The sequence below is a fragment of the Cololabis saira genome, chromosome 9 (assembly GCF_033807715.1).
Source record: "Cololabis saira isolate AMF1-May2022 chromosome 9, fColSai1.1, whole genome shotgun sequence".
NCBI classification, from domain to species: domain Eukaryota; kingdom Metazoa; phylum Chordata; class Actinopteri; order Beloniformes; family Belonidae; genus Cololabis; species Cololabis saira.
Genome location: NC_084595.1, coordinates 3788237 through 3860325, shown reverse-complemented (window position 1 = coordinate 3860325; position 72089 = coordinate 3788237). Strand labels below are relative to the sequence as shown.

Below are 72089 nucleotides of genomic sequence, written 5' to 3'. Positions count from 1 at the left end.
CAGTAAAGGACAGTGCCAGCTTTCCTCACCACATTGTCCAGTCTATTCCTCTCTGCTGCTGCTCCATCAGACCAGCCCATAAAAGATAAAAGTGCCAGTTATAGTACCAGTTGTAGTACAAGTTATAGTACCAGTAATACCAGTTGTAGTACCAGTTATAGTACCAGTAATACCAGTTATAGTACAAGTTATAGTACCAGTAATACCAGTTGTAGTACCAGTAGTACAAGTTGAAGTACCAGTTATAGTACCAGTTATAGTACCAGTAGTACCAGTTATAGTACCAGTTATAGTACCAGTAGTACCAGTTGTAGTACAAGTTGAAGTACCAGTTATAGTACCAGTAATACCAGTTATAGTACAAGTTATAGTACCAGTAATACCAGTTGTAGTACCAGTAGTACAAGTTGAAGTACCAGTTATAGTACCAGTTATAGTACCAGTAGTACCAGTTATAGTACCAGTTATAGTACCAGTAGTACCAGCTGTAGTACCAGTTATAGTACCAGTAGTACCAGTTATAGTACCAGTTTTAGTACCAGTAAAACTAGTTCTAGTACCAGTTGTACCAGTTATAGTACCAGTTTTAATGCCAGTAGTACCAGTAGTACCAGTAGTACCAGCTGTAGTACCAGTAGTACCAGTTGTAGTAGGTAGGATTTGTTTGGATAAAGTCTTTTTTATTCTTATAAGTTTTGTTTTTGTTTTGTTTTATTTTTATTTATTTTATATAAGGAATACATATTAGTGGAAGAGTCCGTCTGTGGAACTAGTGGGCTGCGATAGTTTGAGTAGTGAACAGAAGGTAAATTACACTAAAGGTAAACTTCCTTTGGCTCCATCTGGTGGAAAGAAGGTAAATTACACTAAAGTGCGCTGACGACCAACTCCCCATGTGGAGAGGAGGTAAACTTCCTCTGGCTCCATCTGGTGGATAAAGACTGCAAGTTTATTAATTCATTCCAATAGCTTAAAAAAAAAGCAGACATACACTTGAATTGAAATTTTATTTCGAACATGAAACAAAAGTGAATACTAAACTAAACAATAATAATCAATAATAAATAAATGCAAATAAGAAAACAAAACAAAAATATAAATAAAAAAAACATGCATCCACCATAATTAACGTGCTTGAAAAGGAGTAGGACGAAGTAAAAACGTATTAAATCCTCCCCCCTAAACTATATTTCATTATGATCTAAATTAATTTAATTTCTATATAAAATACAAAAGATCAATATATAAATATCAATAATAATACATCCTCATACCTATATACACTGATATAAATATACCCATTTATAACTTAACTAGATACAACTGAGCTCTGCCATCGCTCACACGACTTTTCACATAAAACCTGCAAATTAAAGTTAGTAAAAATAAACAAATAAACAAATTAATCAAAATCAAAACAGCCCAGGACAGAGCTAGTACTACTACTACAGCCCAGGACAGAGCTAGTACTACTACTACAGTACAGGACAGAGCTAGTACTACTACTACAGTACAGGACAGAGCTAGTACTACTACTACAGTACAGGACAGAGCTAGTACTACTACTACTACTACTACTACAGTACAGGACAGAGCTAGTACTACTACTACAGTACAGGACAGAGCTAGTACTAATACTACAGTACAGGACAGAGCTAGTACTACTACTACAGTACAGTACAGGGCTAGTACTACTGCTACAGTACAGGACAGAGCTAGTACTACTACTACAGTACAGGACAGAGCTAGGGATGTTAATAATTAATCGATTTTCGATTAATTGCCGTTATGAAATTACCCGATTAAAATTAACGATTACAATTAATCTATTTATTTATTTATTTATTTTTTTCGTTTAATTTCACCAGCTGGTATTACGCCCGGACCACATTTAATGCGACACAACACGCTGCCGCCGCGGCGCGCACAGAAGAAAGAGACGGCGGATAATGTTTGGTTTTAGTAATATCATGCTCAGGCAATGAGTCTGCAATGGCCCAGACGGGAGACACATGTATCTCTGTGCTTAACTTTTATTTTTAATCCACTCTATATTCTTCTGGTTGTTCTCCGATGCTCCCCTAAAGCCTGAATTATGGTTCCGCCTTAAATCGACGCAGAGCCGCCGCCGTAGCCTACGGCGTAGGCTCTGCGTTGTTGTAACGCGGACCATAAATCAGCCTTCACCCGGTACATACATAGGTTCCTCTAAACATCTGTTCCTGCTACAGTTTTAACTAAAAGAAAATGTGATCCAATACAGCAGGTCTCATAATTTTATTTTGAACACTGCCAAAACTCTAACTTAAAACGTAACTAGAACTTAAAATTAGCTTGACACAAATGACACTATTATGGCTGCTGCTACTACTAATAGCCTTGAAGTGCACTTTATATTATATTCCTTGAGGTACAAAAATGTCTTTTTGTTACTTTTGTATCAAATAAATATTTGATTAAGGAATACATTAAAATGTCCTTTGTATTTTATATAAGCAAAAAAAATTATGTTTGTATCTCAGATGGGGAAAAAACGCCGCTTATCAACTAATCGATGATCGATCGATAAGGTTATCAACTATCAATTAATGAAATAATCGATAATTTGCATCCCTAGACAGAGCTAGTACTACTACTACAGTACAGGACAGAGCTAGTACTACTACTACAGCCCAGGACAGAGCTAGTACTACTACTACAGTACAGTACAGGGCTAGTACTACTGCTACAGTACAGGACAGAGCTAGTACTACTACTACAGTACAGGACAGAGCTAGTACTACTACTACAGTACAGGACAGAGCTAGTACTACTACTACAGTACAGGACAGAGCTAGTACTACTACTACAGCCCAGGACAGAGCTAGTACTACTACTACAGTACAGTACAGGGCTAGTACTACTGCTACAGTACAGGACAGAGATAGTACTACTACTACAGTACAGGACAGAGCTAGTACTACTACTACAGTACAGTACAGGGCTAGTACTACTGCTACAGTACAGGACAGAGATAGTACTACTACTACAGTACAGGACAGAGCTAGTACTACTACTACAGTACAGGACAGAGCTAGTACTACTACTACAGTACAGGAAAGAGCTAGTACTAATACTACAGTACAGGACAGAGCTAGTACTACTACTACAGCCCAAGAAAGAGCTAGTACTACTACTACAGTACGGGACAGAGCTAGTACTACTACTACAGTACAGGACAGAACTAGTACTACTACTAAAGTACAGGGAAGAGCTAGTACTAATACTACTACAGCCCAGGACAGGATAAAAGTACCAGTTATAGTACCAGTAGTACCAGTTATAGTAGCATTAGTACCGGTTGTAGTACAAGTTGTAGTACCAGCTGTAGTACCAGTAGTATCAGTTATAGTACAAGTTATAGTACCAGTTATATTACCAGTAGTACCAGTAGTACCAGTTATAGTACCAGTAGTACCAGTTGTAGTACCAGCTATAATACCAGTAGTACCAGTTGTAGGACAAGTAATACTAGTTCTAGTACCAGTAGTACCAGTTGTAGTACCAGTTGTAGTACCAGTAGTACCAGTTATAGTACCAGTAGTACCAGTTATAGTACCAGTTATAGTACCAGTAGTACCAGTTGTAGTACCAGTAGTACCAGCTGTAGTAGGTAGGATGTGTGTGAGGTACAGACAGATATTGCACATATGGTTATTGCACATATTATTGTCCGTTGCTACGGTGATCAGCCTTGTTGTACAGTCTGATGGCAGCGGGGAGGAAGGACCTGATGGAGCTCTCCATGGTGCTGATGGAGCTCTTTATGGTCCTGATGGAGCTAGTACTACCACTACAGCCCAGGGCAGAGCTAGTACTAAAACTTTAGTACAGGACAGAGCTAGTACTACTACTACAGTACAGGACAGAGCTAGTACTACTACTACAGTACAGGACAGAGCTAGTACTACTAGTACAGAACAGGAGAGAGCTAGTACTAATACTACAGCCCAGGGCAGAGCTATTACTAAAACTTTAGTACAGGACAGAGTTAGTACTAAAACTACAGTACAGTACAGAGCTAGTACTACTACTACAGTACAGGACAGAGTTAGTAATACTACTACAGTACAGGACAGAGCTAGTACTACTACCACAGTACAGGACAGAGCTAGTACTACTACTACAGCCCAGGACAGAGCTAGTACTAGTACTACAGTACAGTACAGAGCTAGTACTACTACTACAGTACAGGACAGATCTAGTACTACTACTACATCCCAGGACAGAGCTAGTACTACTACTACAGTACAGGACAGAGCTAGTACTACTACTACAGTACAGGACAGAGCTAGTAGTACTACTACAGTACAGGACCGAGCTAGTACTACTACTACAGTACAGGACCGAGCTAGTACTAATACTACAGTACAGAACAGAGCTAGTACTAATACTACAGTACAGGAAAGAGCTAGTACTAATACTACAGTACAGGACAGAGCTAGTACTACTACTACAGCCCAGGACAGAGCTAGTACTACTACTACAGTACAGGAAAGAGCTACTACTACTACTACAGTACAGGACAGAGCTAGTACTAGTACTACAGTACAGGACAGAGCCGGCTTTCCTCACCACCTTGTCCAGTCTATTCCTCTCTGCTGCTGCTCCATCAGACCAGCCCATAAAAGATAAAAGTACCAGTTATAGTACCAGTAGTACCAGTTATTGTACCAGTAGTACCAGTTATAGTACCAGTAGTACCAGTTATAGTACCAGTTATAGTACCAGTAATACCAGTTGTAGTACCGGTTATAGTACCAGTTTTAGTACCATTAGTACCAGTTGTAGTACAAGTTGAAGTACCAGTTATAGTACCAGTTATAGTACCAGTAGTACCAGTTGTAGTACAAGTTATAGTACCAGTAGCACCAGTTCTATTGCCTATTATAGTACCAGTAGTACCAGTTGTAGTACCAGTACTACTAGTTGTAGTATCAGTAGTACAAGTTTTAGTACCAGTTGTAGTACAAGTTGAAGTACCAGTTATAGTACCAGTTATAGTACCAGTAGTACCAGTTATAGTACCAGTAGTACCAGTTATAGTACCAGTTATAGTACCAGTATTACCAGTTGTAGTACCGGTTATAGTAGAATTAGTACCAGTTATAGTACCATTAGTACCAGTTGTAGTACAAGTTGAAGTACCAGTTCTATTACCTATTATAGTACCAGTAGTACCAGTTGTAGTACCAGTAGTACCAGTTGTAGTACCAGTTGTAGTACCAGTTATAGTACCAGTAGCACCAGTTGTAGTACAAGTTGAAGTACCAGTTATAGTACCAGTAGTACCAGTTAAAGTACCAGTAGTACCAGTTGTAGTACCAGTTATAGTGACAGTTATAGTACCAGTAGTACCAGTTACAGTACCAGTTGTAGTACCAGTTATAGTACCAGTAGTACCAGTTGTAGTACCAGTTATAGTACCAGTTATAGTACCAGTAGTACCAGTTATAGTACCAGTTGTAGTACCAGTAGTACCAGTTATAGTACCAGTTGTAGTACCAGTAATACTAGTTCTAGTACCAGTAGTACCAGTTATAGTATCTGTAGTACCAGTTATAGTACCAGTTGTAGTACCAGTAATACCAGTTGTTGTACCAGTTATAGTACCAGTAGTACCAGTAGTACCAGTTGTAGTACTAGTAATACCAGTTATAGTACCAGTTATAGTACCAGTAGTACCAGTTGTAGTACCAGTTATAGTACCAGTTATAGTACCAGTAGTACCAGTTGTAGTACCAGTTATAGTACCAGTATTACCAGTTATGGCGCTTTTGCATTAGTCTCACTTCTCCCCGGTTCTACCCGCTATGGCCCCATTTTGCGCTTTCGCACTAGGGCTGAGACGGGTAAAGCCGCTCCAAGTCGATACTTTTTTCTGTAACCATTTCAGCCAGGTTCTTTGCGGGCTGAGAAGGGACTATTTCTGACGTCACCACCCTCCTCGCCACCGATTGGTCGGGGGGCGGGGCCGTCACCACCCTCCGCGCCTCTGATTGGTCGGGGGGCGGGGCCGGCAGACGTTTGAATCAGGAAGCGGGAGTCAGAGCGAGGCGACTCGCGGCTCGCAGCGATTTTATTATAAAGCGCAAAACGTCTGTTTGGTGATCCAACTCTGAGGTGCAGATGTTCATAAACCTGGTGGCTGAGGAGAAAAAATTTAAAAAGGGATGTAGACGGGCTGTTTTACTCTCAGCCGCTCCCGGCTCCAGCTGATTTCTCATCAGCGCGACATGAACAAAGCGGTTGCGCAATCGAGTACGTCACAGCAGCTTCACCCAAACCTGCCCGCTTCTCCCCTGGCAATGCGAAAACACACGGGTGGAACCGTGCCGTACCGCGCCGAGCGGAGCCGGGCTCAACCGATACTAGTGCAAAAGTGGCATTATAGTACCAGTTGTCGTACCAGTAATACTAGTTCTAGTACCAGTTGTACCAGTTGTAGTACCAGTAGTACCAGTTCTAGTACCAGTAGTACCAGTTATAGTACCAGTAGTACCAGTTGTAGTACCAGTTATAGTACCAGTTATAGTACCAGTTATAGTACCAGTTGTAGTACCAGTAATACTAGTTCTAGTACCAGTTGTACCAGTTGTAGTACCAGTAGTACCAGTTTTAGTACCAGTAGTACCAGTTGTAGTACCAGTTATAGTACCAGTTATAGTACCAGTAGTACCAGTTATAGTACCAGTTGTAGTACCAGTAATACTAGTTCTAGTACCAGCTGTACCAGTTGTAGTACCAGTTATAGTACCAGTTATAGTACCATTTATAGTACCAGTAGTACCAGTTGTAGTACCAGTTATAGTACCAGTTATAGTACCAGTAGTACCAGTTGTAGTACCAGTTATAGTACCAGTATTACCAGTTATAGTACCAGTTGTAGTACCAGTAATACTAGTTCTAGTACCAGTTGTACCAGTTGTAGTACCAGTTATAGTACCAGTTATAGTACCATTTATAGTACCAGTAGTACCAGTTGTAGTACCAGTTATAGTACCAGTTATAGTACCAGTAGTACCAGTTGTAGTACCAGTTCTAGTACCAGTAGTACCAGTTATAGTACCAGTAGTACCAGTTATAGTACCAGTTGTAGTACCAGTAATACTAGTTCTAGTACCAGTTGTACCAGTTGTAGTACCAGTAGTACCAGTTATAGTACCAGTAGTACCAGTTGTAGTACCAGTTAAAGTACCAGTTATAGTACCATTTATAGTACCAGTAGTACCAGTTGTAGTACCAGTAATACTAGTTCTAGTACCAGTTGTACCAGTTGTAGTACCAGTAGTACCAGTTATAGTACCAGTAGTACCAGTTGTAGTACCAGTTAAAGTACCAGTTATAGTACCAGTTGTAGTACCAGTTGTACCAGTTATAGTACCAGTAGTAACAGTTATAGTACAAGTTGTAGTACCAGTAATACCAGTTGTTGTACCAGTTATAGTACCAGTAGTACCAGTTATAGTACCAGTAGTACCAGTTATACTACCAGTAGTACCAGTTGTAATGCCAGTAGTACCAGTTGTAGTACCAGTTATAGTACCAGTTATAGTACCAGTAATACCAGTTATAGTAGCAGCAGTACCAGTTATAGTACCAGTAGTACCAGCTGTAGTACCAGTAGTACCAGTTGTAGTACTAGTAATACCAGTTATAGTAGCAGCAGTACCAGTTGTAGTACCAGTAGTACCTGTTGTAGTAGGTAGGATGTGTTTGGATAAAGTTTGGATCAAGTCTTTTTTATTCTTATAAGTTTTGTTTTTGTTTTGTTCTATTTTTATTTCTTTTATATAAGGTATAAATATTAGTGGAAGAGTCGGTCTGTGGGACTAGTGGACTGCGATAGTTTGAGTAGTGAACAGAAGGTAAATTACACTAAAGGTAAACTTCCTCTGGCTCCATCTGGTGGAAAGTAGGTAAATTACACTAAAGTGCACTGACGACCAACTCCCCCATGTGGAGAGGAGGTAAACTTCCTCTGGCTCCATCTGGTGGATAAAGACTGCAAGTGTATTAATTCATTCCAATAGCTTAAAAAAAAAAGGCAGACATACACTTGAATTGAAATTTTATTTCGAACATGAAACAAAAGTGAATACTAAACTAAACAATAATAATCAATAATAAATAAATGTAAATAAGAAAACAAAACAAAAATATAAATAAAAAACATGCATCCACCATAATTAACGTGCTCGAAAAAGAGTAGGACGAAGTAAAAACGTATTAAATCCTACCCCCTAAACTATATTTCATTATGATCAAAATTATTGTAATTTCTATATAAAAAACAAAAGATAAATATATAAATGTCAATAATAATACATCCTCATACCTATATACACTGATATAAATATACCCATTTATAAGTTAACTAGTGCTATCGCTCACAGAACGACTTTTCACATAAAACCTGCAAAATAAAGTTAGTAAAAATAAACAAATAAACAAATTAATCAAAAATGCACTCGTACACACCAATTTTATTTTTATTTTTATTTAAACTTTATTTAACCAGGAGAAAGTCTCGTTGAGATTAATAATCTCTTTTACAAGAGAGTCCTGGCCAAGACAGGCAGCAACATGGTTACAAAAACAAATAACATAAGAACAATTTATAACAATTAAAACAGTTTTAACAAAACAGTAAACAGATCGCAAAAATAGTCAAAATCAACAACAATCAAAGCACCTACAGCTAAATGTACTTGCTTCCAAGTCTTTCAGGAGAACTTTAAAAGCATCAAGTGAGACCAGATCTCTTAATTTTAAAATGTTCTGCAACTCATTCCATGCATAAGGAGCAGCATAGCTGAAGGCCCTACTACCTAGTTTAGTGCGGACCCTAGGTACAGACAATAAAAATAAGTCCTGGGAGCGAAGGTTATGACTCCCAGTGCTTTTTTGAAAAACATAATTTCCTAAATAGAGTGGAAGTAGGCCAAGAATGGCCTTATAAACAAAGACATGCCAATTATAGAGTCTACGGGTGGACAGAGCAGACCATCCGACCCGAGTGTACAAAGAGCAGTGGTGAGTACGAGATCTAAAATTTGTTATAAATCTCAATGCTCCATGATAGACAGTATCCAATGAGTGAAGACATAGAGCAGATGCATGCATGCATCGCCGTAGTCAAGCACAGACATAAAAGTGGTGGCAACAAGTCTCTTTTTGGCTTCGAAGGAAAAGCAAGCCTTATTTCTAAAATAAAAACCCAATTTTAGTTTCAACTTTTTTACAAGATGCTGAATATGAGGCTTAAATGAGAGCGAATCATCAATTATGAATCCAAGATACTTAAATTGCGATACAGATTCAATCTCAGAACCCTGAAAAGTAGTGATGGACGGGAGATTCACTGGCTTGGATTTTGCATTAGAAAACGTCATGAGTTTTGTTTTGTCAGCATTTAAAAGAAGCTTCAACTCAAACAGGGTACATTGCACAGTATTAAAAGCAAGCTGTAGCTGACAGAGTGCCTGATTTAAAGTAGGCGCAGAACAATAAATCACTGTGTCATCGGCATAAAAATGAAAATTTGCCTCAGCAGCATTTTGATCAAGACAGTTGATATAGATAATAAAAAGTAAAGGCCCAAGGACCGACCCCTGGGGCACACCATTTCTAATATTAAGGGGGCTGGAGGTGACACCTTTAGCCTGCACACACTGTGATCTACCTGATAAATAATTTCCAAACCACAAGACAGTCTGTTCAGAGAGTCCAATATTCACAAGTCTTTGAATAAGAATAGCATGATCAACTGTGTCGAAAGCCTTAGACAGATCAAGAAAGAGGGCTGCACAGTGTTGATTGTTGTCTAAGGTTTCAATGAAATCATTAACTACCTTTAAGGCTGCTGTCGTTGTGCTGTGAATTCTTCCTAAAACCCGATTGGAAATTTGACAAACGATTGTTTGTTGATAAAAATTCTTTTAGTTGTTGACTCACAAGGGATTCCAGAACTTTCATCAGGGCAGACAATTTAGAGATGGGCCTGTAGTTGTTTAAAATACTAGAGTCACCACCTTTTAACAGAGGGAGAACAAAAGCAGATTTCCATATAGTCGGGATTTTGTTTGTGAACAAGGAAAGGTTAAAAAGATATGCTATAGGTTCTGCAATAAAATCAGCTGCTAACTTTAAAAAGTAAGGTTCAAGATTATCAGGACCCCCAGATTTTCTAATATCTAAGGATTTCAAGGCCTTTTGTACCTCAGAGACTGTGACAGGCTTAAAGCTAAAGATTTGACCGTCTGTAACATGGACATCTGGACTAATAGTAGTAGAGCGACTAGGAGCTGGCATAGACCCAGCACTAACAGTGTCGAACAAGGAACCAGAGGAAATGAAATGCTCATTAAAACAATTCAGCCAAGAACCAAGAATTAATATCTGAAAGATAAATATATTTGTAAAATAAAAGCCAAACAAGAATCTCCCTGGATGTCCTACCATTGGCACTGATCTCAATGAGTAGTCCCCTATATATGCAGATCAAAATCCCTGCTTAAGTTGAATAAATCTTACTGCTGAAGCCCTAAATATGTTAGATTGCATTACTTGTTGAACTGCTTGTCCCACTCACGGTTGCAGCTCCTCTTTAATAGATGCAGGCAGACCGGGGTTTGACTGTGTGCTTCAACTGCACATGACTGCTAACCCGACTAATTGCTTTGCACTGCTTTCTTCCCAGTGGCTTCTAATGTTTCCATCCCACCCACCTTTTCAACTACACGTGTCTCTACAGAGCAGGTAAACTCCAAATGGGGCATATGCCCTCAACATATATTTACACTGTTTATGCAACTTAAAGTTCTTACCTTGTGTTGTCCGTCTTCCAGGGTGTTTAGGCTAAGAGTCCCTGGAGCACCTAAACCCAATTTAAACGTTCTGGGACAAACCATGTGGTAATTGAATAGGGGGGGAGTTTAGCAACTATGAAATGTGTTTATTAATAATTTATTTAAATGCAGTATGCAACATTATTTTAAGAAGATTCAATCAATATAGGAATTGTTGATTAAAGTGTGTGTGTATATATTATATCATTATATATTCTGAACCCTAACTGAATAACTTCAAACAGATCATTTCTATACAAATGGTCACCTAACTGGCTGCAACTACCTTTTCCTGGATTTTAGATACAAATGGATGGTTGGAAATTGGTCTATAATTAGCTAAAATGTCTCGGTCAAGAGAAAGTTTTTAAGTAAAGATTTAATTACTGCAAATTTAAAAACCTGTGGTACACATCCTAAGTCTAGGGATACGTTGATCTGGTCCAGTATTGTCGTACCAATAAAAGAAAATATTTTTTGAGTAGTGACGTTGGTATGGGGTCTAACAGACAAATGGTTTATTTAGCTCTATTGATAACGGAGGAATTTATCAAAGCTGAAGAAACAACACAGCCACTACCAGATGGGCCTGGTTGATTTCTTCTGTAATTCTGATGATTTTAATGTTAAAGAAGCTCATAAAGTTTTCACTACTGAGAGCTGCAGGAATGCACGGCTCAACAGAGTTGTGACTCTTTGTCAGCCTGGCTACAGCAATGAACAGAGACTTGGGTACTTTTGTTATCCTCTATCAATGATGAATAATAAGCTGTTCTAGTGTTGTGAAGGGCTTCTTTATATACCATTAGAACATTTTCCAAAAAAGTCCATACGCCCATCCTAATCTGAGCTTCTTATTTAGACAGTCATAAACTCTGATGTTGCTCCTTCTTAGAAGAATATAGAAAAAAAGAACACTGAGACCAAGATTATTATTCTCATTTTTAATCTCTTAAAAACTTATACACATCTTTACCTCTGAAATCACAAAACTTGATAACTGCTTTATAATGAAATACCATTAACAATCATTCAAATGTTCTGCATAGAACATACAATATAATTCACCTCTTTAAAAAACTAAAACAAATATACATTTATAGAAATGAACTCAGTCTTACAGGAAAACCTCTTAGTTTAAAAGCAAGTACTTGAAGTCGTCATTCTGGACTCGGGGCAGTAAAAGTCCTAGGTTTACCAAAATAACAGATTTCGGTAACTAATGACCATGCCACTGATTAAAAGCCAATCTACCTTAGAAGAGACTTCTGACCACAAGATTCAGCCACGGTGAAGACACAAGAGTCGACAGTGTTGTTTATGCTAATGATCCTCAGTGTTGGATTATTTGTAATCATCGTAAATAAGCCAAAAGGAAAAGAAAACAACTAATTTGAATATGTACAAACATTTTACATTTACATTATAAACTTAGGTTGCCAGCTTTCTTGCATAATGCAGGAATTTGTGTTTCATAATATCTGTGGGATTGGGGGTTGTTTTTTCACTCTGTTGCCTTGACAACAACTTAAGCCCCTTTTCTTATGATATTAACATCCATACTAAGTGATCTGGTCACATGGGGACAGCCTTGAGGACAGGTGTTAATACCTCAGGACACATTTAAAGATGAACTTTTATCAGCGCAAACTTTGCCTCAACAACTGATAACTAGCCAGGGGTAAGTGATCCTCCATTCAACAAGGTTAATGGAGGAGAACATAAGTCCATGGACAAGTCTTTCTAAAATGTCTTAGCACACTTTCTGCTTGCAGGTTTTCTACAGTAAGTTGTAATTTCCTGCAGAAACCTAAAGTCCATGGAGTTGTCTCTGCAATCTTGTCAACATCAAAAACACGCCAACATAAATGTAAATGTCATGTCAACATAAAAAACAAATCAGATGTTCAAAACTGTGTGAATGCCAGAATCCAAGCACGTTTTCTTTGAATTAAAGTGAAGCAAAACACACATGCATGAGCATAATGCTCCTCCATCCCCCACCACCAAGTAAATCAATTTGAAAATGATAACAAGCATAAGTATTTATTAAAAAAAAGGCTCATCCAAACAAAGAAAATGGCAAAAGCATACAGAAAAGACAAAATTAATGCGCTGCAAGTTTGACACACCTTTCAGAAGTTAAAGCCAGGAAAAGTAATATGCTTAATGCCTAATAAGAAAACCACAGAAGTCTTTACTTTACAATGATGACTTACTGGCTACAAAATAAACCCCCAATATGATTAAGTATAGAAAAAACCCCAGTTGTCACCACTCTTCTCTTCCAGGCATGTTCCTATCAGCCCTGCCTTCTGTAGATCCTGACTCATTGTCTAATCCAATCTTATCCCACTCTGTTATGTTTGGCAGTCTCGTTCGCTTCAAAGCCCTCTTATCTAAAACCACACCTTCGCACCATCATTTGCCATTACAGTGTTTAAGGATTGGTTCAAAAAAAGGATTCATAATTTCCTGGATATATTCATAGATCAGATTTTCATATCATTTGAACAGGTACACGAAAAATACAACATTCCAAGCTCACAGTTTCACAAATATTCACAGATAAAGAGTTTTGTTATCTAGAATAATCCATCCATGCATCCAATGGATTCAATGGAAATTATACTTATGCAAGATCCTTTAAAAAAAGGGGGGGGGGGGGGGGGTATCCAAGATATATGACAATCTGTAAAACCTAACTGGTAAAGTTACTATGGACCATCTGAGAACAGTCTGGCAGTCTGGAACGATCAAGTGTGATTACAGAGTCACAGAGTGGTTTATGTTATGAGACATTTATTGCGCTTTTATACTAGTACGTACTCAGCGTGACTCGACTCGTCACGCCTCGCCTCCACTCGCCTTGTCCTCGTTTGTTTAGACACCCAGATGAGAAGTAGGAGGTTGGAGAAGCTGCTGTGACATATATTTGATTGTGTATCTAAAGGAAGAAGACAACAACACTAAAGATGTAGAGCCTGGAGGAGATGATAAATGTGCTGCTGGGTCTGGGGCTTGTGTTCAATATCAAGTTAAAAATAAAAGTGAAAGAAGCTTCAAGCGGCGGCGCTTTTTTTTTGTTTGTCTCGGCCCTGCTGAAAAGCAGCTATGAAGTGACAGAGCTCCTGGTAGATCTGGTCGTTCCTTATCTCCGTCTAGATCCCTTTTTAATTATCTCCTCAGCACCAGGTTTATGAACATCTGCACTTCAGAGTTGGACCACCAAACAGACGTTTGCGCTGCCATTGCCTGTCGGATAAAATTGCCGCGAGCCGTTCTTTCGCTGACTCCCCGCTTCCTGATTCAAACGTCTGATGGCCCCCCCGACCAATCGGTGGCCTGTATTGTGATGACGTCAGATCCAGGGCCGACTCAGCACGCTCATAACCTCGGCAGAATAGATACAGAAAAGTATCTGCTCCACCCGCCTCGGCCCGTAGTGGAAAAGCGCAAAACGGGGGCGTGTAGAAGCGCGCTGAGTAGGTACTAGTGTAAAAGCGCCATTAGAGCTAAAGAAAATCTGATTTTTACTTTACCAGGGAAGAAAGTTCAATAGAATCTGTCTGCAATTTATTGATGATTGATTATTTCACCCACAACACGTAGAAAGGTTTTTCGCTTATTTAACTGTATTTCTTTTTTTCAGTTTATCATTTATTTATATATGCATATATTTTCTATTTATCTTTTATTATTCTTCCCTAATTCTAGATTTCTTAATCTTTGCGGTATGTATACATAGGTATATCTGTATATACATATATATCTAGATAAATTAAAAATCCCCTTTGTCTGTCTGTTTTTCATTCTGAGGAGCATAGGTTGATTTTCTCACTTTAGACATATTTGAAGTTGTCACAAAGTACGATTCTTGAATATTTGTGACCACTGCAGAGATCTTTCTCCCAACTCTCATGAAATTCTGCACCAGGATTCCTCCTGAATTTTTTTTATCTCATCAAGAAACTCTTGTATCATTTTACTCTTTTTTCTTTCATGGGTTTTCTGCAGCTTCTCTTTTTCCTTCTCATTCTTTACTTCTTTCATTTGGCTCTCATGTTCCGTCTGTAAATCTTTGATTTTGATCAGATATTGGCTGTTATTTGAAACAGCCTCTGCCAGCTCACTGATTTCTCTTAGATCCCTCTCGTGTGCTTCCTCCAGACCTGCCAGGTTCTTCTTATATTTTTTCTGGAAATCATTATTCTCTTCAGCTAAACTCCTGACCTCCTCTTCAGTCTTCTTCTGCAGATCTTCTAGTTTTTCTTTTAATAGCTTTTTTTCTTTTTCCTCATTTTCTCTTCTGATGTTTTCCTCTTCCTCCATTTTCTTTTCATACATTTCTTTTTCCTTCTTGTATTGTTCCTCGAGTTCTTCCAGTCGTTTCTGCTCCTTCTGTTGTCTCTCTTCATCTTCTTTCTTTTGTTTTTCCCACAATTCTTTACGTTCTTTCTCAAAATCCTCCTTATCCTTTCTCCTCTTTTCTCGGGTCTGTTCCAACTCTCTGTTAACGGTTTTCTTTTCCTCTTTTTCTGACTGAATTTGTTTGTCCAATGTTTCAAGCGTTCTGTTCAAACTCTGGCGATGTTCTTCGTCACTACGTTCCCTTTTCCTCCTCTCCTCTTCCCTCTCTTCCTGTTCCCTGTTTTTCTCTTCTTGCTCTTTCTTTATATTTTCCTTCATTTCCTTGAGTTTCAGCTCATTTTGCTGTTGTAGTTTTTCTAGTTTTTCCTCTAATTGTTTTTTTTCTTTTTCCTCATTTTCTCTTCTGATGTTTTCCTCCTCCATTTTCTTTTCACTCATTTCTTTTTCCTTCTTGTATTGTTCCTCGAGTTCTTCCAGTCGTTTCTGCTCCTTCTGTTGTCTCTCTTCATCTTCTTTTCTTTGTTTTTCCCACCATTCTTTACGTTCTTTCTCAAAATCCTCCTTATCCTTTCTACTCTTTTCTCGGGTCTGTTCCAACTCTCTGCTAACGCTTTTCTTTTCCTCTTTTCCTGACTGAATTTGTTTGTCGAACATTTCAAGCTGTCTGTTCAAACTCTGGCGATGTTCTTCGTCACTACGCACCCATTTCTTCCTCTCCTCTTCCCTCTCTTCCTGTTCTCTCTTTTTCTCTTCTTGCTCTTTCTTTATATTTTCCTTCATTTCCTTGAGTTTCAGCTCAGTTTGTTGTTGTAAATTTTCTAGTTTTTCTTCTAATTTTTTTTTTTCTTTTTCCTCATTTTCTCTTCTGATGTTTTCCCCCTCCATTTTCTTTTCACTCATTTCTTTTTCCTTCTTGTATTGTTCCTTGAGTTCTTCCAGTCGTTTCTGCTCCTTCTGTTTTCTCTCTTCATCTTCTTTCTTTTGTTTTTCCACCAATTCTTTACGTTCTTTCTCAAAATCCTCCTTATCCTTTCTACTCTTTTCTCGGGTCAGTTCCAACTCTCTGCTAACACCTTTCTTTTCTTCTTTTTCTGACTGAATTTGTTTGTCCAACATTTCAAGCTGTTTGTTCAAACTCTGGCGATGTTCTTCGTCACTACGTTCCCTTTTCCTCCTCTCCTCTTCCCTCTCTTCCTGTTCCCTCTTTTTCTCTTCCTGCTCTTTATTTATATTTTTCTTCATTTCCTTGAGTTTCAGCTCAGTTTGTTGTTGTAGTTTTTCTCTTTCTTCTTCCATTTTTGTTTTTATTTCTTGCATTTCTTCTTCATGTTTTTGTGTGAGTTCCTCCTTTTCTCTCTGTATTTCTTCTTCCTTCTCCTGCAGGATACTCTCCATCTCCTTCTTTATCGCTGCTTCAGCTTCTTTCAGCATCTCATTGGTGTAGCAGTTTCCTCTGTTTCTCTTTAACATTTCATCGGTCTTTCTTATCAGATCTCTGACCTGATCACGATTGTTTTTATCGTAGTTATTGAACACGTGGTACCTTCCTCCACAGTCATCGATCAGCTTCTGAATCGAGTCATCCTTTCTGATGTAATCTTCAATGGATTTTTCTTCACGTTCTAATGCGTCACCATTTGTAAAAAGGATGATGGTGAACTGTTCTGAATTCTTCCCAAAAGCTTCCCTGATGAGTTTGAGTGTCTCCTTCTCCTCGGGGGTGAATCTGCCGATCGGCATCACCACCAGGAAGACGTGGGGTCCTGGAGACAGAAGACTGATGCACTTCACCATTTCCTCGTTGACCTCGTCATTTGACAGAGTCGAGTCAAACAGACCGGGAGTGTCGACCACAGCAACAGCACGACCGTCCACTTCACCAACTTCTTTCTGACAGCGTTTGGTGACTGAAGTTGGGTTTAATTCAGCTTTAAACGCTTTTCTTCCTAAAATGGTGTTTCCTGAGGAGCTTTTTCCACAGCCGGTCTTCCCAATCAGAGCAATCCTGAGAGAGTCTGAGCTCTGCTGCTCTTCATCACCTGCAACATCATAAAAAAGTACATATTAGCTGGAAATGTCAACAGTTTCTATCTCATGGTTCCAGGTGTTTCTGAGCAGTGAGAGATGAGAGTTTACCGTGAGCGTTACTTACACATCTGTGCTTCTTTCAGCTTCTTTACTTCAGCTCTCAGTGCAGTGTTGTCTCTCTCTTCTTGTACGACTCTTTCTCTTTGGACCTTCATGAATGTGTCTGCTGAGTAAGTGCAGAAGTTTTTGAGTTGGTTCATCTTTTCAACAGCAGCCAGCAGCTCTGGGACCTGCTGATTACTCTTAATGTTGAAGATGAGAGATCTCCCTCCACAGCTCTGACGGAGCTCCTGGATGTCTTTGCTCTTTTCCACAAAGTTAACCACATCTGGATGGGTGGGATCTGAGTCCACGGTGAACAGAATCATGGTGAAGGCATTGACTCGAGAGCTGAACGTGTTCTGGATGGTCTGCAGCTCCCTCTTGTCCTCATCGGTGAGTGGACCCACAGGTAGGACCAGGACGAAGGCGTGGACGCCCAAAGGTTCACACAGGGAGACACACTTGAATGATTCCTCCATCACTTCCTCTGGAGGTTTTCCACCCAAGGCAGGCAGCTCCACCAGGGAAACCCGACGTCCAAACACCTCTCCTTGATTCTGGACACACTCTGGTGAGTGGGAGACTGAACGAAGGTCTCTCCGACTTAAAATGGCCTTGGCTGCCGAGGTTTTCTCTGCTCCTTGTCTCCCAAACAGAACCAGGTTTAAAGGGGGTCTCACGTGTTGGGTGAAGGTCAGAAAGGTTCCTTTATTTTCCTCAACAATGTTCTCAATCTTCTCCATTAACTGTGTACGATCCTCTTCAAACATGTTGTACCTTCTTCCTCTGCAGTCGTGAAGCAGCTGATTTACCTCAGAACTTGACTGATGTTCTTCATGTGTGAAGATGATCATTAACCGTTTAAAACCATCCGGATCAAACAAACTGAGAGTGAAGTTCAGTCTTTGTCTGTCCTTTTGAGTAAACTCAGAAGGATTCAGCAGCAGCAGCAGAACATTTGGTCCAGGGAAGCACGAACTTGCACATTTTTTCATCTCTTTTCTGACATCCTGTTCAGACATATTGAATATGTTTGATGCTCTAGCGACTGTTACTGGTCTTTCCCTCCGCTCCCAGAATTTCCTTATCTCGAGGAAATGGGTTGCTTGTTCCCTTTTAATGAGCTTAGAAATTGTTGTTATCTTGTTGTCAATTTTCCCAAGCAGTACAATCCTGAGTGAAGAGGCTGCGAACAAATTGAAAGAGAGAAAACATTGTGTTTAAATTACAGGTCAGAGTTGGACACATTGGCCACTCATGAATATATATATATATATATATATATATATATATATATATATATATATATATATATATATATATATATATATATATATATATATATATTTATATATGTATATGTATGTATATGTATATATCGTATTTTCTGGACTATAAGCCACACCTGCATACAAGCCGCATCCAAGTTTAACTGAAATATTTATATACATATTTATTTATTTATTTATTTATTATTATTATTTTTTTGCCCCGATTTTTTACCCATTTCATCACCCAGTGCTCATACCTAAGTAACAGTCCTGGGCATTGCTCTCCTCTGCCAACCCAGGGAGGGCCCTACACTGAGCTCAGGTCTCCTCCTTATCCTGAGGAGTGACGGACCGCTTCTTTTCACCAGGCAGGGTTAGGATTCTTTGGCCGGACGTAGCGCGTGGAAGGATCACGTTATTCCGGCCAGATCCTCCCAACCCCATCTGGCGCCCCGGCTGGCCAGAGGGGGCAGTGTAGAGCCCAGGACTGTGTGCATGTTTTTGTGAGGGTAGCTCCCATTGCTACCCAAGGGAACACGGGGAGAACATGCAAACTCCACACAGTAAGATCCTTTCATATACATATTTATATATATAATATATGTATATTTATACCACGGTCTGTGTGAATACTCGATTCTGATTGGCTGTCAGGTGTAGGTTAAAAGTGATGACCTACACCTAGAAAATATTTTTTTGATTGAACTTTTTATTTACGTGGAATGCAGAGGAAGTGCCCAGCCCGAGTGGGCTTACAAGACACCAAAAAAAGAAAGAGGAACATAAAGCAAATGAAAGCCAGACAACAGACCCTGTACCAATTAAACATATAAAAGATCCTGACGCTTTATCCAGGCTTCAGAAACAAAATGAGCCAACTTAAAAACATTGAAGTTAAAGGGGACCTATTATGGCAATTAATGTATATTTTAAACAGGCCTTGAATGTCTTAAAAACAATCTAAAGCTTGTTTTTTCTACATAAATCAGAAATTCAGCCTGTGGGCCATGTCTCTAGTTTTACCACTTCTAACCCCATTTTCTGTGCTTCATTCTAGGGGCGGGGAGGCTATGATAATGAGTGTAGCAGGGGAGGGAACAAAGACTCTCCGGCCAGAGCAGCCGGCTGCGCCGTACACAAAGAGTGTCCCATGCGAGAAGCTTCTGCGACAAAATAAATTCCATTGCTTTATTTTTTTTGTATTGGACTGTCCTAACTGGCCGCGAGTTTAACAGTTTCAGTGTGGACAGAGAGCGTCCGATGTCACGCAGCTCGACGCGATAGTCGGACCCTCGCATGCAGTTACACAGTGGAAACAGATTTTAAAGCCTGATTTACGGTTCTGCGTTAAATCGACGCGTAACCTACGCAGGCTCTGCGTTGGTGTAACGTGGAACCATAAATCAGCCTTTAGTCACCTCGTCTTCACACAGGAAGATTTAATTTAAAGGGGACATATTATGAAAAACACGTTTTTCTTGTTTTAACATATATAAAGTGGTCTCCCCTCACCCTGCCAGCACAGGGGAGACAAAATACCATGAATTTCTGCAAGGTCTGTGACCCCCGCCTTACAGAATCCCCCAGTGTCACGTGATTTTTTTTGAGCCGATGAGAATCTGCGCCTAGGGTGACGTCACCCGAGGCGCAGAGGTTCTGCCTCCGCTGCTGAAACCACGCCCACAACCAGCTCTCTCCGTCGGCTGGAGCTCCGCCATTGTTCAGCAGTGGTGACTGTTTTCCACCGGTTTCAACAGCGAGGGAGAGTAGAAATGAGATTTTGCATCGACATTTACCCTCATAAAAGGATCAGTTCCCACAGCACGGACCCGGCAACTGCACACGAGTCAGCGGTAAGTTCCTTTTTTTTTAATGTTATTTATATTTGTATGATCTTTGCATGGGCTAAGTATTTAGCTTAGCTCCGGAGCCCGGGCGCCGCATACGGAGCTGGGGGGGCTGCTCACGGACCGGACCGTCGAGGAGCCCCGGGCTCGGGGCTCTATTAGTACCGTAATACATTTTTCTTCTGTGGTTTCAGATCTTTCAAGCACCTGGAGCTGTACACATTCAGAAGACGCGCGGTCGTTCCTTGAGCCAGCAATAGTGCATACATTTTATTTATATATTTTAACAATAAAGTTGCCATTTTTGAAAATTCAGTGTTGTGATTTCTTTACAGTTAACATGATTCATTTGTCTTGTAACATAAGAAGTGAAATGATGAGGAATCGGAGTAAATAACTGTGGTGTACCTGTTTAGAATTAAATTCAATCTTCCTGTGTGAAGACGAGGTGACTAAATGCTGATTTATGGTTCCGCGTTACACCGACGCAGAGCCTACGGCGTAGGTACGTGTCGATTTAACGCAGAACCGTGGACACGCTTTGCTACGCAGCCGCTGCTCTTCTCCCCGGAGCGACGCTTTGTCTCCTCCCCTGCTACACGTCATTCAAGCAGCCAATCAGCACAGAGCCTCATTATCATAGCCCCCCCCCACCCTTAAAATGAATCACAGAAAAAGGCTTTAGAAGCTGTTATGACTGTGGTCATATTTTTGTAGTCTGTCTTGTGTGGGTGTGTGTGTGCCCTTTGATTTTCTTGTGTTAATCTAGTATGCAGATAGGTGTGTTCCACAGCCGTGCGGTCATTGGTGGGAAGGTTCCATGCCATGGATGGTGATTGGCTGAAACGACAACCACCTGATATAAAAGGAGCCAAGATGGCAGCCACCAGGTGGGCTGCAAGCAGGTTGCAGACTCTCATCCTCCTCCTCTCCCAACCGGCCACACCTTGTGCTTAAAATTTTGTATAGGTTTTGGAAGATATTGACTTTTGAGTAAAGTAAGGGTGGGCTGCCAATTTTGTTAACTTCGTTTTCTCCTGTTTATTTTAGTTAGGGAGGTTAGCCTTGTGTCATTTGTTTTCCTTTGTTTGACAGGTCAGTTACCTACTCCTAAGACAGGACCCTTTTGTTTGTTGTTTTGGCCTTTGTCCACCCTGAAGCCTAGTAGCTATATGTTATATGTTGATCTACTTTGGTTAATAAATCACTTCCTTTTTATAGTGAAACCAAATCTTTTTTGTGGCTACTTGGGACTTGGGGAAGATGGGGCCTTTTCATGTTGTGTCCTAGGCACCCCTAGACTGGGGGCATAACAAAGCGGAAAAAATAAAAACATGGCCCAGAGACTGAATTTCTGATTTATGTAGAAAAAACAAGCTTTAGATTGTTTTTAAGACATTCAAGGCCTGTTTAAAATATACATTAAATGCCATAATATGTCCCCTTTAATTCTAAACAGGTACACCACAGTTATTTACTCAGATTCCTCATCATTTCATTTATGTTACAAGACAAATGAATCATGTTAACGGTAAATAAACCACAACACTGATTTTCACAAATGGCAACTTTATTGTTAAAAAAATAAAACATAAGTTGCATATAAATAACATGCATGCACTATTGCTGGGTCAAGGAAGGACCGTGCGTCTTCTGGAGGTGTCTGAACAGCTTCAGGTGCATTGCTTGGAAGATCTGAAAACATGAACAGAAGAAAAATGTATTACTAATAGAGATCCAGTGTTACCTAACACTCCATTAGGAAACACTGGAGCCACCGGGGCCCGGGGCTCCTCACCGGTCTGGTCCTGTGAGGAGCCCCGGTGTGTGGCCTCCGGCAGCTCCGTAAGCTAAATACTTAGCCCATACAAAGATTATACTTGTAAACAAATATGAATAACATAAAAAAATAACGTCACTTACCGCTGACCCGTGTGCAGTTGCCGAGTCCGTACTGTGGGAACTGATCCTTTTATGAGGGTAAATGTCGATGCAAAACCTCATTATTACTGTCCCAGCTGTGGAAACAGCCAGCGCTTCTAAACAATGGCTGAAGCTCCAGCCGGCGGAGTTGGTTGGGGGCGTGGTTTCAGCAGCGGAGGCCTACCTATGGAAATCAGCTCCCGTTGTGACTCACGACGGGAGCTGATTCTGAATGGCTTGTAGAAATCACATGACACTGGGGGATTCAGTCGGGCGGGGGGTACAGACCTTGCAGATTTTCATGGGATTTCATCTTTCCTGTGTTGGCAGGGTGAGGGGAGACCACTTTATATATGTTAAAACAAGAAAAAACTTGTTTTTCATAATAGGTCCCCTTTAAACAACCCGTCCATTCTATCATCGTCAGAGCACCAGAACATTGCTGGGTTTTTACCAGACATTTCAGTAAATAATGGAGTTCTCAGTTCATCATACAGAGGGCAATAAAACAGAAAATGTGATTCACTTTCCACTTCATTAAGTTCGCATAATTCACACAACCTTTCATCTTGGGGAATGTTTTTAAATCTGCCGACTTCAAGATTCAAGGGAAGGATTCCTGTTCTTAGCTGAGCAGGGCCGGACTGGGAAACTATTTCAGGCCAGGAGTCAGTCATGTAACCAGGCCGCCTTGCCCACACGCTTGCACACAGGCACACAATAGTATGTTTTTGGCTGATTAAAAACAAAATGCACTCCAATATAAGAATAATAGCCACTAAAACACTCACCCTAATGTTTACAAGAATGTGCATGGAAAAAAGCATAACAAATGACAATTAATCTACGGAGGGACAGCCTTATTACACATGGCAGTGGCACATATGCACACAACACATGCAAACTAGCACATATGTGTGGGTGCACAGACAAACACACACGTACTGCATTCCAAATAGAAGTCCACATATGGGACCTACTGTGATTTCTAAGGTTGGAATATACAGTAACTTTACTGCTGTATTTGTGATGGTACTTTAATAGAAGAGAATAAAGGTTTTATGTAATAAGTAGTGTCAAGGTTAGAGCTATACATAAATAGCAGTGTCATGTAGAATATCAACTGCCTCAGTGGCACATCGGCATACTAATGAACCCCATCCTACAGTAATTCCAAGGTTTCATGTTTGTGCTGGGATAAATAACAGCAAGTCAGCAACAGACAGAAAAATTCAACAACACAATCGCTTAAAAGAATAATGCTGTAGTGTCAAGAAAGCTACTATTGCAAATGAGAATCGTTTATGTCAAAAGGCCATGTCTGGTGGTGTTCATATGTCTGCAACTTTTGCATGTTGTTGCTCTACTGTAGAAATGCTTGTGTACCTTCTGCCAATTGCTCTGCAATTTCTCCTGAAGCGGCAGCAGGACTGGTGTCATCACCATGACCAGCAGCAGGACTGGTGTCGTCACCATGACCAGCAGCAGGACTGGTGTCGTCACCATCACCACTTTCTCCTGAAGCGGCAGCAGGACTGGTGTCGTCACCATCACCACTTTCTCCTGAAGCGGCAGCAGGACTGGTGTCGTCACCATCACCACCTTCTCCTGAAGCGGCAGCAGGACTGGTGTCGTTACCATCACCACCTTCTCCTGAAACGGCAGCAGGACTGGTGTCATCACCATCACCAGCAGCAGGACTGGTGTCGTCACCATCCCCACCTTCTCCTGCAGCAACAGCAGGACTGGTATTGTCACCATCACCACCTTCTCCTGAAGCGGCAGCAGGACTGGTGTCGTTACCATCACCACCTTCTCCTGAAACGGCAGCAGGACTGGTGTCGTCACCATCACCACCTTCTCCTGAAGCGGCAGCAGGACTGGTATCGTCACCATCACCACCTTCTCCTGAAGCGGCAGCAGGACTGGTGTCGTCACCATCACCACCTTCTCCTGAAGCAGCAGCAGGACTGGTGTCGTCACCATCCCCACCTTCTCCTGCAGCAACAGCAGGACTGGTATCGTCACCATCACCACCGTCTCCTGAAGCGGCAGCAGGACTGGTGTCGTTACCATCACCACCTTCTCCTGAAGCGGCAGCAGGACTGATGTCGTCACCATCACCACCTTCTCCTGAAGCGGCAGCAGGACTGGTGTCGTCACCATCACCACCTTCTCCTGAAGCGGCAGCAGGACTGGTGTCGTCACCATCACCACCTTCTCCTGAAGCGGCAGCAGGACTGGTGTCATCACCATCACCACCTTCTCCTGAAATGGCAGCAGGACTGGTGTCATCACCATCACCAGCAGCAGGACTGGTCTCGTCACCATCCCCACCTTCTCCTGCAGCAACAGCAGGACTGGTATTGTCACCATCACCACCTTCTCCTGAAGCGGCAGCAGGACTTGTGTCGTCACCATCACCACCTTCTCCTGCAGCAACAGCAGGACTGGTATCGTCACCATCACCACCCAGGCCCGGCGGCGTGGGCGGGCATTGGGGGGCCGTGCCCGCCCACAGAGTCAGCTGTGCCCGCCCTGGAGTAAAAGCAAATTTCTCTGTTTATTTTATTTGGGTTTAGTTTTTTCCGTCGGAGTAGCCATCTTCTATTAATCCTATCTATCTCAATTTGTAAATCATACAATCCAACCAATGCAATCAACGAACGAAGGCAACGTGTAAGCCAATGACCGATAGAGGGACCCGCCCCCCTCTATCGGTCATTGGCTTACAGTGACGCAGTGTAACGTCACTTACCGCTGACCCGTGTGCAGTTGCCGAGTCCGTACTGTGGGAACTGATCCTTTTATGAGGGTAAATGTCGATGCAAAACCTCATTATTACTGTCCCCGCTGTGGAAACAGCCAGCGCTTCTAAACAATGGCTGAAGCTCCAGCCGGCGGAGTTGGTTGGGGGCGTGGTTTCAGCAGCGGAGGCCTACCTATGGAAATCAGCTCCCGTTGTGACTCACGACGGGAGCTGATTCTGAATGGCTTGTAGAAATCACATGACACTGGGGGATTCAGTCGGGCGGGGGGTACAGACCTTGCAGATTTTCATGGGATTTCATCTTTCCTGTGTTGGCAGGGTGAGGGGAGACCACTTTATATATGTTAAAACAAGAAAAAACTTGTTTTTCATAATAGGTCCCCTTTAAACAACCCGTCCATTCTATCATCGTCAGAGCACCAGAACATTTCTGGGTTTTTACCAGACATTTCAGTAAATAATGGAGTTCTCAGTTCATCATACAGAGGGCAATAAAACAGAAAATGTGATTCACTTTCCACTTCATTAAGTTCGCATAATTCACACAACCTTTCATCTTGGGGAATGTTTTTAAATCTGCCGACTTCAAGATTCAAGGGAAGGATTCCTGTTCTCAGCTGAGCAGGGCCGGACTGGGAAACTATTTCAGGCCAGGAGTCAGTCATGTAACCAGGCCGCCTTGCCCACACGCGTGCACACAGGCACACAATAGTATGTTTTTGGCTGATTAAAAACAAAATGCACTCCAATATAAGAATAATAGCCACTAAAACACTCACCCTAATGTTTACAAGAATGTGCATGGAAAAAAGCACAACAAATGACAATTAATCTACGGAGGGACAGCCTTATTACACATGGCAGTGGCACATATGCACACAACACATGCAAACTAGCACATATGTGTGGGTGCACAGACAAACACACACGTACTGCATTCCAAATAGAAGTCCACATATGGGACCTACTGTGATTTCTAAGGTTGGAATATACAGTAACTTTACTGCTGTATTTGTGATGGTACTTTAATAGAAGAGAATAAAGGTTTTATGTAATAAGTAGTGTCAAGGTTAGAGCTATACATAAATAGCAGTGTCATGTAGAATATCAACTGCCTCAGTGGCACATCGGCATACTAATGAACCCCATCCTACAGTAATTCCAAGGTTTCATGTTTGTGCTGGGATAAATAACAGCAAGTCAGCAACAGACAGAAAAATTCAACAACACAATCGCTTAAAAGAATAATGCTGTAGTGTCAAGAAAGCTACTATTACAAATGAGAATCGTTTATGTCAAAAGGCCATGTCTGGTGGTGTTCATATGTCTGCAACTTTTGCATGTTGTTGCTCTACTGTAGAAATGCTTGTGTACCTTCTGCCAATTGCTCTGCAATTTCTCCTGAAGCGGCAGCAGGACTGGTGTCATCACCATGACCAGCAGCAGGACTGGTGTCGTCACCATGACCAGCAGCAGGACTGGTGTCGTCACCATCACCACTTTCTCCTGAAGCGGCAGCAGGACTGGTGTCGTCACCATCACCACTTTCTCCTGAAGCGGCAGCAGGACTGGTGTCGTCACCATCACCACCTTCTCCTGAAGCGGCAGCAGGACTGGTGTCGTTACCATCACCACCTTCTCCTGAAACGGCAGCAGGACTGGTGTCATCACCATCACCAGCAGCAGGACTGGTGTCGTCACCATCCCCACCTTCTCCTGCAGCAACAGCAGGACTGGTATCGTCACCATCACCACCTTCTCCTGAAGCGGCAGCAGGACTGGTGTCGTTACCATCACCACTTTCTCCTGAAGCGGCAGCAGGACTGGTGTCGTCACCATCCCCACCTTCTCCTGCAGCAACAGCAGGACTGGTATCGTCACCATCACCACCTTCTCCTGAAGCGGCAGCAGGACTGGTGTCGTTACCATCACCACTTTCTCCTGAAGCGGCAGCAGGACTGGTGTCGTCACCATCACCACCTTCTCCTGAAGCGGCAGCAGGAGTGGTGTCGTTACCATCACCACCTTCTCCTGAAACGGCAGCAGGACTGGTGTCATCACCATCACCAGCAGCAGGACTGGTGTCGTCACCATCACCACCTTCTCCTGAAGCGGCAGCAGGACTGGTATCGTCACCATCACCACCTTCTCCTGAAGCGGCAGCAGGACTGGTGTCGTCACCATCACCACCTTCTCCTGAAGCGGCAGCAGGACTGGTGTCGTCACCATCCCCACCTTCTCCTGCAGCAACAGCAGGACTGGTATCGTCACCATCACCACCGTCTCCTGAAGCGGCAGCAGGACTGGTGTCGTTACCATCACCACCTTCTCCTGAAGCGGCAGCAGGACTGGTGTCGTCACCATCACCACCTTCTCCTGAAGCGGCAGCAGGACTGGTGTCGTCACCATCACCACCTTCTCCTGAAGCGGCAGCAGGACTGGTGTCATCACCATCACCACCTTCTCCTGAAATGGCAGCAGGACTGGTGTCATCACCATCACCAGCAGCAGGACTGGTCTCGTCACCATCCCCACCTTCTCCTGCAGCAACAGCAGGACTGGTATCGTCACCATCACCACCTTCTCCTGAAGCGGCAGCAGGACTTGTGTCGTCACCATCACCACCTTCTCCTGCAGCAACAGCAGGACTGGTATCGTCACCATCACCACCCAGGCCCGGCGGCATGGGCGGGCATTGGGGGGCCGTGCCCGCCCACAGAGTCAGCTGTGCCCGCCCTGGAGTAAAAGCAAATTTCTCTGTTTATTTTATTTGGGTTTAGTTTTTTCCATCGGAGTAGCCATCTTCTATTAATCCTATCTATCTCAATTTGTCAATCATACAATCCAACCAATGCAATCAACGAACGAAGGCAACGTGTAAGCCAATGACCGATAGAGGGACCCGCCCCCCTCTATCGGTCATTGGCTTACAGTGACGCAGTGACCTGTGACTCACAGGTCACTGTGTCACTGCGTCACTGAGACCAGAGTAAACAGTCGTGGTCATCAGCGGAGAAATGTTCCAGGCCTGAGTAGGCGGGAAGTCGGGTGGTATCAAAACCCTTGCCCGCTGAAGAACTCATCCTGATGCCTATCTCACCAGCCACGGCCTGAAGAAGATGACTAGCCAAACTGACTTGCACAACAAGCTGGAGAGGAGTCCGAGGAATGGAAGAGACTTTTTCATTACTGAGTCATGCTGACATAATGACTGAGATTACGATTCCGTTCATCACTGTCTTTGTACTTTTCTGTATTTTCATTACCTGTATGTTTACGATGACACTGGAGTGTTTTATTTTGGGTGCTGTGAAGTTTCAAAATGACAAGAGGAGGGAAATGTGAGGTTAACCAACTCTTTTGAATTAAGTTGTCATTATGAAACAATCAGAGTCAAGTCAGTTTGGAGAGCTGACTGTGTTTTAAACAATTGCTTATCACATGTTACCAGTTACAACAGCCACTCCCTAAACTGCTCAGGGATTTGGGCTGGTCCACAACTGTCTCATTTCAGTTGGACAATTCTGTTGGAACACCCTCAACAGAAAGGATGTCTGTTTGCTCTGCATACCATAAGATTAGTTGTTCTTCAACTGAAATGTCCTGTTTATCTGTTTGTTTCCTCCCATTGTCCATCCACTGTCTACCATTGGTTGTCTTAACATAGCCGACGCCTGTCGGTTTCTCAAATAAATACCTCCTGCAAAGAAGGAGCCAGCAAGCATTTGTCGAGAGCGTCGAGAGGGCCAAGTTGCTCTGCAAGCTCAAGACTGTGCTTCCCTTCTGCAGAAGGCCTGAAAAATCATTTCTAACAGTCTCTGTGTCTTTCCTAAGTTATTAATTTATGTATGTTGATTTAGGAACCTAACAGCAACAAGTTTGAAACAAGTAGAAAACAAGCAAAGACGGGTCATCGCTGTGAGAGCAGGCTGCAGGCTTACTGAGTTCCATCAGTACAGGAGAGACCAAAATGGAGCAACATTTTATCATCTCCCAAAGCTCCAGCAAGCAGTGGCGAGTATTGCGAGCCACAGACTTTAAACGAACAAGCGGCTGCAGACGAGAGATTAAATAGTTGCTCAACCGCTCAGCTGTGGCTTGTTATAAAACTAATGATTTACACTGAAAACACATTAAAGCATGAATAACTGATTTAATATTTATGTTTTTTGGTAAGTGACCGTGGTATTAGCAGGATAATGTCCTTTGAGATGTACATTATCATAAACATATATACTTCGCGGAGGCAAACCGCCCCTCGCGTCATCCATATATTTATGATAATGTACACTTCGTCAGGCATTATCCCTTAAATATACACAGAGTTTATCTAGACTTTTGTTTGAATCTTAAGTTAGCGTTTAATTCTCTTCTAGAATCGATGGGCATTTCACAAAAAGTAAACAAACCCACGCACGTTTGTTTCAACATGCGGATATCTGAATTATACCAGGGAGTTAAGCTCCTGTGGTTGGAAACCCTTCTTCTCAAAGGAGCAACTGCATCTTTGCAAACTGCCTTTGTGACTAAATATCAGAGGTGATTTTGGGAGGCATCTTCAAAAAAAGAAAAGAAAAGAAGAACAACACAAACTTTTATATGTATGACAAAGGTTGTAAAGATATTTTGAAACGTACCAGCTTCTCGAGCAGCATCCCAGTTGTTCCCGACTCCCTTGTCTTCTTTCAGGTTTTCAGAGGAGCTGGGCATCTCAGACTTTGCATCTACAAATATCTCGCCGGTCACATGATCTCTATCACATTTTTCCATAATTGTGTCCATGACTTTAAACAGCTCTGAACGTTGAAGGTTCTTATGAAACATCAACCTGTGTTTGCATTTAGGCATCAATTGTCCATACTGTGGATGATTCTGAAGTTTGTCTATGCCTCCTGATCTGGTTGGTATTAAGAGCAGCATATGGTTGTAAACCTGGTCACCATACAACTCCAGGGTTGATAGGAGCCTCTTCTGTTGCTGCTCAGTGAAGCTTTCAGGCTGGAGAACCAGCAAGAACATGTGAGGTCCAGGATCAGAGATTCTCGCCAAGTCTTCTTCAAACTCACCAACTTTGCTTTCAGGAATGTCAGGATGTAAAATATTTGGTGTGTTGATTACAAACATTTTTTGGTCTCCAATAAATTCGCTGTGTGATACACAGCGCTCTGGTTGTTCTTGGGGGTTGAAACTGGTCTTGCTGAATAAGAGGTTCCCCACAAAACTCTGGTCGGACCAGCTGTTCCCCAGCAGAACAACCCTCATCTCTTTCACTGGAGGATTAAAAAGAGGTTTGTACTTACTTATGCAAATTCAGCATAATGTGATGTACACGAAGAAAAGAAATTCAGAAATATTTAACTTACTTAGAGGTGGCAGAAAATCAAGAGTATTTCTGCACTTAGTGGATGTTTCATGTTCTGTAAGAGTGGGAACAAAGAAAACATTTAAGAATGTTAAAGTTTGCAAAGTTAAAGAACTTAAAACATCTATCTATATTTCTGTCTGTGCTTCTGATGTGGCCCTTTAGTGCTGCAGATCCTGCACACTCGCCAGTTTTTCATTTAGGTTGATCTCCACCACACACAAACATGCTTTTATTTCCCTTCTGTTTCTACTTTTCTTTACATCTTACCCACTTTTTATTTTCTTGGACATTTTGGTTTCAAATACAGGACTAAACCGCCGAACTGTTGAAGAAAACAGTTTATTGAATGTTCACAATCATGTGGAAAGGCGCAGCCTCAGTTTTGGGTGTCATTTCTGTATTTAAAACGCGTAGCCAGGATTTTTAGGCGTAGCCAGGATTTTCTAGGCGTAGCCAGGATTTCTAGATGTAGCCAGGATTTCTAGATTTAGCCAGGATTTCTAGAAGTAGCCAGGATTTCTAGATGTAGACAGGATTTCTAGACGTAGCCAGGATTTCTAGACGTAGCCAGGATTTCTAGGCGTAGACGGGATTTCTAGGCGTAGACGGGATTTCTAGGCGTAGCCAGGATTTCTAGATTTAGCCAGGATTTCTAGGCGTAGCCAGGATTTCTAGATGTAGACAGGATTTCTAGGCGTAGCCAGGATTTCTAGATGTAGCCAGGATTTCTAGGCGTAGACAGGATTTCTAGATGTAGCCAGGATTTCTAGATTTAGCCAGGATTTCTAGATTTAGCCAGGATTTCTAGATGTAGCCAGGATTTCTAGATTTAGCCAGGATTTCTAGATATAGCCAGGATTTCTAGATGTAGCCAGGATTTCTAGACGTAGCCAGGATTTCTAGATTTAGCCAGGATTTCTAGATGTAGCCAGGATTTCTAGGCGTAGACGGGATTTCTACATGTAGCCAGGATTTCTAGACGTAGCCAGGATTTCTACATGTAGCCAGGATTTCTAGGCGTAGACGGGATTTCTAGGCGTAGCCAGGATTTCTAGATTTAGCCAGGATTTCTAGGCGTAGCCAGGATTTCTAGGCGTAGCCAGGATTTCTACATGTAGCCAGGATTTCTAGGCGTAGCCAGGATTTCTAGATTTAGCCAGGATTTCTAGGCGTAGCCAGGATTTCTAGGCGTAGCCAGGATTTCTACATGTAGCCAGGATTTCTAGGCGTAGCCAGGATTTCTAGATTTAGCCAGGATTTCTAGGCGTAGCCAGGATTTCTAGATTTAGCCAGGATTTCTAGGCGTAGACGGGATTTCTAGATGTAGACAGGATTTCTAGATGTAGCCAGGATTTCTAGACATAGCCAGGATTTCTAGGCGTAGCCAGGATTTCTAGGCGTAGCCAGGACTTCTAGGCGTAGACGGGATTTCTAGATGTAGACAGGATTTCTAGATTTAGCCAGGATTTCTAGATTTAGCCAGGATTTCTAGATTTAGCCAGGATTTCTAGATGTAGCCAGGATTTCTAGGCGTAGACGGGATTTCTACATGTAGCCAGGATTTCTAGACGTAGCCAGGATTTCTACATGTAGCCAGGATTTCTAGATGTAGCCAGGATTTCTAGGCGTAGACGGGATTTCTAGGCGTAGACGGGATTTCTAGGCGTAGACGGGATTTCTAGGCGTAGCCAGGATTTCTAGATTTAGCCAGGATTTCTAGGCGTAGCCAGGATTTCTAGATGTAGACAGGATTTCTAGGCGTAGCCAGGATTTCTAGATGTAGCCAGGATTTCTAGGCGTAGACAGGATTTCTAGATGTAGCCAGGATTTCTAGACGTAGCCAGGATTTCTAGACATAGCCAGGATTTCTAGGCGTAGACGGGATTTCTAGGCGTAGACGGGATTTCTAGGCGTAGACGGGATTTCTAGGCGTAGCCAGGATTTCTAGATTTAGCCAGGATTTCTAGGCGTAGCCAGGATTTCTAGATGTAGACAGGATTTCTAGGCGTAGCCAGGATTTCTAGATGTAGCCAGGATTTCTAGGCGTAGACAGGATTTCTAGATGTAGCCAGGATTTCTAGATTTAGCCAGGATTTCTAGATTTAGCCAGGATTTCTAGATGTAGCCAGGATTTCTAGATTTAGCCAGGATTTCTAGATGTAGCCAGGATTTCTAGATGTAGCCAGGATTTCTAGACGTAGCCAGGATTTCTAGATTTAGCCAGGATTTCTAGATGTAGCCAGGATTTCTAGGCGTAGACGGGATTTCTACATGTAGCCAGGATTTCTAGACGTAGCCAGGATTTCTACATGTAGCCAGGATTTCTAGGCGTAGACGGGATTTCTAGGCGTAGCCAGGATTTCTAGATTTAGCCAGGATTTCTAGGCGTAGCCAGGATTTCTAGGCGTAGCCAGGATTTCTACATGTAGCCAGGATTTCTAGGCGTAGACGGGATTTCTAGGCGTAGCCAGGATTTCTAGATTTAGCCAGGATTTCTAGGCGTAGCCAGGATTTCTAGATTTAGCCAGGATTTCTAGGCGTAGACGGGATTTCTAGATGTAGACAGGATTTCTAGATGTAGCCAGGATTTCTAGACATAGCCAGGATTTCTAGGCGTAGCCAGGATTTCTAGGCGTAGCCAGGACTTCTAGGCGTAGACGGGATTTCTAGATGTAGACAGGATTTCTAGATTTAGCCAGGATTTCTAGATTTAGCCAGGATTTCTAGATTTAGCCAGGATTTCTAGATTTAGCCAGGATTTCTAGATTTAGCCAGGATTTCTAGATGTAGCCAGGATTTCTAGGCGTAGACGGGATTTCTACATGTAGCCAGGATTTCTAGACGTAGCCAGGATTTCTACATGTAGCCAGGATTTCTAGATGTAGCCAGGATTTCTAGGCGTAGACGGGATTTCTAGGCGTAGACGGGATTTCTAGGCGTAGCCAGGATTTCTAGATTTAGCCAGGATTTCTAGATGTAGACAGGATTTCTAGATTTAGCCAGGATTTCTAGATTTAGCCAGGATTTCTAGATGTAGCCAGGATTTCTAGGCGTAGACGGGATTTCTACATGTAGCCAGGATTTCTAGGCGTAGCCAGGATTTCTAGACGTAGCCAGGATTTCTACATGTAGCCAGGATTTCTAGATGTAGCCAGGATTTCTAGGCGTAGACGGGATTTCTAGGCGTAGACGGGATTTCTAGGCGTAGCCAGGATTTCTAGATTTAGCCAGGATTTCTAGATGTAGACAGGATTTCTAGATGTAGCCAGGATTTCTACATGTAGCCAGGATTTCTAGACATAGCCAGGATTTCTAGGCGTAGCCAGGATTTCTAGGCGTAGCCAGGATTTCTAGGCGTAGCCAGGATTTCTAGATTTAGCCAGGATTTCTAGACATAGCCAGGATTTCTAGGCGTAGCCAGGATTTCTAGATTTAGCCAGGATTTCTAGATTTAGCCAGGATTTCTAGATGTAGCCAGGATTTCTAGGCGTAGACGGGATTTCTACATGTAGCCAGGATTTCTACATGTAGCCAGGATTTCTAGATGTAGCCAGGATTTCTACATGTAGCCAGGATTTCTAGGCGTAGCCAGGATTTCTAGGCGTAGCCAGGATTTCTAAGCGTAGCCAGGACTTCTAGGCGTAGACGGGATTTCTAGATGTAGACAGGATTTCTAGGCGTAGACAGGATTTCTAGGCGTAGACGGGATTTCTAGGTGTAGACAGGATTTCTAGGCGTAGCCAGGATTTCTAGGTGTAGCCAGGATTTCTGGGCGTAGCCAGGATTTCTAGGCGTAGCCAGGATTTCTAGGTGTAGCCAGGATTTCTAGATGTAGCCAGGATTTCTAGGCGTAGACGGGATTTCTAGACGTAGACGGGATTTCTAGGCGTAGCCAGGATTTCTAGATGTAGCCAGGATTTCTAGGCGTAGACAGGATTTCTAGATGTAGCCAGGATTTCTAGATTTAGCCAGGATTTCTAGATTTAGCCAGGATTTCTAGATGTAGCCAGGATTTCTAGATTTAGCCAGGATTTCTAGATTTAGCCAGGATTTCTAGATGTAGCCAGGATTTCTAGATTTAGCCAGGATTTCTAGATGTAGCCAGGATTTCTAGATGTAGCCAGGATTTCTAGACGTAGCCAGGATTTCTAGATTTAGCCAGGATTTCTAGATGTAGCCAGGATTTCTAGGCGTAGACGGGATTTCTACATGTAGCCAGGATTTCTAGACGTAGCCAGGATTTCTACATGTAGCCAGGATTTCTAGGCGTAGACGGGATTTCTAGGCGTAGCCAGGATTTCTAGATTTAGCCAGGATTTCTAGGCGTAGCCAGGATTTCTAGGCGTAGCCAGGATGTCTACATGTAGCCAGGATTTCTAGGCGTAGACGGGATTTCTAGGCGTAGCCAGGATTTCTAGATTTAGCCAGGATTTCTAGGCGTAGCCAGGATTTCTAGATTTAGCCAGGATTTCTAGGCGTAGACGGGATTTCTAGATGTAGACAGGATTTCTAGATGTAGCCAGGATTTCTAGACATAGCCAGGATTTCTAGGCGTAGCCAGGATTTCTAGGCGTAGCCAGGACTTCTAGGCGTAGACGGGATTTCTAGATGTAGACAGGATTTCTAGATTTAGCCAGGATTTCTAGATTTAGCCAGGATTTCTAGATTTAGCCAGGATTTCTAGATTTAGCCAGGATTTCTAGATTTAGCCAGGATTTCTAGATGTAGCCAGGATTTCTAGGCGTAGACGGGATTTCTACATGTAGCCAGGATTTCTAGACGTAGCCAGGATTTCTACATGTAGCCAGGATTTCTAGATGTAGCCAGGATTTCTAGGCGTAGACGGGATTTCTAGGCGTAGACGGGATTTCTAGGCGTAGCCAGGATTTCTAGATTTAGCCAGGATTTCTAGATGTAGACAGGATTTCTAGATTTAGCCAGGATTTCTAGATTTAGCCAGGATTTCTAGATGTAGCCAGGATTTCTAGGCGTAGACGGGATTTCTACATGTAGCCAGGATTTCTAGGCGTAGCCAGGATTTCTAGACGTAGCCAGGATTTCTACATGTAGCCAGGATTTCTAGATGTAGCCAGGATTTCTAGGCGTAGACGGGATTTCTAGGCGTAGACGGGATTTCTAGGCGTAGCCAGGATTTCTAGATTTAGCCAGGATTTCTAGATGTAGACAGGATTTCTAGATGTAGCCAGGATTTCTACATGTAGCCAGGATTTCTAGACATAGCCAGGATTTCTAGGCGTAGCCAGGATTTCTAGGCGTAGCCAGGATTTCTAGGCGTAGCCAGGATTTCTAGATTTAGCCAGGATTTCTAGACATAGCCAGGATTTCTAGGCGTAGCCAGGATTTCTAGATTTAGCCAGGATTTCTAGATTTAGCCAGGATTTCTAGATGTAGCCAGGATTTCTAGGCGTAGACGGGATTTCTACATGTAGCCAGGATTTCTACATGTAGCCAGGATTTCTAGATGTAGCCAGGATTTCTACATGTAGCCAGGATTTCTAGGCGTAGCCAGGATTTCTAGGCGTAGCCAGGATTTCTAAGCGTAGCCAGGACTTCTAGGCGTAGACGGGATTTCTAGATGTAGACAGGATTTCTAGGCGTAGACAGGATTTCTAGGCGTAGACGGGATTTCTAGGTGTAGACAGGATTTCTAGGCGTAGCCAGGATTTCTAGGTGTAGCCAGGATTTCTGGGCGTAGCCAGGATTTCTAGGCGTAGCCAGGATTTCTAGGTGTAGCCAGGATTTCTAGATGTAGCCAGGATTTCTAGGCGTAGACGGGATTTCTAGACGTAGACGGGATTTCTAGACGTAGACAGGATTTCTAGATTTAGCCAGGATTTCTACATGTAGCCAGGATTTCTAGGCGTAGACGGGATTTCTACATGTAGCCAGGATTTCTAGACGTAGCCAGGATTTCTAGGCGTAGACGGGATTTCTACATGTAGCCAGGATTTCTAGGCGTAGCCAGGATTTCTAGACGTAGCCAGGATTTCTAGATGTAGCCAGGATTTCTAGGCGTAGCCAGGATTTCTAGGCGTAGCCAGGATTTCTAGATTTAGCCAGGATTTCTAGACGTAGCCAGGATTTCTAGATTTAGCCAGGATTTCTACATGTAGCCAGGATTTCTAGGCGTAGCCAGGATTTCTAGGCGTAGCCAGGATTTCTAGATTTAGCCAGGATTTCTAGACGTAGCCAGGATTTCTAGGTGTAGACAGGATTTCTAGGCGTAGACGGGATTTCTAGGTGTAGCCAGGATTTCTAGATGTAGCCAGGATTTCTAGATTTAGCCAGGATTTCTAGACGTAGACAGGATTTCTAGGTGTAGACAGGATTTCTAGGCGTAGACGGGATTTCTAGGTGTAGACAGGATTTCTAGGCGTAGCCAGGATTTCTAGGTGTAGCCAGGATTTCTAGGTGTAGCCAGGATTTCTACATGTAGCCAGGATTTCTAGACGTAGCCAGGATTTCTAGATTTAGGCAGGATTTCTAGACGTAGCCAGGATTTCTAGATTTAGCCAGGATTTCCAGGCGTAGCCAGGATTTCTAGATGTCGCCAGGATTTCTAGACGTAGCCAGGATTTCTAGGCGTAGACGGGATTTCTACATGTAGCCAGGATTTCTAGGCGTAGCCAGGATTTCTAGGCGTAGCCAGGATTTCTAGATTTAGCCAGGATTTCTAGATTTAGCCAGGATTTCTAGACGTAGCCAGGATTTCTAGGCGTAGACGGGATTTCTACATGTAGCCAGGATTTCTAGGCGTAGCCAGGATTTCTAGGCGTAGCCAGGATTTCTAGGCGTAGCCAGGATTTCTAGATTTAGCCAGGATTTCTAGGCGTAGACGGGATTTCTACATGTAGCCAGGATTTCTACATGTAGTGTTGTGCCCGCCCATATGCCCATCTGAACTTATAAAATGTATGAACATTTTGTGATTATGAATTCCAGCAAAGCCAGACCCGGCCCCCCCCCTGGAGTTTATGGCCCTGCTGCTATCTTCTCGCTCAGGCCAATTTATGACCCTGGTGGCCTGGTTCGAGATGGCCTGTATGTGACCCACGATACGGCCCCAGATCAAAGCAGGACAGGAAAGTTTCTTCCAGGGAAACAGACTCCCTGGGGATTTACGACACCCCCTGGGGGGGAGCCGGATGCAGCGGAGCCCCAAAACCAGACCTCAAAATGGTACTGCTTCTTTGAACCCCCCCTTTTCCGCTTTAATGTGCCTCATAAAATGGCGACTGTGCCATGAACTACAATTCCCGCATGCCTTGCGGGATGGGGCGGCGCCTGAGAGCGACGCGCACCCAATCCCGAGTGAGGCACCGATGACGTCACCGCAGCGCGCGTAGGATCAAAACCCCTGCCGCTGCTCCTCTCTTCTCTTCTCAACTTCATCTCATCGGCGCTGGATCTTTGGCTCCACCAAAAGATCCCACCTCTCTCTCCCCCCGGGCTGGGGGGAGGCAGGAGGCCCGCACCGGACCGGGCCCTGCGGGGTCCGGCCGTTGAAGCCGCGGTTCCCCGGGAGGCTCCGATTTTCCACTAACTCTGTCCTCTAAGTTCACAGATCCAAGCTTCCGACGCCCACGCGCTCCCGGCAACCAGATCGGGACACAGCTGCGACTCAGACTGAACCCCCCTCCCCGCTCCGAGCCCCTGTCTGCCAACCGGCGCAGGGATCGGGGACGGACGGCCGGCGTCTCGCCCGGCGTGAGCTCTCCCGGGGCCCGGACGGCCGCGCGTCGGCGACCGGCGCAGAGAGGGAAGCACGGCAGGAGAAGACCGGTCCCCCCGCCGCGCCTAGGAATGCGTGTGAGCCTCCGTTTGGTCCGGAACCACGGCCCGGCACGAGGCGGCCCCGCCGCTGTCTAATCCGTTTCAGGGGAAGGGACGGGACTGCGAAACCCCAGCAGGACCGCGAACCCAGTCGACAAACCCGCAGGCACCCGATTCCGGATCCCAGAGGAGACGTGAGCCCGCGTAGCAGTGATCAGTAGGATTTAAGAGTGTTCAGAACTGTGTGTGAGATTGTGAGACCTGGGTTATCAGTAACTTAAGAGTGTTACAGAGCTAAATCTGTGTTCAGAGCTGAGATTACATCAGCATCATTATCAGAACGGTTTTCATTAATTTGTAGTCACTACTTTCTGCTAGTCATTCATGTTTGATTATTTGGTAGTCATTGTTTTCTGCCGTAGGCACGTTTTAACTGCTGCGTTCGCCATCCGGTCCGATTGCACGTGGCCCAGAGGGCGCGTCCATCTTTAAAAGACCACAGGAGCCCTGTTTGAACTGTAGATGTTCTGTATCTTCGTTATTATTGCTTGATTTCTTCTTTTTTTTCATTCCATGCATTTAACTTTCATGTCCTATTTTTCTATTGATGTTTTTCTAGTTAATTAATTGTTTTATGATACTTAAGCCATTTCTGCCATCAGGTTTATTTGGGGTGTTGCGTTTATCATCTTTTGACACCCGTATGTAAATAAATTCTGATTGATTCTTAATGAGTGGTTGTGTTATTTCATGCAAGATTTGGTCACAAGTTGATTTGTTTAAGCAGAGCCTAGTGTTCGGACATCACGCCTTCACTGTTATTCTGTAAGATTTGCTGTTCTGCAGGATAATTCAAAAATCATATGAGACTGATTTTCTGCTGTTTTAGTTATCGAATTTCTCCGGATTTAAGGCCATCGGAGTGGTGCCCCGACGAGAATTATTATCATATTGGTCATTCAATTTGATAAATAGTCCACTTTATTAATTATTAATAATTCTTTAATAGAATTATCATTAACCTTGATAACTGGACAGCCAAGCTACCCGAGACGCACAACAGTAGCCAGGATTTCTAGATGTAGACAGGATTTCTAGGCGTAGACAGGATTTCTAGGCGTAGACGGGATTTCTAGGTGTAGACAGGATTTCTAGGCGTAGCCAGGATTTCTAGGTGTAGCCAGGATTTCTGGGCGTAGCCAGGATTTCTAGGCGTAGCCAGGATTTCTAGGTGTAGCCAGGATTTCTAGATGTAGCCAGGATTTCTAGGCGTAGACGGGATTTCTAGACGTAGACGGGATTTCTAGACGTAGACAGGATTTCTAGATTTAGCCAGGATTTCTACATGTAGCCAGGATTTCTAGGCGTAGACGGGATTTCTACATGTAGCCAGGATTTCTAGACGTAGCCAGGATTTCTAGGCGTAGACGGGATTTCTAGGTGTAGACAGGATTTCTAGGCGTAGCCAGGATTTCTAGGTGTAGCCAGGATTTCTAGGTGTAGCCAGGATTTCTACATGTAGCCAGGATTTCTAGACGTAGCCAGGATTTCTAGATTTAGGCAGGATTTCTAGACGTAGCCAGGATTTCTAGATTTAGCCAGGATTTCTAGGCGTAGTCAGGACTTCTAGATGTAGCCAGGATTTCTAGATGTAGACAGGATTTCTACATTTAGCCAGGATTTCTACATGTAGCCAGGATTTCTAGGCGTAGCCAGGATTGCTAGATTTAGCCAGGATTTCTAGACGTAGCCAGGATTTCTAGATTTAGCCAGGATTTCTAGACGTAGACAGGATTTCTAGGCGTAGACGGGATTTCTAGGCGTAGACGGGATTTCTAGGTGTAGACAGGATTTCTAGGCGTAGCCAGGATTTCTAGGTGTAGCCAGGATTTCTAGATGTAGCCAGGATTTCTAGATGTAGACAGGATTTCTAGGCGTAGACAGGATTTCTAGGTGTAGACAGGATTTCTAGGCGTAGACGGGATTTCTAGGTGTAGACAGGATTTCTAGGCGTAGCCAGGATTTCTAGGTGTAGCCAGGATTTCTAGGTGTAGCCAGGATTTCTACATGTAGCCAGGATTTCTAGACGTAGCCAGGATTTCTAGATTTAGGCAGGATTTCTAGACGTAGCCAGGATTTCTAGATTTAGCCAGGATTTCTAGGCATAGCCAGGATTTCTAGATGTAGCCAGGATTTCTAGATGTAGACAGGATTTCTACATTTAGCCAGGATTTCTACATGTAGCCAGGATTTCTAGGCGTAGACGGGATTTCTACATGTAGCCAGGATTTCTAGACGTAGCCAGGATTTCTAGGCGTAGACGGGATTTCTACATGTAGCCAGGATTTCTACGCGTAGCCAGGATTTCTAGGCGTAGCCAGGATTTCTAGATTTAGCCAGGATTACTAGATTTAGCCAGGATTTCTAGACGTAGCCAGGATTTCTAGATGTAGCCAGGATTTCTAGGCGTAGACAGGATTTCTAGATTTAGCCAGGATTTCTACATGTAGCCAGGATTTCTAGGCGTAGCCAGGATTTCTAGGCGTAGCCAGGATTTCTAGATTTAGCCAGGATTTCTAGACGTAGCCAGGATTTCTAGATTTAGCCAGGATTTCTAGATTTAGCCAGGATTTCTAGACGTAGCCAGGATTTCTAGGCGTAGACGGGAATTCTACATGTAGCCAGGATTTCTAGGCGTAGCCAGGATTTCTAGGCGTAGCCAGGATTTCTAGATTTAGCCAGGATTACTAGATTTAGCCAGGATTTCTAGACGTAGCCAGGATTTCTAGATGTAGCCAGGATTTCTAGGCGTAGACGGGATTTCTAGACGTAGACAGGATTTCTAGATGTAGCCAGGATTTCTAGGCGTAGACGGGATTTCTAGACGTAGACAGGATTTCTAGATTTAGCCAGGATTTCTACATGTAGCCAGGATTTCTAGGCGTAGCCAGGATTTCTAGGCGTAGCCAGGATTTCTAGATTTAGCCAGGATTTCTAGGCGTAGCCAGGATTTCTAGATTTAGCCAGGATTTCTAGACGTAGCCAGGATTTCTAGATTTAGCCAGGATTTCTAGGCGTAGCCAGGATTTCTAGATTTAGCCAGGATTTCTAGACGTAGCCAGGATTTCTAGGCGTAGCCAGGATTTCTAGATTTAGCCAGGATTTCTAGGCGTAGCCAGGATTTCTAGGCGTAGCCAGGATTTCTAGATTTAGCCAGGATTTCTAGACGTAGCCAGGATTTCTAGATGTAGCCAGGATTTCTAGGCGTAGCCAGGATTTCTAGGCGTAGACGGGATTTCTACATGTAGCCAGGATTTCTAGGCGTAGCCAGGATTTCTAGGCGTAGACGGGATTTCTAGGCGTAGCCAGGATTTCTAGGTGTAGCCAGGATTTCTAGGTGTAGACGGGATTTCTAGGCGTAGCCAGGATTTCTACATGTAGCCAGGATTTCTAGGGGTAGACGGGATTTCTAGGCGTAGCCAGGATTTCTAGGTGTAGCCAGGATTTCTAGGTGTAGACAGGATTTCTAGGCGTAGACGGGATTTCTAGATTTAGCCAGGATTTCTAGACGTAGCCAGGATTTCTAGGCGTAGACGGGATTTCTAGGCGTAGCCAGGATTTCTACATGTAGCCAGGATTTCTAGGCGTAGACGGGATTTCTAGGCGTAGCCAGGATTTCTAGGTGTAGCCAGGATTTCTAGGTGTAGACAGGATTTCTAGATTTAGCCAGGATTTCTAGACGTAGCCAGGATTTCTAGATTTAGCCAGGATTTCTAGACGTAGCCAGGATTTCTAGGCGTAGACGGGATTTCTAGGCGTAGCCAGGATTTCTACATGTAGCCAGGATTTCTAGGCGTAGACGGGATTTCTAGGCGTAGCCAGGATTTCTAGGTGTAGCCAGGATTTCTAGGTGTAGACAGGATTTCTAGATTTAGCCAGGATTTCTAGACGTAGCCAGGATTTCTAGGCGTAGACGGGATTTCTAGGTGTAGACAGGATTTCTAGGCGTAGACAGGATTTCTAGGCGTAGCCAGGATTTCTAGGCGTAGCCAGGATTTCTAGGTGTAGCCAGGATTTCTAGGTGTAGCCAGGATTTCTCGATGTAGCCAGGATTTCTGGGCGTAGCCAGGATTTCTAGGTGTAGCCAGGATTTCTAGATTTAGCCAGGATTTCTAGGCGTAGCCAGGATTTCTAGATTTAGCCAGGATTTCTAGATTTAGCCAGGATTTCTAGATGTAGACAGGATTTCTAGGCGTAGCCAGGATTTCTAGATTTAGCCAGGATTTCTAGGCGTAGCCAGGATTTCTAGACGTAGCCAGGATTTCTAGATCTAGCCAGGATTTCTAGATGTAGCCAGGATTTCTAGATGTAGCCAGGATTTCTAGACGTAGCCAGGATTTCTAGATGTAGACAGGATTTCTAGGCGTAGACAGGATTTCTAGACGTAGCCAGGATTTCTAGGCCTAGCCGGGATTTCTAGGCGTAGCCAGGATTTCTAGGCGTAGACAGGATTTCTAGGCGTAGACAGGATTTCTAGACGTAGCCAGGATTTCTAGGCCTAGCCAGGATTTCTAGGCGTAGACAGGATTTCTAGGCCTAGCCAGGATTTCTAGGCGTAGACAGGATTTCTAGACGTAGCCAGGATTTCTAGATGTAGACAGGATTTCTAGGCCTAGCCAGGATTTCTAGGCGTAGCCAGGATTTCTAGGCGTAGACAGGATTTCTAGACGTAGCCAGGATTTCTAGGCCTAGCCAGGATTTCTAGGCGTAGACAGGATTTCTAGGCGTAGACAAGATTTCTAGATGTAGCCAGGATTTCTAGATTTAGCCAGGATTTCTAGACGTAGACGGGATTTCTAGGCGTAGCCAGGATTTCTACATGTAGCCAGGATTTCTAGGCGTAGACGGGATTTCTAGGCGTAGCCAGGATTTCTAGGTGTAGCCAGGATTTCTAGGTGTAGACAGGATTTCTAGATTTAGCCAGGATTTCTAGACGTAGCCAGGATTTCTAGGCGTAGACGGGATTTCTAGGTGTAGACAGGATTTCTAGGCGTAGACAGGATTTCTAGGCGTAGCCAGGATTTCTAGGTGTAGCCAGGATTTCTCGATGTAGCCAGGATTTCTGGGCGTAGCCAGGATTTCTAGGTGTAGCCAGGATTTCTAGATTTAGCCAGGATTTCTAGACGTAGCCAGGATTTCTAGATTTAGCCAGGATTTCTAGATGTAGACAGGATTTCTAGGCGTAGCCAGGATTTCTAGGCCTAGCCAGGATTTCTAGGCGTAGACAGGATTTTTAGGCGTAGACAGGATTTCTAGATGTAGCCAGGATTTCTAGGCCTAGCCCGGATTTCTAGGCGTAGACAGGATTTCTAGGCGTAGACAGGATTTCTAGATGTAGCCAGGATTTCTAGATGTAGCCAGGATTTCTAGATGTAGCCAGGATTTCTAGACGTAGCCAGGATTTCTAGATGTAGACAGGATTTCTAGGCCTAGCCAGGATTTCTAGGCGTAGACAGGATTTCTAGGCGTAGACAGGATTTCTAGACGTAGCCAGGATTTCTAGATTTAGCCAGAATTTCTAGATGTAGCCAGGATTTCTAGATTTAGCCAGGATTTCTACATGTAGCCAGGATTTCTAGATTTAGCCAGGATTTCTAGATGTAGCCAGGATTTCTAGATTTAGCCAGGATTTCTAGATGTAGCCAGGATTTCTAGATTTAGCCAGGATTTCTAGGCGTAGCCAGGATTTCTAGGCGTAGCCAGGATTTCTAGACGTAGACAGGATTTCTAGGCGTAGACAGGATTTCTAGGCGTAGACAGGATTTCTAGGCGTAGCCAGGGGCCGGAGGGGATCCGGTTTTGGAACCACAGGATTTCATCTCTGCTTTTTGCAGATGATGTTGTCCTGTTGGCTTCATCGGACCGGGAACTTCATCAGGTGCTGGACCTGGACCTGGACCTGGACCTGGACCGGGACCGGGACCTTCAGCATGTGCTGGGGCGGTTTGGGATGAGAACCAGCACCTCCATAATGGAGACACAAAAAAGGCCCTATCTTGCAAGTAAGATTTAAACCATTGAAGCACAGTGCCGGTAAGTCCCACCCACTTTTCCAGTCTGCTGAGAAGAATGTTATGATCAACTTTGTCAAATGCAGCACTGACATCCAGTAATACCAGAACAGAGGATTTGCCTGCATCATTATTCAGATGAATATCATTTAAGACTTTGATGAGTACAGCCAGTGCTGTGGTGTGGCCGAAATCCTGACTGAAATGCATTAAAGAGGTTGTTTTGCATCATAAAAGCATGAATTTCCTGGAAAACAACCTATTCAATGATTTTCCCCAAAAATGGCATGGTTAAGTGTTGTAGCATCCAGATTTGATTTCTTTAGAAGAAGTTTTATTACTGCAGTTTTCAAGGCCTGAAGGAACTGGCCTGTTTGAAGAGAAGTATTTATTATCTGCAATACATTCAGAGCTATGCAGTTAAAAACTGTTTTGAAAATTCTCAATTTCTTAGTGTTGTTGCTTTGTCTTTAATTATTGCTGTTTAACTCGTGTCTACACTGGTTATTAGGGCCCGAGCACTTGCAGTGCGAAGGCCCTATTGTAATTGCAGGAATTATTCTTCTTCTTCTTCTTCTTATTGTTCTGACAAAAGGAAGGCCTTTTTGCCCCCCTAAACGTGCCCAAAAAGTCACCAAATTTTGCATGCAAGTCAGGCCTGGCGAAAAATTTGATATTTAAGGGTTTGCATTCATGGGCGTGGTAAAATGGCTCAACAGCGCCCCCTAGAAAACTTTGTGCCTCAAGCCCCACAATGCGGTTTGTCGTACATGCACGAAAATCGGTACACACCTGTATCATGGGGCAACTTAAAGAAAAGTCTCTGGGCGTCATGTCGAGAAACCGAACAGGAAGTCAGCCATTTTGAATTAATCGTGTCACTTTGGCGTAATTTATGCCATTCCTTCTGCAGTTAATACGGCCCGAACCGTAACGTGCCCCCAAGTGTGTTATACATCAAAATGTGCGTCTTCATCCTGCGACAACACGCATTACTTTTCTCTTTCAAAAGCGTTACCGTGGCGACGCTAGACGCCAAAAAGCGCGCCCACCCTTCATCTGGTTGGTTCAGACCGAAAAAACTTTGCGCCTCACGCCCCAGAATACGGTGTGACGTACATGAACGAAAATCGGTGCACACCTGTATCATGTCGCAACTTAAAGAAAAGTCTCTTGGCACTATGGCCGAAACCGAACAGGAAGTCGGCCATTTTGAACATTCTGAATTAATCACATAATTTTGGAGCAATATATGCCATTCCTTCGAGAATTAATACGGCCCGAACCGTAACGTGCACCCAGATGTGTTATACATACAAATGTGCGTCTCCATCCTGCGACTACACGCATTACTTTTCTCTTTCAAAAGTGTTACCGTGGCGACGCTAGACGCCAAAAAGCGCGCCCCCCCTTCATCTGATTGGTCCATATTTGATAGTTCCCCAAAAGGCACCAAAATTGGCATGCAAGCCAGGCCTGGCGATAAATTTGATATTTAATGGTTTGCATTAATTGGCGTGGCCTAACGGCTCAACAGCGCCCCCTGGAAAACTTTGTGCCTCAAGCCCTACAATACGGTTTGACGTACATGCACGAAAATCGCTACACACCTGTATCATGGCACACCTTAAAGAAAAGTCTCTTGGAGCCATGGCCAAAACCGAACAGGAAGTCGGCCATTTTGAAATCTGTTTGGTCCATATTTGATAGTTCTCCAAAAGTCATCAAATTTTGCATGCAAGCCAGGCCTGGCGATAAATTTGATATTTCATGGTTTGCATTAATGGGCGTGGCCTAACGGCTCAACAGCGCCCCCTAGAATACTTTTCTCTGCCATAACTTTTGAATGGTTTGACATAGGAAGTAGTGGGTGGTGCCATGGGACTCTGTAATGAGTCCTTAAGCTTCGTTGGCCTTAATTAGCCCCGCCCCTTCTTCTGATTGGTTGTCCCGATTTTCTGCTATAACTTTGGAATGGTTTGATATAGAGAGTCGTAGGTGGTGTCATCAGATTCTTTATGGAGTCCTTGACCTTCATTGGCCAGAATTAGCCCCGCCCCTTCTTCTGATTGGTTGTCCCTTTTTTCTGCTATACATTTTGAATGGTTTGACATAGGAAGTCATGGGTGGTATCATGGGACCCTGTAATGAGTTCTTAAGCTTCGTTGGCCTTAATTAGCCCCGCCCCTTCTTCTGATTGGTTGTCCCGATTTTCTGCTATAACTTTGGAATGGTTTGACATAGAGAGTCGTGGGTGGTGTCATAAGATTCTGTATGGAGTCCTTGACCTTCATTGGCCTGAATTAGCCCCGCCCCTTCTTCTGATTGGTTGTCCCTTTTTTCTGCTATAACTTTTGAATGTTTTGACATAGAGAGTAGTGGGTGGTGTCATCAGATTCTGTATGGAGTCCTTGACCTTCATTGGCCTGAACTAGCCCCGCCCCTTCTTCTGATTGGTTGTCCCTTTTTTCTGCTATAACTTTTGAATGGTTTGACATAGGAAGTCGTGGGTGCTGTCATTTCTGATATGCTTATGGGGGGCGGTGGACGTGAGTGCGAGGGCCCGTTCATCGCTGCTTGCAGCTTTAATTCTAAATTGGAGTTTAATCACATTTTAAATCCTGTAAATTCTGTCCTGTAAATCTGTACAAAGGTGAGGGAGACCTACCAGATCAAGCTGAAAATCAGCAAATTCTGGTCCCCGACCGATCAATTGGTCCATCTCCAATTTTTTTAGTCTTGGTATCAATGCCAGACTCACCATAAGGAGAAGATGACGACTCTGCCATGTCCCTGCTCTGGTAGGAAGCCGTTACAGTACCAGATGATCTTGTCTGTCTGCTGGAGGAAACAATGCAAACTTATATTAGAAATGATTTCAAATGTTTACATTTTTGTTGTGGTCTGAGTTACAGAAGGGCAGTGTCAATAATATTTATTCTATTATAATTGATCACAAATCTATACATTTATGATCATAAAGCTGATTATAAGTAGGCTGCCCTAATTAGGGCAGCCTACTTATAATCTGACAGTGCGAAGGCCCTATTGTATCGTAATGTAATTTTTTTTTTCCTCGTTTTTATTTTTCTTCTTCTTTCTCCTGTAACACGCAACTTAATGAAAAGTCTCTTGGCGCCATGGCCGAAACCCAACAGGAAGTCGGCCAATATTTTATTAATCGTGTAATTTTGGAGAAATGTAATTTCTTCCACCGGTTCTTCGCCGGAACCGTAACGTACACCCAGGTGTGTTATACATCAAAATGTGCGTCTCCATCCTGCGACGATGCGTATTACTTTTCTCAGTCAAAACCGTTACCGTGGCGACGATAGACACCAAAAAGCGCGCCCACCCTTCATCTGATTGGTCCATATTTAATAGTTCCTACTTTCTGCCATAACCTTTGAATGGTTTGACATAAAGACTCGTGGGTGGTGTCATCGGACTCTGTATTGAGTCCTTGAACATAATTGGTGCAAATTAGACCCGCCCCTTCATCTGATTGGTCGATATTTGATAGTCTCTATTTTCTGCCATAACTTTTGAATGGTCTGACATAGAGAGTCATGGTGGTGTCATCGGACTCGGTATTGAGTCCTTGACCTTCATTGGCATGAATTAGCCCTGCGCCTTCTTCCGATTGGTCGATATCTGATACTTTCTGCCATAACTTTTGAATGGTTTGATATAGAGAGTCGTGGGTGGTGTCATCCGCTAAATGTCCAGGTCTGAAGAATCTACATGCAAGTCATACAAGCTTCCACTGCAGCCTGAACGTGCACAAGGGTGGAGGGCCGTTCATCGCTGCTTGCAGCTTTAATTAGGGCCCAAGCACTTACAGTGAGAAGGCCTTATTGTATCCATAGGAATTTTTTCTTTTTTCTTTCTTTCTTTCTTCTTTCTTTCTTTCTTCTTCGAAAGGAGGGCCTTTTTGCCCCCCTAAACGTGCCCAAAAAGTCACCAAATTTTGCACGCAAGCCAAGCCGTGGGAAAAATTTGATATTTAATGGTTTGCATTAATGGGCGTGGCAAAATGGCTCAACAGCGCCCCCGGAAAACTTTGTGCCTCAAGCCCCACAAGTCGGCCATTTTGAACATTCTGAATTAATCGCGTAATTTTGGAGCAATTTATGCCATTCCTTCGACAGTTAATACGGCCCGAACCGTAACGTGCACCCAGGTGTGTTATACATCAAAATATGCGTCTCCATCCTGTGACTACGTGCATTACTTTTCTCTTTCAAAAGTGTTACCGTGGCGACGCTAGACGCCAAAAAGCGCGCCCACCCTTCATCTGATTGGTTCAGACAGAAAAAACTTTGTGCCTCAAGCCCCACAATACGGTTTGACGTACATGAACGAAAATCGGTACACACCTGTATCATGTCCCAACTTAAAGAAAAGTCTCTTGGCGCCATGGCCGAAACCGAACAGGAAGTTGGCCATTTTGAACATTCTGAATTAATCGCGTAATTTTGGAGCAATTTATGCCATTCCTTCGACAGTTAATACGGCCCGAACCGTAACGTGCACCCAGGTGTGTTATACATCAAAATATGCGTCTCCATCCTGTGACGAAGCGCATTACTTTTCTCTTTCAAAAGCGTTACCGTGGCAACGCTAGATGCAAAAACGCGCGCCCACCCTTCATCTGATTGGTCCATATTTGATAGTTCCCCAAAAGTCACCAAATTTTGCATGCAAGGCAGGCCTGGCGATAAATTTGATATTTCATGGTTTGCATTAATGGGCGTGGCCTAACGGCTCAACAGCGCCCCCTAGAATACTTTTCTCTGCCATAACTTTTGAATGGTTTGACATAAAGAATCACGGGTGGTGTCATCGGACTCGGTATTGAGTCCTTGACCATAATTGGGGAAAATTAGCCCCGCCCCTTCTTCTGATTGGTTGTCCCTATTTTCTGCTATAAATTTTGAATGGTTTGACATAAAGACTCGTGGGTGGTGTCATTTCTGATATGCTTATCGGGGACGGTGGCAATGAGTGCGAGGGCCCGTTCATCGCTGCTTGCAGCTTTAATTAGGGCCCGAGCACCTTCAGTGCGAAGGCCCTATTGTATTTGCAGGAATTTTTATTTTTATTAGTATTCTTCTGACAAAAGGAAGGCCTTTTTGCCCCCCTAAACGTGCTCAAAAAGTCACCAAATGTTGCACCCAAGCCAGGCCTGGCGAAAAATTTGATATTTAATGGTTTGCATTAATGGGCGTGGCAAAATGGCTCAACAGCGCCCCCTTGAAAACTTTGTACCTCAAGCCCCACAATACGGTTAGACGTACATGCACGAAAATCGGTACACACCTGTATCATGGCGCAACTTAAACAAAAGTCTCTTGGGGTCATGCCCGAAACCGAACAAGATGTCGGCCATTTTGAATTAATCGTGTAATTTTGGCGAAATTTACGCCATTCCTTCGGCAGTTAATTCAGTCCGAACTGTAACGTGCACCCAAGTGTGTTAACTTTTGAATGGTTTGACATAGAGAGTCGTGGGTGGTGTCATCAGACTCTGTATGGAGTCCTTGACCTTCATTGGATTGAATTAGCCCCGCCCCTTCTTCTGATTGGTTGTCCCTTTTTTCTGCTATAACTTTTGAATGGTTTGACATAGGAAGTCGTGGGTGGTGTCATGTCTGATATGCTTATGGGGGGCGGTGGCCGTGAGTGCGAGGGCTCGTTCATTGCTGCTTGCAGCTTTAATTCTCCTTGTATTTGCTCCCGCTTGGCTCCATACTTAGGAAGCATGGGAGTTTTTATCATTTTTATGCAAATGACAGGACTATTACCCTGATGAAGGTCTTCTGACCGAAAGTTTGGTTAATTGAAGATACTTGCATTGATCCCAAGTGTGCAGATCCTCTTTGTTATATATGCAGATGACAGTCAAATTTTATTCAATGTTTCTGAACTTTTTAAATTTTAACGAAAAAAAGACTGAACTGATGGTTTTCGGTGGCAACGCTGGAACCCCCCTTCCAGATCTGGGCCCTTTGGCCCAGCATGTAAAACATCACTAACCTTGGGGTAAAAGTGGATGCAGTTCTCAAGCTTGACAGCCAGATCAGGGCGGTTGCCATATCAAGTTTTTATCATTTGCAGCAGCTGGCTAAAATGAAGCCAATTCTTTCAAAACAACAGCTCGAAATAGTAATCCATGTCTTTGTCACCACTCGGCTGGACTACTGCAACGCCCTTTATGTGGGGGTTAGTGCGTCTTACATCTCCATCTCCAGATGGTCCAAAATGCTGCAGCTTTTAACTGGAACACGGAAACATGAGCACATTTCCCCCCATTTTGGCCTCCCTCCACTGGCTGCCCATACACTCGAGGTTAAAATTATTTTACTTGCTTTTAAATCCTTGAATGGTCTTGCCCCGCCGTACCTCTCTGAGCTCCTACACCCTTATTTACCCCGTTGCTCTCTCAGATCAGCTGATCAGCTGCTCCTGAGAGCCTGAAACTAAAAGAAAGCTCAGAGGGGACGGCGCCTTCGCTGTTGAATCTCCAAAACTTTGGAACAACCTGCCTCAGCAAATCAAACAGGCCTCCTCTCTGTTTGGTTTTAAATACCTTCTCAAAAACCACCTTTTCACATGTTGGAAGAACTTGGGCTTGTGGATGCTTGGAGAGCCAAAAATCCAACGACTAAAGATTTCACCTTTCTGTCTATGGTACATGGTCATTGTAGCAGGGCGAGTGCTACGGGGCCCGACCGACAGGACAGAGAGGACACGGAGTTTAGTGCAGAACCCTTTCATGTGCAATCACCACCACATGGAGCCTGCATGAAATTAGAGAGTGTGTTATTGAACCGGTTACTTTGTCTGATCAAGGTCCTGTGAAGCTGAAATTAGATTTAGGTTTAGAGTGGCGTTTCAAATACTGGAGACTGAATATTTCATTGCTAACTGACCCAGGTATCAAAGAACAAATAAAACAGACGATAAACGAATACTTCACAATTACCGATAACGGAGCAGTGTCCCCCTCAACACTTTGGGATGGGGCTAAGGCGGTGCTGAGAGGGAAGTGTATTGACATTGCTGTCAAATTAAACAAACAGAGAATGGAGAGGGAAAAACAGTTAGAAAGTGATATAAAAAGATTAGGACATAAACACAAAATGACCATAGATGAAAATATACTGACGCAATTACAAGATTGTAGAGCTTCCTTGGGCGAACTTCTTACACAAAAAGCTGAGGGAGCGCTTCGATACACAAGTCAAAGGTACTATGAGATGTGAAATCGTGCGAGCCGACTTCTTGCCTTTCAATTGAGAAAAGGGCAGTCAGCCCGCATCGTTCCTAAAATAAAACACCCAACATCTTTAGCCGAGGTCTCACACCCAGAGGAGGTAGCAGAAGCATTTCAAACTTTTTACAAATGGTAAAATGGTAAATGGCTTACACTTATATAGCGCTTTCCAGCTGTACTCCTACAGCCCCAAAGCGCTTTACACTGCAAACATTCACCCACACACGCACACATTCACAAACCGGTTGTCGGCGGAGCTGCCACACAACGGCGCTGGCCTGACAACCGGGAGCAACCGGGGGATTCAGTGTCTTGCCCAAGGACATTTTGGTGGACACATGCAGAACTAGGGTTCGAACCACTGACCTTCAGGTTCATGGGCGAACGCTCTACCAACAGAGCCACCATATGTTTAAAGACCTTAATTTAGCAAAACTCTCTGTGTCTGAGGCGAATGAATTGGTACATGTAGCTCCAATTCGAGAAAATGAGGTACAAGACGTTATCAAGTCACTGAAAAATAATAAATCTCCTGGTACAGACGGTTTACCGGGTGAATTTTATAAGACCTTTATGGAGGAGCTTGTGCCAAAACTTTGCCAGGTCTTTAATGGCACTTTACAGGAAAATGACCCCCCAAAGAGCTGGTCAGAGGCCATAATAACGGTAATATATAAAGAGGGGAAAGACCCACTGAACTGTGGTGCCTACAGACCAATCAGCCTGCTGGGGAATGACGTAAAAATTATCAGTTCCATATTGGCGGATAGGATGTAGAAATACTTAAGTAAATTGATTAACCCTGATCAAACCGGTTTTATACCGGGTCGTCAAGGACCAAATAATATAAGGAGAGTGTTAAATGTACAATCAGTAGCAAAGCATTCTGCCCACCAGTCAATGCTTCTCAGTCTTGATGCTGAGAAGGCACTTGACAGGGTAGAATGGTTATATCTGAATTACACTATGGAACAAATGGGATTAAATTTAACATTCATAAAATGGATTAATACCCTGAATAAAGACCCAACATCAAGGGTTAGGGTCAATAGATACTGCTCCCAATTGTTTGAGCTTAAAAAAGGTGTTAGACAGGGAAACCCAGTCTCTCCTATTTTGTTTGCGCTGTGTATTGAACCGCTTGCTGAGTTAATAAGGGGAAATGATCAGATTGAGGGAATAGTGGATGATGGAGGAATGATGCATAAAATGTCGTTGTTCGCAGATGACATTCTTTTGTTTATAAGAAATCCACAGTCATCTATGCCAGCTCTTATGCAATGCCTGGGGGACTATGGGAAGGTTTCAGGGTACAAGGTTAATGAGGGGAAATAAGAAGCTATGATGATAACAGGATGCTGGCCTACATGTTTGGACAGACAGGTGAAATTCTAATGGTCAAAAAGCTTCAACCCATACCTCAAATCAGTTATATAAAGCAAATTATGATAAACTTATTTTGCAAATCAAAAATGACTTAGAAAGATGGGAGATGCTTCCTTCTCTCTGGTCGGACTCTGTCAAAGGAAACTATCTAACCAGTAAGATGGCGGCGCGCTCAGACGCCGAAGCTCAGTGCTCTCCTTTTCGGTGCTTTTTTAGGCTTTTTTTGTATGTGATATTACTCGTTCTGACAACATCCAGCTGGGCGAACAACATCTTCAGCCGGCACGATCTACTGGAAATAGGTCGACACAGCGAGCGCCCTGTTACAGCAGAGTTTCTCCGCTCAAACGGCATCCTGGCGGACATAGCGAGGCGCCCCGGCTCTCTGTGGTTTACCATCCCCACGAAAAGGCGGCGTAAGCGGCGCATGGAGAGGAGGCAGAAGCGAGGCTGCAGGGCTGGCGTACTGGTGAGGCCACGGAAGCGGCCACACAAACCACCGCTTCCCAGTATCTTCCTCTCCAATGTAAGATCCCTCGCTAACAAGCTGGATGAGCTGAGACTACAGATTACAACAAACAAAACGGTGATGGACAGCTGCATCCTACTATTTACAGAAACCTGGCTACATCCATCCATCCCGAACACAGCTATTGAGCTAGCGGGACGAACAGCACACCGGCATGACAGGACAAAGGACTCCGGCAAGAGCGGAGGAGGGGGGTTATGCGTGTATGTAAATAACAACTGGTGCACAAATACCAAGACTACTAACAGCCACTGCTCTCCGGACCTAGAGTTAGTGACTGTTAAATGTAGGCCCATATACCTACCCCGGGAGCTTACTGTCGTCATCGTCACTGCTGTTTACATTCCACCTTATGCTAATGCTAGCAGAGCCCTCGGACATTTACATGATACCATTAGCAGTCAGCAGAACAAGTATCCTGAGGCTGTTCACATCGTTGCAGGGGATTTTAACCATGTGGACATGAAGAGCATACTCCCCAAATTCCATCAACATGTAAAATGTGCTACCAGGGGAGTAAACACTTCAGATAAGGTTTACTCAAACATCAAGCTGGGCTTCAGGGCCAAGCCACTACCACATCTGGGCCAGTCAGATCATATGTCCCTGATTCTAATCCCAGCATACACCCCTCTCAGGAAAAGGGCTCCTAACACCACAAGAACTGTTAAAAAATGGCCTGAAGGTGCCTCTCTACAGCTGCCGGACTGCTTTGATTCAACAGACGGGGGGGTTGCGGTGCTGGGATACATCAAGCACTGCATGGACACTGTCACTGTGGACAAGTGTATCCGGGTGTATCCAAATAAAAAGCCCTGGATGACAAGAAAAGTGCAGTGCCTGCTCAGGGAGAGAAACGCAGCCTTCAGGTCTGGCAATGCAGCAATGTACAGTGCTGCCAGAGTGCGAGCTGCATAGAGGCATCAGGGAGGCCAAGGCTGCCTACAGAGGGAGGATTGAGGACTGCTTTCAGAGCAGTGACTCCAGACAGGTGTGGCTGGGAGTACGGCACATCACTAACTACAGGTCCAGCAACCTCACTGCTGTCGACGGTGATGCTCCGCTGGCGGAGCAGCTGAATCACTTCTATGCCCGTTTTGAAGTAAAGTCACCAGAGGCAGCTACACCACACCCACCAGCCCACAGCAGCTTCACCCTCGCTGTGGAGGAGCACGAGGTACGGCGCACGCTGAGGGCTGTGAACCCGAGGAAAGCTGCGGGATCCGACGGCGTCTCAGGGCAGGTGCTGAGAGACTGTGCAGATCAGCTGGCGGGGGTCTTCACTAAGATCTTCAACCAGCCCCTGTCTCAAGCAGCCATCCCACCATGCCTGAAGTCCTCCACAATCGTCCCACTCCCGAAAAATAACTCCATCAGCAGCCTGAATGATTACCGTCCTGTAGCACTCACACCTGTCATTACAAAGTGCTTTGAGAAACTGATCTGGACCCACATCATCTCATATCTCCCACCCAGGTTTGACCTTCATCAGTTCGCCTACAGAACTAACAGGTCCACGGAGGACGCCATAGCCACAGCTCTCCACTCTGCTCTGTCCCATCTGGAGCAGCAGGGGAGCTCTGCTCGGCTACTGTTTGTGGACTTCAGCTCCGAATTTAATACTATCCTACCAGACAGACTGGTGATCAAATTGTCAGAACTGGGAATACCACACTCCATCTGCAGCTGGGACAAGGACTTCCTGTCTGATCGCTCCCAGAGGGTGAGAGTAGGCCCACACATCTCCTCAGCACTCAGTCTCAACACCGGCTCACCTCAGGGCTGTATGCTGAGTCCCCTACTCTACACCCTCTACACCCATGACTGCGCTCCTGCCCACTCCAGCAACAGCATTGTAAAGTTTGCGGACGACACCACTGTGGTAGGGCTCATCTCCGGGGGGGATGAGTCTGCTTACAGGGACGAGGTGGCACTGTGGTGTTCAGAGAACGACCTGATCCTGAACACTGAAAAAACTAAGGAGCTGATCATAGACTTCAGACGGAAAAAGACAGACATTCAGCCTCTGTTCATCAACAGTGTGGAGATCGTTTCCAGCTTCCGGTTGCTGGGCGTGGAAATAGAGGACAACCTGACCTGGAGTGTCAACACCACCACTATCATCAAAAAGGCACAGCAGAGACTGTACTTTCTGAGAATTCTCAGAACCCATCATCTAAACAACTGCTGGTGTCCTTTTATCGCTGCTCCATAGAGAGCATCCTCACATATTGCATATGTGTGTGGTTCTCCAGCTGCACAGTGGCAAATAGGAAGGCACTCCAGAGGGTCGTCACAACGGCCCAAAAAATAATCGGCTGCACTCTCCCCTCCCTGGAGGAGCTGGACAACACCCGGTGTCTCAGGAAAGCCAGGAAGATCATCAAGGACCATCTCACCCCGGACACTCACTCTCTGAACTGTTGCCATCAGGCAGACGTTTCAGGACACTGAAATCAGGCACAAACACACTCAAGAACAGTTTCTATGCCAGAGCCATAACTACACTCAATACTGCTAAATAATCAAACTGACTTTTTCCATGTGCAATACTGACCGAACCGAGCAATACCTGTATGTTGTCTTCCTGTTTGTGTTCTTTTAGAGAGTATTTAGGGCCCGAGCACTTGCAGTGCGAAGGCCCTATTGTAATTGCAGGAATTATTAGGGCCCGAGCACCTTCAGTGCGAAGGCCCTATTGTATCTGTAGGAATTCTTCGCGTTATTATTAGGGCCCGAGCACCTTCAGTGCGAAGGCCCTATTGTATCTGTAGGAATTTTTTTTTTTCTTTTTCTTTTTCTTTTTCTTTTTCTTCTGACGAAAGGAGGGCCTTTTTGCCCCCCTAAACGTGCCCAAAAAGTCACCAAATTTTGCATGCAAGCCAGGCCTGGTGAAAAATTTGATATTTCATGGTTTGCATTAACGGGCGTGGCAAAATGGCTCAACAGCGCCCCCCGGAAAACTTTGTGACTCAAGCCCCACAATACGGTTTGACGTACATGCACGAAAATCGCTACACACCTGTATCAGTACACAACTTAAAGAAAAGTCTCTTGGCGACATGGCCGAAACCGAACAGGAAGTCAGCCATTTTGAATTAATCGTGTCACTTTGGCGCAATTTATGCCATTCTTTCGGCAGTTAATACGGCCCCAACCGTAACGTGCCCCCAAGTGTGTTATACATCAAAATGTGCGTCTCCATCCTGCGACAACGCGCATTACTTTTTTCTTTCAAAAGCGTTACCGTGGCGACGCTAGACGCCAAAAAGCGCGCCCACCCTTCATCTGGTTGGTTCAGACCGAAAAAACTTTGCGCCTCAAGCCCCACGATACGGTTTGACGTACATGAACGAAAATCGGTACACACCTGTATCATGTCGCAACTTAAAGAAAAGTCTCTTGGCGCCATGGCCGAAACCGAACAGGAAGTCGGCCATTTTAAACATTCTGAATTAATCGTGTAATTTTGGAGCAATATGAGCCATTCCTTCGAGAATTAATACGGCCCGAACCGTAACGTGCACCCAGGTGTGTTATACATCAAAATGTGCGTCTCTATCCTGCGACTACGCGCATTACTTTTCTCTTTCAAAAGTGTTAACGTGGCGACGCTAGACGCCAACAAGCGCACCCCCTCTTCATCTGATTGGTCCATATTTGATAGTTCCCCAAAAGGCACCAAATTTGGCACGCAAGCCAGGACTGGCGATAAATTTGATATTTTATGGTTTACATTAATGGGCGTGGCCTAACGGCTCAACAGTGCCCCCCGGAAAACTTTGTGCCTCAAGCCCCACAATACAGTTTGACGTACATGCACGAAAATCGCTACACACCTGTATCATGGCACAACTTAAAGAAAAGTCTCTTGGACCCATGGCCGAAACCGAACAGGATGTCGGCCATTTTGAATTAATCGTGTCATTTTGGCGAAATTTATGCCATTCCTTCGAGAATCAATTCAGCCCGAACCGTAAAGTGCACCCAGATGTGTTATACATCAAAATTTGCGTCTCCATCCTGCGACACCACGCATTACTTTTCTCTTTCAAAAGCGTTACTGTGGCGACGCTAGACGCCAAAATGCCCGCCCCCCCTTAATCTGATTGGTCCATATTTGATAGTCACCAAATTATGCATGCAAGCCAGGCCTGGTGATAAATTTGATATTTCATGGTTTGCATTAATGGGCGTGGCCTAATGGCTCAACAGCGCCCCCTAGAATACTATTCTCTGCCATAACTTTTGAATGGTTTGACATAAAGAGTCGTGGGTGGTGTCATGGGACTCGGTATTGAGTCCTTTACCATAATTGGTGAAAATTAACCCCGCCCCTTCTTCTGATTGGTTGTCCGATTTTCTGCTATAACTTTTGAATGGTTTGACATAGAGAGTCGTGGGTGGTGTCGTTTCTGATATGCTTATGGGGGGCGGTGGCCGTGAGTGCGAGGGCCCGTTCATCGCTGCTTGCAGCTTTAATTATTATTATTATTATTTTTCTGACAAAAGGAGGGCCTTTTTGCCCCCCTAAACGTTCCCAAAAAGTCACCAAATTTTGCACGCAAACCAGGCCTGGCGAAAAATTTGATATTTAATGGTTTGCATTAATGGGCGTGGCAAAATGGCTCAACAGCGCCCCCTTGAAAACTTTGTGCCTCAAGCCCCACGATACGGTTTGACGTACATGCACGAAAATCGGTACGCACCTGTATCATGGCACAACTGAAAGAAAAGTCTCTGGCTGTCATGTCGAGAAACCGAACAGGAAGTCGGCCATTTTGAATTAATCGTGTCATTTTGGCGAAATTTATGCCTTCCTTCGGCAGTTAATACGGCCCGAACCGTAACGTGCCCCCAAGTGTGTTATACATCAAAATGTGCGTCTCCATCCTCCGACACCACGCATTACTTTTCTCTTTCAAAAGCGTTACCGTGGCGACGCTAGACGCCAAAAAGCGTGCCCACCCTTCATCTGATTGGTTCAGACAGAAAAAACTTTGCGCCTCAAGCCCCATAATACGGTTTGACGTACATGAACGAAAATCGGTACACACCTGTATCATGTCGCAACTTAAAGAAAAGTCTCTTGGCGCCGTGGCCGAAACCGAACAGGAAGTCGGCCATTTTGAACATTCTGAATTAATCGCGTAATTTTGGAGCAATATATGCCATTCCTTCGAGAATTAATACGGCCCGAACCGTATTGTGAACCCAGATGTGTTATACATCAAAATGTGCGTCTCCATCCTGCGACTACACGCATTACTTTTCTCTTTCAAAAGTGTTACCGTGGCGACGCTAGACGCCAACAAGCGCACCCCCCCTTCATCTGATTGGTCCATATTTGATAGTTCCCCAAAAGGCACCAAATTTGGCACGCAAGCCAGGCCTGGCGATAAATTTAATATTTCATGGTTTGCATTAATGGGCGTGGCAAAATGGCTCAACAGCGCCCCCCGGAAAACTTTGTGCCTCAAGCCCCACAATACAGTTTGATGTACATGCACGAAAATCGCTACACACCTGTATCATGGCACAACTTAAAGAAAAGTCTCTTGGAGCCATGGCCGAAACCGAACAGGAAGTCGGCCATTTTGAAATCTGATTGGTCCATATTTGATAGTTCTCCAAAAGTCACCAAATTTTGCATGCAAGCCAGACTTGGCGATACATTTGATATTTCATGGTTTGCATTAATGGGCGTGGCCTAACGGCTCAACAGCGCCCCCTAGAATACTTTTCTCTGCCATAACTTTTGAATGGTTTGACATAGAGAGTTGTGGGTGGTGTCATGGGACTCTGTAATGAGTCCTTAAGCTTCGTTGGCCTTAATTAGCCCCGCCCCTTCTTCTGATTGGTTGTCCCTTTTTTCTGCTATAACTTTTGAATGGTTTGACATAGGAAGTCGTGGGTGGTGTCATTTCTGATACTTATGGGGGGCGGTGGCCGTGAGTGCGAGGGCCCGTTCATTGCTGCTTGCAGCTTTAATTCTTCTTCTTCTTCTTATTGTTCTGACAAAAGGAAGGCCTTTTTGCCCCCCTAAACGTGCCCAAAAAGTCACCAAATTTTGCATGCAAGTCAGGCCTGGCGAAAAATTTGATATTTAAGGGTTTGCATTAATGGGCGTGGTAAAATGGCTCAACAGCGCCCCCTTGAAAACTTTGTGCCTCAAGCCCCTCAATGCGGTTTGTCGTACATGCACGAAAATCGGTACACACCTGTATCAGTACACAACTTAAAGAAAAGTCTCTGGGCGTCATGTCGAGAAACCAAACAGGAAGTCGGCCATTTTGAATTAATCGTGTCACTTTGGCGCAATTTATGCCATTCCTTCGGCAGTTAATACGGCCCGAACCATAACGTGCCCCCAAGTGTGTTATACATCAAAATGTGCGTCTTCATCCTGCGACAACACGCATTACTTTTCTCTTTCAAAAGCGTTACTGTGGCGACGCTAGGCGCCAAAAAGCGCGCCCACCCTTCATCTGATTGGTTCAGACAGAAAAAACTTTGCGCCTCAAGCCCCAGAATACGGTGTGACGTACATGAACGAAAATCGGTACACACCTGTATCATGTCGCAACTTAAAGAAAAGTCTCTTGGCGCCATGGCCGAAACCGTACAGGAAGTCGGCCATTTTGAACATTCTGAATTAATCACGTAATTTTGGAGCAATATATGCCATTCCTTCGAGAATTAATACGGCCCGAACCGTATCGTGAACCCAGATGTGTTATACATCAAAATGTGCGTCTCCATCCTGCGACTACACGCATTACTTTTCTCTTTCAAAAGTGTTACCGTGGCGACGCTAGACGCTAAAAAGCACGCCCCCCCTTCATCTGATTGGTCCATATTTGATAGTTCCCCAAAAGGCACCAAAATTGGCACGCAAGCCAGGCCTGGAGATAAATTTGATATTTCATGGTTTGCATTAATGAGCGTGGCAAAATGGCTCAACAGCGCCCCCCGGAAAACTTTGTGCCTCAAGCCCCACAATACGGTTTGACGTACATGCACGAAAATCGCTACACACCTGTATCGTGGCACAACTTAAAGAAAAGTCTCTTGGAGCCATGGCCGAAACCGAACAGGAAGTCGGCCATTTTGAAATCTGATTGGTCTATATTTGATAGTTCTCTAAAACTCACCAAATTTTGCATGCAAGACAGACTTGGCGATAAATTTGATATTTCATGGTTTGCATTAATGGGCGTGGCCTAACGGCTCAACAGCGCCCCCTAGAATACTTTTCTCTGCCATAACTTTTGAATGGTTTGACATAGAGAGTAGTGGGTGGTGTCATTTCTGATATGCTTATGGGGGCGGTGGCCGTGAGTGCGAGGGCCCGTTCATCGCTGCTTGCAGCTTTAATTATTTTTATAGTTGTTGTTTTAATATTTTTTTTTTTTTTTAAACCATGCACCTTAAAGATAGCATCCAATTTTGTGTACCTGTACAAATGACAATAAAAACATTCTAATTCTAATTCTTTGTCTTTAGTTGGGAGGGTAGAAACAATCAGGTGAACGTTCTGCTAAGGTTATTTCTTTTTAATTCGTTACCTATTACTCTTCCTGTATCTACTTTTACATTTCTAGATAAGATTGTTTCCAAATTTATATGGCAGAACAAAAGACCTAGAGTGAGACTCAAAGTTCTCTGTGCACGCAAGGACAAGGGTCGATTAGTCTTGCCTCATTTCAGAAATTATTACCGAGCAGCACAACTTGAAAAATTGGTTTCATGGATAAGATTAGATATGGACACAAGATGGGTACATATAGAGCAAGGTTCAGTAATAAAATAGGTCACTCTCAACCCTTCACACTCTAAATTCAAAACTGTGGCGTAAACTTAAGATTCAAAATGAATGGGTTAATTATACACTAAAGGTATGGGAGAAGACTAGAAAGATGTTGAATGTACCTCTATCTCTATCAAGGGCAACAAAAATAACTACTGTCTGTGATTTTCTGCCAGTAACAATGGACAAGAGTTTCTTTAGATGGGCGGGGAAGGGCCTCAGCACAATAAACCAATTATTCGAAGGAATGACTCTCAGGGCTTTCTCACAACTTCAGGCAAAATATGGTATTGAAAAAAATGAACACTAAAAACACAATATCTTGTCTATACAGTAGGATTCGTATGGACACATCAGTAGATACGCTGGATGTGAAAGGTAAATGGGAATTGGAAGCTAATGCCATAATTGCTGATGGGGAGTGGGAGAATTCTTGGGTACCCTGGCAGAAATGTTTAAGCAGCCCAACTTGGAGAGAATTTAGCTGGAAGTTGAAAATTAGATATTTTAAAACTCCTTTAGTGATAGCTAGATATGATAATAATTGTGCCCCCCTTTGTTGGAGGGGTTGTGGCATGATAGGGGACTTCTCTCACATTTTTTGGGATTGCCCTAAATTGCACAAATTCTGGGAGATTGTGAAGCGACAAATAAGTGAGATTTTGAATTTAAACAGACCGATAGAACCACAGCAACTAATTTTGGGTACTGTAATGTTAACAGATTTAGGGAAAAATTGCGAAATTTGCTCAGGGCGCTTTTGTTGATTTCACATAAAATGTCATGGAACTGGTTCTCATAAATGTTCAAGAAAAAAAAAAACTTTTAACACCTACTGTAGCAAGACAGTTGAGTTTACTTTATCCTTTTATTCTTTATTTTATTCTTTTATCTTCTATTCTATCCTATTTTATTCACTTAACTTATCATGATTGTTTTATTTATGTGTCTTGTGTTTTACAGTGTTTTGTGTTTGTTTTCCATTCGCCTGTCCAGCACTTTGGACCATGTTGGTGTTTTTAAAGTGCTTTATAAATAAAGCTGACTTGACTTGACTTGAATCATCGTAGAGCAGTAAAGGCCAGACTTTTTTGGGGCACCAGATGGGGTGGGGAGGATCTGGCCGGAATAACGTGATCCTTCCATGCGCTACGTCCGGCGGAGAAACCCCACCCTGTCTGGTGAAAAGAAGCTGCTGCTGCTCACTCCTCAGGTTAAGGAGGAGACCTGAGCTCAGTGCACGAACTCCCGGGGTTGGTAGAGGATGGTAATGCCCAGGGGCCTCATCTATAAAGCTTGCTTGCGCAGAAAAAGCGCCTGAAAGTTGCGGAAGCCACCTTCTACGCAAAGCCTCGGATCTAAAAAGAAAAAACTAACCGAAAAATGTGCTTATCTTTAAGGCAACCCTCACCCTCCCGTAAGAATTTACTTAAGACACGGGGAACTGGCGAGGCAGGCGGTGAGGTGGTGAAATGAAGCCAGATTCATGTCATACTCTTAATAATGTCATCACATATCACAACATATATCAGACTTAAAATAATAAAATAATAAAATAAAATAGCGCTGATCGTGTCCTCTGTGTGTGAAGCTCAGTCAGTCAGGACTCTGCTGCTGCTGGAGCTGCAGCCTCTTCTTCACCCACCGCTTAGGACAGAACAAATGAGGGGCTGCGTTTAGGGAGCCCCACGGAGCCCCTAAAGGGACTCAGATTTGTTTTCATATATATGAGTTTTACGGGCGCGTGAAACCTTTAGGTGTGGGTGTATGGTGCCTAAATTATGGTCCCGCGTTAAAACGACGCAGAGCCTACGGCGTAGGGTACGCGGCGACGCGCACCTACGCCGTAGGCTCTGCGTTGGTGACGCAGAACCATAAACCCCTGAGCAGCTCTGAGGGGAGACGGGAGAGGAGGAGGGGGAGCGGGGGGTGAAGCGGGGCTGCCGGGCCCTTCGCACAGGGTGTGATCTGCAGTTAATGGCTGATCCTACAGTTAGTTTTTAAACTATAAAAAGTGGGGGGGACAAAAACATGATTTTGAAAAGACGGGGGGATATGCCCCCCCCTGTTGCGCTGGGGCACTCACGGCGTTCCGCGCAGCAACGCCGTGCTGCCACTCACTCGCTGTGTTTTATACTATTTATTTTTCTACTTTTACTGTGACCACAAAATAATGTGGTTTTCCTGTCCTCAACCTCATCCTCAACATCTCAATCTCAGATCTCAGTGAAATTCAGTGGCACCGTGCGTGGCTGGACACCCTCTCATTCATTCTGAAGCCAAAGTGCCAAACAGGCTGCAGGAAGTCACTGCGCATGCTCAGCAGGCTCATTCATATGCAAAAACATACCATTTTTGGTATGAAGTGGGCGTGTAGAGGGCGGGATATGAAGCGAATTCAGTTGAGCCATCTTCCAGCTGGACTGTGATTTAAAAAGAGAACCTTACGTGCAAGTGTGCGTGCACGCGGTTTTATAGATCCGGATTTTTTTTTGCACCCGGCATTTTCGGCTTTTGGGCGTACGTGCACTTTTAGTATGAATCCTACGCAGTCCATTTTAAATTAGGCCCCAGGAGTGTTACTTAGGTAGGAGCACGGGGGATAAAAGGGGTACAAAAACGGGAATAAAAATATTTAAAAAAAAAAATCAATAAGAAATAGAAATAAATAAGAGTATAAGAGTATAAGAGAGTATTTAGTTCTGTGAATCAGCAGATAAATAATTCTGCCCTACAACTTCCTGTCTGGAGCCAGTGAAGATAGGTTTGTAGCGTTTGCATTATGTTAGCTCATAGTATTGGAACATCTCTAAAATAAATGTGCCTCTAGAAAACAAGAGATGTATTAAGAAATGGTCCTTGCGTGATTCAGTTTGATGTTTACAACTCATGAGTTGAATGTGGGTCTTGATTTGACCAGTGTGGTTAAAATGATAATGTGATATAAAACAATGGAATAGATGTTGAATTATTTAAATTGTAAATCTATCCAGCAAACTTGACAAATCAAGATGTGATTCATTTCTAAATAATACACATTCTTATTGTTGGCTTAGATTGCCTTAGATTTCCGTCTAGGATTAATAAAGTAGTATTTAATTGACTTGAATCGTATAATTATGAAATAGTTCTATTAAGTAAAGCTGAACTTGCTACTGAAAATGTTCCCATCATTTAGTGTCCTCTAGTTTCTACTTAGGATTTGAAAAAATTACAAATCCATTGAATAATTGCATTCATAAGAAACATTACAAGATATAACATTTAAAACTTACTGTGATGGCTAAATCTCAGCCTATAAATCCCGATCAGATCAAAAGGTCGGCTTGGATTTTTTACCTGACGGTTCAGCAAAATTGGTCAGTCAGTTTAAGGAGGCATTTTTCTTTTCTTTACTCACCAGCTCGGACTTTTCTACAGCAGTTCTTCCTTTATCAACTGACACTTAACAGCTGAAAACTGAAACACTTCACAAGAGAAAAGCTGTTTTATCAGCAGAATAAGAAGGCGGTGCTCTCTACACGTATGACGGCTATCGACTGCTGCACATTAAGTTACTTATTAGATGAACCCCTGACGCAGCATTGTTTTTATACTTAATGCTAAAGTGTAAAATATAGAGTAACATTTTGATTATTATTATTATTACAATTATTGTTATTGTTCTTACCAGTATAATAACATGTAGACACTCCAGTCATGTCAGTGTAAATCACATATCAATATTTATATATTACAGTTTTTCACAATTGCTAACACACGTTTTTCACAACCTAACGGCATTCTCAAAACTGGTTCTGATCCCGGTCCTGGATCTGATCCTGGTTCTGGTTCTGATCCCGGTCCTGGATCTGATCCTGGTTCTGGTTCTGATCCCGGTCCTGGATCTGATCCAGGTCCTGGATCTGATCCCGGTCCTGGCTCGGATCCCGGTCTGTCTGCAAACCTCGGCTGTAAGAATATCAACATATATATATAAAAGAATAATAATAATATAAAATATCAAAACTATCAAATTATGCTACTCCTGAAATATTGATTTAAAATGGATACATTGGTGGATACAGGTGTAAGTATGGTGACATTCATCCTGCAGTGGCAGTGAGGTGATTAGTGTCTTACCTGAATGCATTAAGTGACGGGAGCTTTATTTGATAGGATGTTACTGGACTATCAAATGATGCTACCCCTGAAATATTGATTTAAAATGGATAATATAGGATGTATTGAGTATTTGATCCTTCAAAATTCACTACCCATGACATGAATTGCATTACACTTTGTGAACATTATACGATAAAGAGGGAAAAAAACAATTCTATGACTTTAATTGATATTGCCTTTAATTAACCAGGTCATTAATAACATTCTTATTTACAATGACGGCCTGGCAAGCGACAAGGACCACTTGGGGGAAAAGGAAGTGGTTTAGGGAGTAAAACACAGTAAAATTGTAGCTCTGCAAAGGTAGAAAACCATTAGGTAGAATTTCTTTGATAGGGTAGCAAAAATGGATGGACAGACGCTATCGGTTTACGCCACTGTGTTGTAGTATACAGGCTAGGGCTGCACGATTCTGGACAAAATGAGAATCACGATTTTTTTGCTTAGAATTGAGATCACGATTCTCTCACGATTTTTTTCCAATATAAAATTTATTGCACTTATTACTTTAACTTTGAATTCAATTCAATTCAATTCAATTTTATTTATATAGCGTCTAATACAACAGAGTTGTCTCTAGACGCTTTACAGAGACCCATACCCAGAACATGACCCCCGAGCAGTTATTACATAAACAATAACTTTGCAACAGCTGAACAAAAATATAATAACAATAAACATCTCTTCTCTTATTTACACAAACCTTTGAATAATTTAAACAATAATAACAATTTTGAACAATATTTGTTCCTCCCTGAGTTGAACACCCTTTCAGAAAGGGCACTTGTAACAGATCCTGTAGTTCTGAGGCAACAAATGATTCCTCTGGCTGGGATGAACCCCCCATTGCCTTTTGCTGCTATTAAGAAGCTGCCGATACAAAAGGTAAACGTTACAAAAAATAGGATGGTGCCTGATGAAAGACTGGCATCAACTTTGTAACAGCTGACATTGAACATAAAAACAATAAACATTAAAAAAAAATATATATATTATTATTTATTTATTTTATTTTTTTATAAAATCGTCGTCATTTGGAAATGAGATTGCGTTCAAGCATGAATCGAGATCGTGATTTTTTAACGATTAATCGTGCAGCCCTAATACAGACTGAGAAATACTTAAAGAAACGCCTGTGTTACACCCGCAGAGTGCAAGCTGACTCATAGGGTGACATTTTAGAAAATAATTTATTCTGAAAGAATAAATAAAAAGGGAAATGTGAGCCGGCTGATCGTCAGTGGCTTTTACTGGTCCCAGTGTTAACGACAACTGAACTTATTTGGACCAATACAAATGACAATATAACAATAATAATATCATATCAAAATCACAGTATTATATAAAAATCTCAATATTTCGAAATATTTTAATAACAATACATTCACTAAATATTTCAATGTAAAATCAATAGGCTAATAGAATCACAATAAACATAAAATAGGTGGTTATGAATAAACGTAGGCTATTAAAAATGATCAATTCTATATTTATATTATCTACAACTCTAATTATTATCTATATTGTTGGAGCCAATATGGGTGTTTTTGGTTTCTTTTGGTTGGAAGTTAATTTTGGGTGTTATTTCTATACCGAGCCACCAGGGGGCAGCAATAACCTTGGTAATGGGTGACGTCACGCAATTAGGTGTTAAATAGACACAGGTGTGTGGGCTCAGCGTGTTTGTACGACGGAGTATTAGGGCCAAACCAAGACAAAAATAAAATTGGAAATTACGAGAATAAAGTCGTAATATAATGAGAATAAAGTCGTAATATTACGAGAATAAAGTCGTAATTTATGAGAATAAAGTCGTAATATTATGTGAATATAATTTATGAGAATAAAGTCGTAACATTACGAGAATAAAGTAATAATAGAATAAAGTTGTAATATTACGAGAATAAAGTCGTAATATTATGTGAATATAATTTATGAGAATAAAGTGGTAATTTATGAGAACTCTAACTCTAAAATGAGGAATATTGAGCATCTTGTGAAGTTATATTTATATATTTATAATATATTTAATATTACGACTTTATTGTCGTAATTTTACGACTTTATTCTCATATTATTATGACTTTATTCTCGTAATTTCCATTATTTTTTTTTTTGTCTTAGTTTGGCCCTAATACTCCGTCCTATGTTTGGGACCACTCAGGGAGAATAACGTTTCTTACGACACGCACGTTAAACCACACTTTATTAAATGTTAAATAAACCACGAGAAAACAACATCCCACAACAAACAACAATAAAGAGAGAGAGAGAAGACCGGTGTTCTGACAATTTCTGCTGCTTTGCCAAAGAAATGCTGCCTAATGGTTTTCTACCTTTGTAGAGCTATAATTTTACTTTGTTTTACTCCCTAAACCACTTCCTTTTCCCTCCAAGTGGTCCTTGTCTCTTGACAGGCCGTGATTGTAAATAAGAATGTTCTTAATGACCTGCCTGGTTAAATAAAGGCCAATGACTGAATTAATATCAAATAAAGTGATATAATTGTCTTTTTTTTTCTCTTTATCGTATAATGTTCACAAAGTGTAATACAATTCATGTCATGGGTAGTGTATTTTTGAAGGATCAAATACTCAACGTCCCATATTATCAATTTAGCGTGGCAATCAAACTTTGAAAGTCGACTGTGCGCATGCGCAGAACCACAAAGTACACTGTAAGAAATGTTCGTAAAAATTACAGTGAAAAACTGTAAAATAGCAACAGTAAAAGCCCGTAAAATCCAAAATAGTTTATCACTGTAGTAGATAGATTATATTACCCTAAATCAAGAAAGAGTACATAAATATACTTTTTACTGTAATAATATGTAGAAATCACACAATTTTACTGTAAAAATATAATTTTTTGGTAAAAAAATGTGAAAATACCGTAATATCACAAGCATATAATTACCCTAAAATTAACAGTATTATTCTGTCTCAATTACAAATTTAGCTGATGTTTACATTTAAATTTACAGTATAAAACTGTTCAACATTATGCAAAAACATACTGTATTTTCTACATAAACAGGTTTACAATATGTCTGTTTTTCATAGTAATTTACCGTAAACACAGCAGTTCTCAACTATTACATTTATGGTTGCCTGAAAAGCGTACCGTAATGTCATATACATTGTTAACGTTTTTTTACGGTGAAATTCTGGCAACCACAGCTGCCAGCATTTTACCGTAAATTTCAGGGGGTTTTTTTGCATGCATTTCTGGGCAGGTAGCAGAAATTGTCAGAACACCGGCGAAGCAGCCAACAAACAAACCTAAGGTGCGTGTAAAGAAAGTTTCATCAATCGTTCCATTCACCACCGTGGCTAATTGGGTCACAACATATATAAAACAATGATATTATTCCCTTATGCCTTTAGTCACACAACAACTACATCAATAATATAATCTCTCCCATTTACAGGCCGGTTGTATAAAATGATGACTAGGCTGCATCTCAGATCAGAGGGGGGGCACATGCCTGGCACGTTAATCAACACTAAATTATGCATTTTCACATCATTTCAAGCGGAAGGATACTAGCAAAACAAGAATATTTAAAGTGTATTTCAAATGCTTTATTGCAGCAATATTGCTGCAGAACAAAGAAAATGCTGTGGCAGGATGAGGCTCGACTCCAGAGGTTGGTAAAACACGTCTTTATTCCGTGACAGCGGAATCCAACTGACCAGAAGAAACTGTCAGTTGACAACTGTAAACAAACACACGTTGCTAAGCAACCAAATAAATGCTTGTGACCACGCCCCCTTCCATACAGTCCTGATGGGTGCGAGGTCCGTTATTGTGTCCGCCACACAGCCCCCCCCAGAACACCCAGAAGGTTGTCCTTGGAAGGGCCCATCAGTCCCTCACTGGTGGCTTAATCAGCCGACCATAACGGCTGCGCCGTCCTTCCTGTACCACCACAGGAGCATCAGTGTGAGCAGGATGCTGCGGAGAAAAAATAACAGTCTTCGGTGGTAAATTAGAACATCCATCCTTTGCAGCATCGACAGGAGGTCTCAGTGGAGGGCGTCCACGACGGGGGACCTGGGCCGGGACCACAGCTTCATCCGCTACAGTGTGTGCGGGTTTAAGGCTATCTAGTGCCACGTGCTCTTTGCGGCCACCTAGGTCTAGCAAGAAAACCTTAGGGCCTCTCTCGAGGACTCTAAAGGGGCCGTCGTATGGAGGCCGTAGAGTAGAGCGATGAGCATCATGCCGCACGAAGACAAACTGAGCCGACTTGAGCTCCGATGGAATGAATGTCCGCGGAAAACAGTGGTGAATGGCCCCCGGTGTCAAAAAACGATTTGATGCGAAGGGACCGCTTGCTGGGTGAATTTGCGAAGCCGAGCTTTCAGGCAAAAATTCTCCAGGCACACGAAGTGGCTGACCGAACACGAGCTCTGCGGGCGACGCATTTAAATCTTCCTTCGGGGCCGTGCGCAAACCGAGCATGACCCACGATAAGCGGTCCACCCAGTTACCATCTGAGAGCGCAGCACGCAGTGCTGCTTTGAGGGACCTGTGAAAACGTTCACAAAGGCCATTAGCTTGTGGGTGGTATGCAGTAGTACGGTGTACCTGCACTCCCAAAGCTTCTGCCAACGACGACCAAAGTTCTGAAATGAACTGGGGGCCTCTGTCAGACGTGATGTCAGACGGGACACCAAAACGAGAGACCCAGGCACCCAGGAAAGCACGCGCCACATCTTTTGACCCTGTAGAGGAAAGGGGCACTGCCTCGGGCCACCTGGTGGTACGGTCCACCATGGTGAGGAGGTGCGTGTAACCCTGCGATGGAGGAAGAGGGCCCACCAGGTCGATGTGGACATGGTCAAACCGCCTGGCTGGAATGGGGAACGGTTCCAGGGGCGCCTTTGTGTGCTGGTGAACTTTAGCCCGCTGGCATGCTACACATGCAGCTGCCCACTCCTTAACCTCCCTGCGGAGGCCGGGCCAGACAAACTTGGCCCCAACCAGTTTCACTGACGCCCGGATACCAGGGTGTGAGAGGGAGTGTACGGAATCGAAAACCCGCCGGCGCCAGGAAACTGGGACCACCGGACGGGGCCGACCAGTGGAGATGTCGCAGAGAAGAGCTGGACCTCCGACCTCTACCGCCAAGTTCTCTAGTCTGAGACCGGTACCAGCAGACCTAAGAGTCGCGATGTCCTGGTAATCAGCCTGGTCAGCAGCCATAGCAGAAAAATCAACTCCCAGGTTTACAGGGCACACCAGCGCGCGTGACAGGCAATCGGCCACCAGGTTTGTTTTACCCGCGACATGCCGAATGTCCGTGGTAAACTCTGAGATGGACGCTAGATGGCGCTGCTGGCGAGCGGACCACGGCTCTGTCACTTTAGACATTGCAAAAATCAACGGCTTATGGTCTACATATGCCGTGAATGAACGGCCTTCTGGAAAAAAACGAAAATGACGGGTGGCGAGGTACAGCGCCAACAACTCACGGTCAAAAACACTATACTTTCGCTCACTGTCACGTAGTTTGCGGCTGAAAAATGCAAGAGGTTGCCAAACTCCTGCCACCCGCTGCTCTACGACTCCCCCTACTGCTATGTCCGAAGCGTCGGTTGTCAAAGAAATGGGGGCCGAAGGTGATGGGTGAGCTAAAAGTACTGCATTGGCCAGGGCATCCTCAAAAGCACTGATGCGGTCAGGTGTCCAGTCCACTGGGTCACAGCCTTTCTTTTTTTGCAAGGCTCCATAAAGCGGCTGCAGGAGGTGGGCGGCGCGAGGGAGGAAACGGTTATAAAAATTAATCATACCCAAAAACTCCTGCAGCGCCTTAACCGAGGCCGGGCGGGGAACCTCTGCCACCGCTTGAACCTTAGACGGCAGTGGAACTGCACCCTGAGCTGAAATCCGGTGCCCTAAAAAATCAATAACCGGCAGGCCGAACTGGCACTTAGCCGGGTTGACAATAAGGCCGTGTTCATCTAGCCTCTGGAAGACCAGTTCGAGGTGTGCCAAATGCTCTTCTGTTGAGGAACTGGCCACCAAAATGTCATCGAGGTAAATGAACACGAACGTGAGGTCTCGCAACACAGAGTCCATCAGCCTCTGGAAGGTCTGCGCTGCCCCCTTCAGGCCAAAGGGCATGCGCAGAAATTCAAAAAGCCCAAACGGGGTAATTACAGCGGTCTTAGGCACATCCTCTGCTCTCATGGGAACCTGGTGGTAACCGCGTACTAAATCCACCTTTGAAAAGATGGTTGTCCCTGCTAAATGCGCGGAAAAATCCTGGATGTGCGGGACTGGATAACGGTCGTGCACCGTGACGTTGTTAAGACGGCGAAAATCCCCACACGGGCGCCACGAACCGTCTGCCTTGGGCACCATGTGAAGCGGTGAGGCCCAGGGGCTCTTGGAGCGTCTAACTATGCCTAAACACTCCATAGAGGCAAACTCCTCTTTAGCAATGGCTAATTTCTGTGTGTCTAACCGACGAGCACGCGCA

General features: G+C 43.6%; 1 protein-coding gene across 1 annotated transcript; it reads right to left on the bottom strand.

The window, feature by feature from the left end:
• Positions 1-14807: 14807 nt before the first annotated feature.
• LOC133450844 (uncharacterized) lies at positions 14808-30039 on the bottom strand. The gene is made up of 11 exons (XM_061729748.1): positions 29839-30039; positions 27608-27937; positions 27293-27549; positions 26903-27232; positions 26693-26842; positions 24424-24864; positions 24145-24339; positions 23935-24084; positions 21803-21809; positions 17413-18576; positions 14808-17299 (listed from the first exon to the last, which is right to left on the bottom strand). Exons 1-11 carry the CDS (start codon positions 30023-30025, stop codon positions 14808-14810), a joined length of 5703 nt encoding a protein of 1900 aa, XP_061585732.1. The 5' UTR covers positions 30026-30039.
• Between the last annotated feature and the right edge of the window lie 42050 nt (positions 30040-72089).

Excerpts from the sequence above, each read along its gene's own strand:
- LOC133450844 (XM_061729748.1), bottom strand. The coding sequence starts at position 30,025 with ATGTTTCATAAGAACCTTCAACGTTCAGAGCTGTTTAAAGTCATGGAC. Across the intron at positions 27,233-27,292 it reads TTCAGGAGAAGGTGGTGATG|GAGAAGGTGGTGATGGTAAC; the intron begins GTGACGACACCA and ends CTGCCGTTTCAG. Across the intron at positions 26,843-26,902 it reads TGCAGGAGAAGGTGGGGATG|GAGAAGGTGGTGATGGTAAC; the intron begins GTGACGACACCA and ends CTGCCGTTTCAG.